General features: G+C 40.9%; 1 protein-coding gene across 3 annotated transcripts; it reads left to right on the top strand.

Annotated features, from left to right (window-relative positions):
* Positions 1-6,761: 6,761 nt before the first annotated feature.
* acy1 (aminoacylase 1) lies at positions 6,762-41,661 on the top strand. Of its 3 annotated transcripts, none has more exons than XM_016991581.2 (16): positions 6,789-6,915; positions 10,661-10,791; positions 12,803-12,951; positions 24,618-24,682; positions 28,533-28,637; positions 29,465-29,559; positions 30,376-30,452; positions 32,091-32,180; positions 33,875-33,931; positions 35,039-35,112; positions 35,468-35,517; positions 35,902-36,046; positions 36,688-36,756; positions 37,044-37,123; positions 37,866-37,926; positions 38,057-41,661. In XM_016991581.2, exons 3-16 carry the CDS (start codon positions 12,834-12,836, stop codon positions 38,219-38,221), a joined length of 1,251 nt encoding a protein of 416 aa, XP_016847070.1. In that variant the 5' UTR covers positions 6,789-6,915; positions 10,661-10,791; positions 12,803-12,833; the 3' UTR covers positions 38,222-41,661. The 3 variants fall into 3 exon arrangements, with proteins under 3 accessions (XP_008103309.1, XP_016847070.1, XP_016847069.1); XM_016991580.2 differs by having other exon boundaries at positions 10,661-10,795; XM_008105102.3 differs by lacking the exon at positions 10,661-10,791 and having other exon boundaries at positions 6,762-6,915.
* Positions 41,662-57,888: the final 16,227 nt, after the last annotated feature.

Here is a 57,888-nt window from a genome sequence, read left to right as displayed (position 1 = left end):
AAGCGAGGCTTGGATAAGTGAGACTCTACTGTATTTCTAAAAACTTCACATGTACCAAATAGCTTGAAATCAGAGACAGCCTTTTAAAATGCTGCACTAATCATCGGTAATCTTAATAGGCAGGAATGCACTAACACAAAATGGTGACAATTCCTAGAGAAATAGCATGTTAGTCTGTTGCAGAAGAAACCATAATTAACCTTTTTACATCTCAAAGGCATGTTAGGAAGCAGCAGTATGTATTACAAGTTGCAATGTACTGTTTTTTAAAAATTAGTTAAAAAAAAACACTGGCAGAGGCTCCTTTTTATGCCTGCCTGGCACCCTGTTGTCCCTTGTCTTCCATCTAGCAGTGGGAAGATGAAACACATTTCTGGGGCTGGGTTGCAGGCATACATCTACAATAAACAATAAAATAAAACCTGAACATTAGATAATTTTATAAAATTAGATAATGTACATTAAACTGAATTCACAGGAGGAAAGATAGAACACAGAATGGGGTTTGTGTTACATGAAGTGTGCTATGCTTTCCTCTTTTCCTTTCCTGAGTAACATGTGAAAAGTAAAGATTGGCTCACCGTTTGCCAGTCTGTTTACCATTATATATCACAACCACATTATCTCCTTTTAAAATCTTAACTTTTTATTTTTCTTCTTCTTTTCGAATTGTATTCTGCATCTCTGAAGATCTTCATGTAATTCTTGTTTCTTTAGAAATGTAGAGTTCTGCAACTTTTACAAATTTCTATAATTCCTGCAAATGCCAGCAAAGTTTAAAGTTTGTTTCTGCCCTTTCAGCCAGAAATCTCTCTCTTTTGTTTTATTTCCTGCAGTCATTCAGTCACAGAAAACAGATTTCCAGATCCAGATGACAGCTAGGGGTTCTGTTTCCTCTCCCAGCCAGTTACACGTGGGGAGTGCCTCTCATGGACTTGCTCCTACTTCTGTATCCAGTGTGCTGCCTTCCTTTCCTGGCCATCCAAGAGGAAGAAATGCCACCTTCCCAGGCACTTTCATTCTGTTCTCACATACGCAAGTCCAGGAACACTTACAGATTTATAGGCCAGGGCAGCTCTGAAAGGAAAATGTGACTCATACTGACAGTCTGGCCATTTTGAGTGTACCATTCTCTATTGCATAAAGTTCAATTTGTAAATAATTTAGGAGACAGATTTTTCAGAGTCACAAGGAATCACATCTCAAAGTGTTCTGCAATGTGAAAACTATTATACATAATATATATGTGTATGTATATAACATGCAGTTGGATTTTGTTTTACGTTATTGTGCTGAATAATGGAAATGAGACTTTCCCCACAAATATGTACTGTGCCTGAAAACATAGTCAGCAATTTATTTAATTTTAGAATTACTGATCCAAAATTGTCTCTACAGAATGGAGATAACTGACTTACTCTAGTGCAGTGATTCTCAACCTGTGGGTCCCCAGGTGTTTTGGCCTACAACTCCCAGAAATCCCAGCCAATTTACCAGCTGTTAGGATTTTTGGGAGTTGAAGGCCAAACCATCTGGGGACCCACAAATTGAGGACTACTGCTCTAATGATTCAAAATGTCATCTGTACGCCAAAATCTTACCTTTATGGATTCTCTAAGTGGCTTTATCAGCAATGCTACCATAGTTTTCCACTCTCACATTTCAATCAGAGAATAAAACATTCTTGTGAAACTGAAATAACAGATTTTAATAACACTCGAAACTCTAACAATAACCAATTATGATATTCATTCATCCCGTGTCATATAGGCCAGCATTTTAGAAGACATTACTTGTAAATGCAGAGCTTTGAAATGTTATTTTTATTACAATTTCCAAAATGCCTCAGCAAGTAGGTGAAGGTAATGAGAAACCTCTGCATCTATGTGAAATAAATAAATAATCTATTTTCAAAACATAAAAAAGGTTTTTATGAGATATGTTGTGTTTTTGTTACTGCAATGTGTTTTTGTTATTGCAATTTATGTATGTGTCTATCTCTTGTAAGTTTGGTATAACCTCTGGTTGTAAAATACAATGCTGCAAAATAATGCATGTCTAAAAACTATGTCACCCACATGAAATGTTTGGAGAGCTCAGCCCTAGGCTAAGGCCAGGGAAAATATAACCCTCCAGCCACTTCCATAGTTACTGTCCAACATCTTGGACAGTGCTGCTCAAAGTGGTGGCCCTAGGCCACCGCTGGTTCGAACCATTGGCTGCTAGTCCATGATAATTTTCCAGGAAAGAAAGAAAACGTTGAGCCCAATGGGCATGCATTTAGTTCTGGATGCTGACCGATTGGACAAGGTGGCCCCACACATGCAATGATCACAAAAAGCCTGATCTAGGAGGCCATTCTTTGCAGTGAAATGCTGGCCAAAACTGGATAAAGCCAGCAGATCACGGTTCATAGAGAGCATGGCTGGAGGGCTACGGAAGGCAAATACTGAATACCTAAAACATGTAAAAGAGAAGCAGGGTAAGAAAAAGTTAATACAGGAGATCTAATGGGAGTCTGGAGAGCTGTGATTGTGGACAGAGTTCAAGTAGTTCATATTTAACTTGTTAAATAGCAAATCTTTATTTTCCAAACCAATACTTCATAGGGAGGATTTGGTCACTCATTATCACATAGATCTTATAGTCCTGCATAATGGTCATGCTGAGGTCCAATTACCAAACACAGGAACAATATTTAGGATAAAAGCAACATTAGCAAAGGGCTGCAACAGCAGGATCAACCTGAGTAACGGATTTGTCATACTATCCCTGTTCTAAGACATATGGAAAAAGCATAACAGATTGAATTAGTTTTATTCATTTATTAATAAACATAAGGAGCCTCGGTAGCAAAGTGTGTTAAAGCACTGAGCTTCTGAACTTGCAGACCGAAAGGTCCCAGGTTCAAATGTTGCTCCAGCTTCTGCCAACTTAGTAGTTCGAAAACATGCAAATGTGAGTAGATCAATAGGTACCACTCCGGTGGGAAGGTAACGGCACTCCATGCAGTCATGCCGGCCACATGACCTTTGAGGTGTCTACGGACAACGCTGGCTCTTCAGCTTAGAAATGGAGATGAGCACCAACCCTAGAGTCAGACATGACTGGACTTAACGTCAGGGGAAACCTTTACCTTTTTACCTATTAATAAACATAGCAGTCTATGAAAGAAAATAATAATAATAATAAACTTTAATTATAGACTGCCCTGTCTCCCCGAAGGGACTCAGGGTGGTTTCCAACACCATGGCAACCATTCAATGTCAAAAGAAAACCATACAAAAACAACTTCCCTTGTATCTTTTCAATTCGCCAGATCCTGGGTTTCTTCTTTCTTCCCTGCTCCTTTCTCCCAAATAGTGGTGCTCATGGCAGCAAAGAAATAAACAAAACAACTGCAATGGATCATGAAACAGATAAACAAATGATAAAAACATTAATTAGAAAAAGCACCGTGCCCACCCAGTTAAAGCTGACAACACAAACCCTGAAGTCAAAGCAGTCTTGTAGCGCTAGAGAGAATGGAGTTGGTAGCTTACCCACACAGCAGTATAGCAACTTGGCACTACATTAACTGCAGTGGTCCTTTCCTATTGAACCCTGGGATTTGTAATTTTCTCTTTAATAGAGAAGGGTAAATCTATCTATCTATAGACATAATAAAAGTGAAAATCTGTGTGTATGTGGCAGAGGTGTCCCATGTCCACAAACAGCTTAAACCCATTGCTGAGGAGTCACCAAAGCACTCCCTCCAAGGACATTGCAGGTTACAATAAGCCACATCCCAGTGCTCCTTGGTGTGGAATTTGCATGACTCTGCCCACTGTCTCTCCCTTAACCCCTACCTATTCTTTTCTATGGCACACAGCAACTAAACATACTAGAGATAGGTTTGGGGAGAATTCACCATGATTTATAGGAGTTGTAGGGACTGAGATGTAAGTAAGTAAGTAAGTAACTTTATTTTTCTATCCCGCCACCATCTCCTGGCTGGAACTCGGAGCCCGAAAACAATAACCAAAGTACAACAATTAAAACATTACAAAGAGTAAAAACACAATAAAGCGACATTATGCAGAACAATACATCAATCCATAAAAGCTCATTTAAAACATAAAATATAATAAAATAAGATGGACCACCAATTTGGTGGAGGGGGATAACATTGGGGGGGGGGGGCATTTAAACTAATAACTTCATTTTTGTATCCTGCCCCCATTTCCCCGAGGGGACTCGGGGCGGCTCACATGGGGACCAAGCCCAACAAAATACAAACAATATAAAATGCATTCTAATCATAACAAATTAATGCATCAGCAAGTATAAAATGCCACATGACAAGATAAAAACATAGTCAATGACCAAGGGCAACATAATTGGCAGTTCTGACTTCAGTCTTTAGGGAGACGATTAAGGTTATAACTGTGCAATATATAAGGAATACTATTAGCAAGGGCCAGTGATAAAGTGCAGAAAGCTAGGATAAAGATGGGGACTCAATGAACTGTTCATCTAGTCAAAGGTGGCTTGAAAAAAATGATAAACAAATGATAAAAAAAAACCTAAAGTGCAATAGTATGGTTATAAAGTGCTTCGGGGCAAGTATGTATAGTTCACTTCCAATCTAAAAGCACTCTGAACTCCACCAACTATGAACCTGGAACTAACTTGGCACACAGACCCAACATAGCCAACTTTGCATACTGGCAGGGTTTGGGGGTGATTGATCTTGACATCCAGGAGTTCTAGTTCACCCATTTTCAGAGAACACTGAATCCATCTCATGACGGATCTGGACCAAACTTACCACGCAAATTCAACACGGCCAATTGGGAATACTGGTGGCAGGGCTGTAGTGGGGAGGGGGGTGTTAGGGGTTCAAAACCCCCCCTCAAATTTTTTCAGGTTAAAAAAACTGGTTTACTCATGAATTTTAACCGGTTAACCAACTCCCCATGCTAAGTCTATGAGACGCAAAAAAAATTAAGAGTCCCTCCAGAACTACAAGCACTATCTCAAGCGAATATTGACAGGCCTGTAGCAGGGGAAGGGGGGAAGGGTTCCACCCCCCCCCCCGAAATATTTAAAAAAAAACCCAAAAAATTCTGGCTACGGCCCTGACTGGTGGCCTTTGGAGGTGATTGTCCTTTGATTTGGGAGTTATAGTTCACCTGTATTCCGTGAGCCCTCTGAACGCTGCTGGTGTTAGATCTGACCACAGTTGGCATACAGACCCAACATGGCCAGCTGTGCGTGCAGGCGGGGGTTGGGGGTGATTGTCCTTTGATTTGGGAGTTATAGTTCACCTGTATTCCGTGAGCCCTCTGAACCCAGCTGGCGTTAGATCTGACCACAGTTGGCATACAGACCCAACATGGCCAGCTGTGCGTGCAGGCGGGGGTTGGGGGTGATTGTCCTTTGATTTGGGAGTTATAGTTCACCTGTATTCCGTGAGCCCTCTGAACCCAGCTGGCGTTAGATCTGACCACAGTTGGCATACAGACCCAACATGGCCAGCTGTGCGTGCAGGCGGGGGTTGGGGGTGATTGTCCTTTGATTTGGGAGTTATAGTTCACCTGTATTCCGTGAGCCCTCTGAATGCTGCTGGTGTTAGATCTGACCACAGTTGGCATACAGACCCAACATGGCCAGCTGTGCATGCAGGCGGGGGTTGGGGGTGATTGTCCTTTGATTTGGGAGTTATAGTTCACCTGTATTCCGTGGCTTCAAACTACAGGAAAGGAGATTCCACCTGAACATCAGGAAGAACTTCCTCACTGTGTGGGCTGTTCGGCAGTGGAACTCTCTCCCCCAGACTGTGGTGGAGGCTCCTTCTTTGGAAGCTTTTAAGCAGAGGCTGGATGGCCATCTGTCGGGGGTACTTTGAATGCCATTTCCTGCTTCTTAGCGGAGGGTTGGACTAGATGGCCCATGAGGTCTCTTCCAACTCTACTATTCTATGATTCTATGTCAGCCCTCTGAACCCAGCTGGCGTTAGATCTGACCACAGTTGGCATACAGACCCAACATGGCCAGCTGTGCATGCAGGCGGGGGTTGGGGGTGATTGTCCTTTGATTTGGGAGTTATAGTTCACCTGTATTCCGTGGCTTCAAACTACAGGAAAGGAGATTCCACCTGAACATCAGGAAGAACTTCCTCACTGTGTGGGCTGTTCGGCAGTGGAACTCTCTCCCCCAGACTGTGGTGGAGGCTCCTTCTTTGGAAGCTTTTAAGCAGAGGCTGGATGGCCATCTGTCGGGGGTACTTTGAATGCCATTTCCTGCTTCTTAGCGGAGGGTTGGACTAGATGGCCCATGAGGTCTCTTCCAACTCTACTATTCTATGATTCTATGTCAGCCCTCTGAACCCAGCTGGCGTTAGATCTGACCACAGTTGGCATACAGACCCAACATGGCCAGCTGTGCATGCAGGCGGGGGTTGGGGGTGATTGTCCTTTGATTTGGGAGTTGTAGTTCACCCATATCCAGAGGGCCCTGATCCCAGCTGATAATGTATCCGGTAGGCTGTTAGGAATTGTGGGAGTTGGAGTCCAAAACACTCGGAGGGCCCAAGTTTGCCCATGCCTACTTTAACCAGAGGCAGAAGAAGGCGCCTCCTCGCCCTCGTCGAGAGGGAAGCCTCCGGAGTGCCCCGAGGGAAGGAAGGGATCCCCCGAGCAAAGCCCCGTCTCTCTTTGGGCCTGGGGCGCCGACCTCTCCCGCCCTGCCTTTCCCGAAAGCGAAAGCTGCCTCCTCACCCAAGCCAAGCCCTCTGGCTGTTCTCCACGTGCGAGAAGGAGGCCGAGCCAGGCCGGGAAGGAGGAGGAGCAGCGGCAGCAGCGGCAGCAGCCCTCCTCTCCCCACTGCCGCCCGGAGCACAGCAGAGCCGAGCCCAGCCGAGTTGGCGGAGAGGTGAGTGCAGAAAGCAGAGGCTGGCTGGGTGGTTGTCTGCCGGGAGGGCTTGGCTTGGGTGCCTCTGCCTGGCAGAAGGGGGTCGGACTGGATGGCCCTTGGGGTCTCTCCCAACTCTACGGCGCTGCGAAAGGCCCGCCCGCCTTTCGGTGCCTGCGGAACACGTTGTTTACTTATCATCAGCCGGGACCAAGGCAAGCGACTGCAGCAGCCAAGAGGAGACGGAGGCAGGAAGAAGAAGGGAGGAAGGAAAGAAAGGGGTTCCCTTGGTGCCTCCCAGGTGTCGGGACAAGGCTGGGGCGCCCCAGTGCAGCCCCTGACCCTCCCCAGCCTCCCTCCGCCCTGGTTTGCCCCCTTCTTTTACATCCCACCCCGTTGACTTGGGTCCAGGCCTGGGGGCATCTACACTGCGGAATGAATGCACTTTCGCGCCACTTGAAGTGCCCTGCCTCACGGCTGCCGGATCCTGAGCCGCAGGCTGAAACCTTGCTATTCAGCAGGCTTTTATAACCTTCCTAAGACCCAGCCAGGGCATGTTGTCTAGTGGCTTGTGTATTTTAATAGGCATTTAAGAGGTTTCCTTTTGTAATAGTTCAATGTTTAATTCTATTTTAGTGTTTATATCAGGCATGGGCAAGCTTCGGACCTCCAGGAGTTTTGGACTTCAACTCCCACAATTCCTAACAGCCGCTAGGCTGTTAGGAATTGTGGGAGTTGGAAGTCCAAAACTCCTGGAGGTCCGAAGTTTGCCCATGCCTGGTTTGTATGTTTTCGGTTTTGTACCTTGTATTGTTTTAGCCACTTTGAGTCTGTTTTAAGAGAGGAAAAGTGGCGTAATAATAATGACAACACTATGTAACAAAATGTGAAAATTTCTCTGTTCTTGATTCGAAAGTCTTATTTACTATTTAATTGTGCTATACTTATTTTCAAAGTAGAATAGAGTCTCACTTATCCAAGACTCGCTTATCCAAGGTTCTGGATTATCCAATGCATTTTTGTAGTCAATGTTTTCAATATATTGTGATATTTTGTTGCTAAATTCGTAAATACAGTAATTACAACATAACATTACTGTGTATTGAACTACTTTTTCTGTCTAATTTGTTGTGTAACATGATGTTTTGGTGCTTAATTTGTAAAATCATAACCTAATTTGATTTTTAATAGGCTTTTCCTTAATCCCTGCTCATTATCCAAGATATTCGCTTATCCAAGGTTCTGCCAGCCCGTTTAGCTTGGATAAGTAAGACTCTACTGTAGTTGTAAAACTTTGTTTTTGTGTCTGCCACAAACTATATTGAATTGGTGAAGACTATCCCCCCCAGGTGGCACAGCAGGTTTAACTGCTGAGCTGCTGAACTTGCTGACCAAAAGGGTGAACTCCCACTGTTAGCCCCAGCTTCTGCCAACCTAGCAGTTCAAAAACATGCAAAGGTGAGTGGATCAATAGGTACCACTCCGATGGGAAGGTAACAGTGCTCCATGCAGTCATGCCGGCCACATAAGCTTGATTTCTAACATTCTTTTGTATTATGGAACTACTCTTCATGATTTGCTAAAAAAAGCCCCCCCCCCCTCATTTTTTCTGCCTATTGCTCTGCTTGGAGGTGTCTACGGACAACGGCAGCTTCGGCTTAGAAATGGATGTGAGCTCCACCCCCCAGAGTTGGAAACGACTGGACTTAATGTTACCTTTACCTATTGAGTCCTGACCAATTCAAAAGGTGCTATAGCAAAAGGTGCTACAAGATGTCCTGCAAAAACAAGTTTTTGCAGTTTAATAAATTTTTTTATGACAGAACCAATTAGGAAATGACATTTATAACCCAGGAACAAAAGCCATGGTACATAGTGTAATTTCTAAAGTGTAGACCAGTGAGTCCTAAATTTCCCTCCTGCAGATGTTTTGGACTTCAGCTTCCAGGAGCCTCCGTTGTCTTAGCTAATGACCAGAGATTCTGGGAGCTGAAGTCCAAAACACCTGGAGGGCCAGAGTTTGGGAAACATTTGTGCAGTTGCCTCAGTGGTATAGACCCCCCTTTCTACTTTCTGCCTGTTTCCAGCTAACACGGATCCCTATAAAATGCTACCTCTACAATGCCACAACTAAACGCTTCTCTTTTTATTTTGCTGAAACGTTTTCTCCCAACTCCAACTTCTTTCGTTCTCAAGTCCCTTTAACCATTACTTCCTTGGTCTGGCTTTAAGGATTATGTTCCTTATGGGAGGCACCCATAACTTATCTGTCCAAAGATAACTGAGCTGTCCCTTGTTGCAGGCAGCCTGTGGCACAATCCCACCACTCTTACTGCCCGCACCCACAGGTCCTGCCAGCTTCTCCTTGTGCAAGGTGGGCTTTCTAACAACACTTTTGAAGAAACCATTCCCTCAATATGTTTCTTTAGCTAATTTAATTCCAGTCTTCACCTTCTTTCTCCCCTCTCCTACAGCACAAATTGTGCCCTTCCTCTTGCTCCTCATATGCTTCTGCCTCTTCCTCTGTGGGCCTTCATTTATAACTTACAGAGAGAAAAAGTGGCATAATAATAATAATACTGTATAACAAAATGTGCAAAATTTTCTGTTCCTACCCTGTTTCCCCTAAAATAAGACATCCCCAGAAAATAAGACCTAGTAGAGGTTTTGCTGAATTGCTAAATATAAGGCCTCCCCCAAAAGTAAGACCTAGCAAAGTTTTTGTTTGGAAGCATGCCCGCCGAACAGAACATGGAAATATTGGTAGTAACAAGAAATTCTTGATAGGATTCACAGTTTGTCTGGTTATGCTGGTTTATGATGACAACTACTGTACAGTGTATAATAAACGTTCATTTTTTTGTTCAACAATAAATGTGAATTCTTTTCCATGGAAAAATAAGACATCCCCTGAAAATAAGACCTAGAGCATCATTGGGAGCAAAAATTAATATAAGACACTGTCTTATTTTCGGGGAAACACGGTAGTTTGAAAGTATTATTTACTGTGTAGTTGTGTGGTACTTACTTTGAAAGTAGTTTTTTGTGGTTCGTACTTTGAAAGTAGGCTTTTCTTGGCAAAATTGATTCAGTGGAAGTGCCAAGATTTGTTCAGAGGGAGTTTCTGTTGTGTTTGTCTGAGGATGAGAGAGTGCGACTTGCCCAAGATCACTCAGGGGCTGAGTAGAGATCTGAAGCTTGGCCTTTCAAACTACAAAGAAAGATACGCCTCCCATTTGTCCTGTCCACCTCCCTTTAACTCAAGTTACCACAATGATTTCTAAAATTTTGCTATTGATTTTATCATATCATATAATACTGTTTTCTTACTTGAGATCATGGTGTCTGGAGCCTTGCATGACAGAATTCTCCCAACAGGAGTTTTGACTCCATCTGTTCCAAGTTAGATCAGCTACGTGTTGATCTACATGCTGTGCCTTTAACATGATGGACACTAACATAGCAGGTTCAGATTTCCTCTCCCCTGCAGAACAAAACTGCTCTAACAGATTTTCTGTTTTGGGTTTAGATATTAGCCTGTATCAGAAAAAAACAAAAACACATAAGACATATATCCTGTGTCCAAAAAAAGTGGCAACCATCCTGCCACTCTGAGTTAGTTTTCCAGACTTTTTTGTATTCCCAAAACCCATCCACTTTTTGTTATGATGAACTTCTAATAGACAGTAATGATTTCAAAGCTATGCTACTTACTAGTGATGTGCTCAGTATTTATTTCATCTTTTTCATTTGTCTATTCATTTAGTATCATCCATTCAGATGCACTAAACGAAAGATGCAATTTTTGGACAAAACAAAGGATGACACGAAAAAGAAAGCTGCACGATCACTGTTCTTGTTTTCGTTTTCCTTTCGTTTCGAGCTGCATAACAATAGGCAGGTACTGACAGAGGGCTGCTTTCCCATTACAGCTTATGTGTGCCAATGGGTGTTAATAATAATATTAATATTAATAACAATAGTTACTCTGGGACCCTAAGCTGGGTCTGAGAGAGGGCTGTTTCAACATGACATCTGATGTGTACCAATGGGTGTTAATAATAATATTAATATCAGTAGTTATCCTGGGACCCTAAGCTGAGTTTGAGAGAGGGTTGCTTCCCCGTGACAGCTGATGTGTACCAGTGGGTGTTAATAATAATATTAATAACAGTAGTTATTCTGGGACCCTAAACTGAGTCTGAAAGAGGTCTGCTTCCCCATGACAGCTGATGTGTGCCAATGGGTGTTAATATTATTATTATTAATAACAATAGTACTCTGGGGAAGACCCAAACGTTTTAAAAGTTGGTGAGCTAAAAGGGGTCGAAATGCCCTCCGTATGTGGTGATTTTCACCCCTCTAGCCCACAAACTGAGCTGAGGGGATGAGCCTTGGAAGCCCTCCCATTGCTGCTAATGATCTGAAAATTTTCATATTTTCGTAAGTGAGATGAAAATTCTATTTGTATAGGTGCCCCATTTTCGAAAATGGGGAAAAATACAAAGCTGATACAAAACAAATGAAACTAACCAAAAGGAACAGCAATTCCATACAAATGCACATCACTACTACTTACTTGTTTTCAACACTACAGTAGAGTCTCACTAATCCAAGCCTCGCTTATCCAAGCCTCTGGATAATCCAAGCCATTTTTGTAGTCAATGTTTTCAATATATTGTGATATTTTGATGCTAAATTCGTAAATACGGTAATTACAACATAACATTACTACGTATTGAACTACTTTTTCTGTCAAATTTGTTGTATAACATGATGTTTTGGTGCTTAATTTATAAAATCATAACCTAATTTGATGTTTAATAGGCTTTTCCTTGATCAGTCCTTATAATCCAAGATATTCACTTATCCAAGCTTCTGCCAGCCCGTTTAGCTTGGATTAGTGAGACTCTACTGTACTTGAATTAACCAGAAAGCTGCGTCTATGGAAATTTCATTTTTTCTTGAATTAAATGTTGTGATCATAGTCTTAGGTCTGATGGATTATAAAGAAAGCCCTGGTCACAATCCCTTTGCTTTGATTTCTTCTAGCATTGAACTTCATAGGTCATGTTGAATGTATGCCTTAGAGAGATATTACCTCTGAGTTCAAATTGTTGCTTTATATACTAGTTTTATTTTTTATTGCATTGTGTGTTTATGTGTTGTTTTAGGCACCTTGTGCCATATGTAAGCCATGCCAAGTCCTTTTGGGGAGATGGAGGTGAGGTACAAAAAAACGTTATACGTCTAGTCCATTATCACTATTAGTCCTGTCCAGGTACATTTTCAAATTATGAATCAATTATTTGTACTACCTGGTAACACGACAGCAATTTCCTCTTATTGCTGCAGCCCCAGGTGAAGTGAGAATTAGGCAGAAATTAAGTGTGGTTCATGTAATTTAGTATCTGTAGGAACAGAATTCCATTTTGAAGCCAGGCAAACACCAAGTTACGAACCAGGTAAGTTCTGTAGGTTTTTTCTTAATTTGAATTTGTTTCTAAGTTGGAACAGGTACTTTTTAAAGTGTAATTGTAAGTGTATTGCCTCGGTGGTGTTTGTTTTGCTGTCTTCGCCTCTGTGTAGAATATTTCACTTCACTTTCTGTTCCTGTGATAATTGGATTTTGAAAAAAATGGCTTGTTGTGGAAACAAGGATTGGTGATGAAACTTCAGTGGAGACCTCTTTTCCCCATGATGAGTCTTTTGGGAGTGAATTTCCCTTCCGATGGGAAGATTTCTCTCACTTCCTGTTGTCTCACCTCCCTTCTTAACTATGAGTTGTTTCTAAGTTGGATGTTCATAGCTCGGGGACTGCGTGTACATGTAAGGACAAGTGATATTTTTCTTTTCTCCTCCTCGCTCTGCCCTTGCTTATTGTCTGTTTTTTCTTATTTTACAAAAGGCTCTAATATCCTGTATCCAGAAACGCTAACATGCTGCCAGAGAAGGACCCCCGAAAACAAGGGGAGAAGGATCCCAAAGAAGACCCCTCAGTCACACTCTTCCGGGAATATCTGAGAATCAAGACGGTCCAGCCTGAGCCAGATTATGGTATGGAGGGAGGCTTTTCTTCTTTGATTTCAGGAAAGCAAACGTGCAGCAGCCTTCTCAATAGCTACTTCTTTTGGCAGGGATTTATAGGGACATCACACAATTAGTAACTCAGGGGAGGGCATTTATTTTTCCAGCCAGGATCACTCTTGCATCATTTGCCAGAGTGAACATAACAAACTTTTGAAAAAATAATAATAATTTGAATTGCATTTTTCTCATCTGGCTCTGATTGTGAAATACTGAATGTATCTTGTCTTCTGTACTGTAAATGGAAAGTCCTCCATCCAGTTGTCTTATTTTTATGAATTGGTGCTCTTCTGTGCCTTTTTATTCTGTATGAATTATCTTGAATGTAACTTGAAAGTGACTGTAGAGCATCACTGCACTTTTAATGCATTTTAAATTTTGCTGTTTAGTAACTTCCAGCATGTGTTTTGTGATGTTTTACTTTGTCTCTCCACACTTGAAACCTCTTGTAAAAAATGGAGCCACTGGAGAATTCCTCTCCTCTCACCTTATATCATGAGATTGATTTTTCAAATGACAATCTTAAGAGAAAAAACTTTAGTTTCTTGGTGGCCTATAGGGAAATATTTTCCTGTTTTTAACAAGGAGACCAAATACCACTGAGGACTCTCTTTGTGCTTTTATATGTTCGGCTGCCTGCAGGTTGGGACATTCTTACCTCAGTCTTTGCAAAGGGAAAGTACTAAGTAGGAAATGAATTTTCCTGGTACATGCCATTTCCAATGATGGTTTATGATTTCTGTGGTACCTTACAGACAAATACATTACTAAAGATAGTGCTTACATTCTGAAAGGGAGGACTTGGAAGGTAAAAGTGATAGAGAGGGAAGAGGGAAAAACTCAGGTTCAGTTATGGTTCTTACAGAATGGAAATGACATTGGAAGAAGGATTTCTCATTCACAAGAACAGAGAAAATAGTCCTGTTCTAAACCTTGCCGTTCAATTCCAATGATAGTATAAAACAAAACAAAAAACTTTCCTACATATTCTGTTTGTGTTTTTCCAGATTATTGATCCTTGAAGATTATCCATTGTCAAATTCACCTGGTGAAATTAATAGTTGAGTGAGGACTTGAATACAGGTTTTTCATATCCAGGCTCAATACTAGAAGAGAAAATAAAGGGTATTTGAATATCTTTAGCTAACCAATCCAGAACCAAAGTCCTTTAGGCTTTGTTTACATTGCCAGGGGTAGGCTGCATCACTCCAAGCTACAGATGTGGAGTGGGATCTTATTTTCATTTATATTAGAGGTGGCAAAATTGTTTCCCTGGAGCTGCATGTAGTTTCCCAAAGCTGTTCTGTAGCCTTTGTCTTTCTAGCATCCTCAGGCTGCCTCTTTTCTGGGGGAAATGGATGAATTGCCTCTCCAGGAAGGCCCCTTAGTGGTCTATAGGGAGGAACATATTCCCTCCCTCCAACTACAGTAGAGTCTTACTTATCCAAGCCCCGCTTATCCAAGCTTCTGGATTATCCAAGCCATTTTTGTAGTCAATGTTTTCAATATATCATGATATTTTGGTGCTAAATTCGTAAATACAGTAATTACAACCTAACATTACTGCACATTGTACTACTTTTTCTGTCAAATTTGTTGTATAACATGATGTTTTGGTGCTTAATTTGTAAAATCATAACCTAATTTGATGTTTAATAGGCTTTTCCTTAATCCCTCCTTATTATCCAAGATATTTGCTTATCCAAGCTTCTGCCGGCCCGTTTAGCTTGGATAAGTGAGACTCTACTGTATTTGACGTTTTAAAAATTCTCTGTTTGTGGATTGCCTTTTCTCTCCTTATTTTTTTAAGAATTTGCACAGTCTCTGGAGAGTCCCAGGGTGGAAAATTAATTCCTGGACCTGACATGATTGGATTCTTTTTCTTGACAGGAAAATTTTTTTTGCATAGAATACTTAATTCTTTAACATACAGTTTTCCTTGCATAGGGTGCTTTTGTATAATGAAAGACTCACGTGAACCTCTCAACTAAACTCTGAAATTATTCATCCCAAACACAAGTGCATTTCCTTTTAGACAACTGTTTTCCATTCTCTATCAGTAAAACATCTCAGAATTTGATGTCTAAACTGTACGGAACATTTTCAGAATGTTGTAAACTCTCCAACACCAAGTGATTTGAGTGTAGATAAATAGTAAAGTCACAATGAGACATCGTTAGACATGGCTGCTGTCCCGTACTTATTTGTATGAACCTTGTGGGATTTGCTTATCAGTAGGAAGTATCTGCACTTGTTAGCCATTTAAAAGAATGTGTAAAAGTTCCCAGTTCAGAGTCCTAAGGGCTCAGCTGCGCTCAGTGGGAATTTTGCCTGCTCTCACTTTGAATAGTAGATCTCAACAATGCTGTGTGGCTTTTGAGAATGAGCACTTCTAGAAAATAATATAAAATTATGTTTGTAATTCTCATGTTTGTGAAAAATTAATGTTTGTATAGCACTCTATACAAACTATGCTTTGCCACTATGTAACACTATTTCAGTTACAGGTGGCAGGAAACAACCAGTGTGAAAAAGTGATGTTATTCTTCTTTTTTAATAGATTGGAAATGTTCTCCAAGGCACAACCAGTCCCTTGCCCCCAATCCCCTTACACTGGAAAGAAGTTAAGAATTAACAACCTATTTAATGCTCCTCACGAGTTCATAGCTGTCAAAGGACTTTGGCTCTTGTTTCCTTTATCCATTTTGACACTCCCTCTACTAAATCAGAATTAAATATTTTCTAGCATACAGAAACATTATCAAAAGGTTCCTGTTTGGGACAAGTGCCAATCTGTGTGTGAAGAAAACTTTTGTTTTATGCCTGATTCATTCTGTTCCTCCAGGATTCTTGGCATGTTCCTTGTCCAGAACAATAACCCTCCACTGGCTTTTTACCTTCCTAAAAACACACACAGAGACTATTCCTTCTCAGTGGAAATACATTTCATTTGTGTGCTAGTTTTGTCTTGAAGAACATTAGATTGAGAACTTAGACTTCTTTTCCCATCACTATGACATATACTAGAGCAGACAAATTCCTAAAACTTCTCTTTGGAGTTTCTAACATTGACAGTCCATCTTTGACCAATCTAGGCCATTTCTCCCAAAGGTAGTTGCCATTTCAAGGAAAGAGTTCATGAGTTGTGAGATAAAAAATCACTCAGAAGTCCAGTGGTAAATAATAATAATAATAATTATAATTATTATTATAATTATAATTATTATTATAATTATTATTATTATTATTATTATTTTATTTGTTCAGTTGCTTCTGTGACCTCATGGACCAGCCCACGCCAGAGCTCCCTGTCAGCTGTGACCACCCCCAGCTCCTTCAAGATCAGGCCAGTCATTTCAAGGATACCATCCATCCATCTTGCCCTTGATCGGCCCCTCTTCCTTTTTTCTTCCATTTCCCCCAGCATCATTCTCTTTTCCCAGCTTTCTTGTCTTCTCATGATGTGGCCAAAGTACTTCATATTTGCCTCTAATATAATCATCATCATAATCAACATCATAACAACAAACACAACTTTATTTTTGTATCCTGCCCCATCTCCCCGCGGGGACTCGGGGCGGCTTGCATGGGGACCAAGCCCAACAATGTAAATATAAAATACAACCAATATAAAATGCATTCTAAACACAACAAATTAAAACATCAATAAATATAAAAACACAACATCACAAAATAAAATCGTAGCCAATGGCCAAGGGTGACATAATTGACACTTCAAACTTCAGTCTTGAGGGGGAGGAATAAAGTTCTAGTTGTGTATTATATTAGGAATACCCTTAACATTGGTCAGTGATAAGGTGCAGAGGGGTAGGATATAGATACAGGTGGGACTCAATCAACTGTTCATCTTAGTCAAAGGTGGCTTGAAAAACACCAGGTTTTCAAATCTTTTCAGAATGAAGTCAGTGTGGGGGCTAGTCTAATATCCTTCCCTCCAGTGAGCAGTCAGGCCTTATTTCCTGGAGTATGGATTGGTTTGATCTTCTTGAGGTCCAAGGCACTCTCAGAATTTTCCTCCAACACCACAGTTCAAAAGCATCTATCTTCCTTCATTCAGTCTTCCTTATGGTCCAGCTCTCACATTCATAGGTTACTATGGGGAATACCATTGCTTTAACTATGTGGACCTTTACTGCCAGTGTGATGCCTCTACTCGTCACTATTTTATTGAGGTTGGTAATTGCTATCCTCCCAAGAAGTGAATTTCTTCTGATTTCCTGGCTGTAGTCTGCGTCTGCAGTAATCTTCGCACCTAGAAATATCTATTATCTATCTATGTCTATTACTGCCTCCACATTTTCTCCTTCTATTTGCCAGTTATCAATCAGTCTGGTTGCCATAATCTTGGTTTTTTTTTTTTAATGTTTAACTGCAACTTAGTTCTTGCACTTTCTTCTTTCACCTTGATTATAAGCCTTCTCAGCACTTCCTCGCTTTCAGCCACCAGAGCGGGATCTATTATAGTTGTTATTATTATTATTATTATTATTATTATTATTATTATTATTATTATTATTATTATTGCTGGCTCCAGAGTTTTAGGAATTTTAGTAGAGAAAGCAACTTTTTCAACCTCTGGTTTTCATCGATAGTTATCCAAAGTATGAAGCAAGTGAGTTTTTTAATTATTTTCCTAAGAAGCCCTTTGGACTTTAATGCTGTATTAAGTCCACATTCCAGATCTTACTTCTGACGAGTAATTTCTCTCTGTTATCCTGAAGTATTAACAAGTCACAAAGTACAGAGATTTAAGCCTTGTTTTCATGGCAACAGAAATAAATCTGTATTCATTGAGCACTCAAGTGAGTTAAGCTGGAACAAATTTCCCTCCTTTTGTTTATATTATACATTGGCTTCCCTCCACTTTGTCAGACAGGCACTGATTCAAAGTCAGGTGGTCCCTCATACTCAATGGTCTCAAGATTAAGTTGGCAAGTTTCCTCTTGGGTCAGTGAAGCCAGTGGGACAGCTCTGGAAATTAAGCAAATTGGACTCCTAAAAAACCTTGGCGTGCAACCCATGTGTTGATGTTATGCATTTGCAATTTTACATACAAGAAGAAGAGGTGCTTTTGTAGTGCACACTGGAATCCAAACGCTGGGCATAGTAACTGGGTTTCTGTAGGATTCAGGCAGCTCACAACAGCATTTCATGTTGATTTTGTATAGATCGTAAGAGACAGCATAGTATTGCTGAGTAATTTTGAAGCACATTGTAAATGGATATGAACTGATTGTTTTAGCAAACTTTGTCAAATTATTGTCATTATTTATTTATTTATTTATTTATTACATCACTTCTACCCCACCCTTCTCACCCATCAGGGGACTCAGGGCGGCTTACAATATAAACATACACATTAAAAACAGTTGTCATCAAATTTAAAAATCCATCAAGATTAAAAATTACAATAAAATTAAGAATATCCATTAAAATATACATAATTATACATTTAAATATACATTTAAGGCGCTTTCCATGTTGATGTGGGGTCTGTCAGTAGGTCATATGTTCTTATCTCATTTTTGCTGTTACTCATGCTCAAATGCCTGGTCCCATAAATTAAATGTCATCAAGTCAAGTTGAGTTTATGTGAACCCTATGAATGAGAGACCTCCAAGTCACTCTATCCTCAAGGGCCTTGCTCAAGTTTTGGAGACTCGGGGCATCCGTGGCTTCTTTGATTGAGTCCATCCATCTGAAATCTAGTCTCCCTCTTTTCCTACTGCGTTCTACCTTACTAAGCATTATTGTCTTTTGTAGTGAGTCAAGTCTTCTCATGATATGGCTAAAGTATGACAGTATACAGTAGAGTCTCACTTATCCAACATTCGCTTATCCAGCATTCTGGATTATCCAACACAGTCTCCCTTTTAGTAGTCAATGTTTTTGTAATCAGTGTTTTCAATATATTGTGATACTTTGGTGCTAAATTCGTAAATACAGTAATTACTACATAGCATTACTGCGTATTGAACTACTTCTTCTGTCAAATTTGTTGTATAACATGAGGTTTTGGTGCTTAATTTGTAAAATCATAACCTAACTTGATATTTAATAGGCTTTTCCTTAATCCCTCCTTATTATCCAACATATTCGCTTATCCAACGTTCTGCCGGCCCGTTTATGTTGGATAAGTGAGACTCTATCGTAGTTGTCTTGACTTTCAGGGAGAGTTCAGGCTTGACTTGGATTCATTTCTTTGTCTTTTTAAATCCACAATATAGTTCATTTTATTAAAGCCAACTTGAATCTCCAGTATCCATAATACTAGTTAACTTGTTTTAGGAATTGTGCAACCATATCCTCTCCAGATAAATTGAACTACATCTCCTGGAATCCCCTTGTCAGCTGTACTACTTTGGCTGAATTTTTGTAGTTGGCACATCTGGACAGCACATGACTGGGTTGGGCTGATGTAAAATATTTAGGATTTCCTTCCATCTGAGATGTTCAAAACATATTTACCCTAGAAAGATGTCATTTTGAGAGAGAAAATAAAGAAACATTTATTTAAATATATGATATTCGTTCATTTTGCAAAAGAACATGGTATTCAGTTATTTTGCAAAAGAAGCAGGAAAGGCCAGATTAGTTGTTCATGAAAAAGTTCCCGATGAAGAAAATTGTGATATTAGATTCATAGCAACATCCGTTGAAACAGTGAAGTCCTTATTGGACAGCCTGTGCTGCATCGTTCTGAGACTTCTCTGCAAGACAGAATTTAGTTTAATGGATTGTTCCCTATGCCCAAGGAAAGAAGGACTATGTGAAGGTGGGCCAAAAAACTCCAGGAAGGAGTTAGCGGAATAAAGGAGAAATGTTTCATTTCCCCTTTGTTTTTCTCAAAGAGCCCTGCTGAGAGAATTCTTCAAAGGAAACTTAAGGTCTGCTTTGTGTTTCTTTGGTCAAGGAAATGACTGAGAGTACACAGAGGGTGGGGGAATTAAATCCCCCCTTTCTGTTTCCCCTGTTGATATAGGAGACCTGTGTTAAAAGTTTTGAAACAGAAATGCCGCCCTAAAGGAGAGACATCTTTACAATGTTTAACTCTCTCAAGTGTGTTTGTGGTGTGGTACATACATCTAAGTTGCCTGCTGATGTATGGCAACCCATGATTTTTGTGGCGTTTCTTAAGCAAGGAATGCTTAAGGAATGCTCCAAGATGGTTTTGCCGGTTTCCTGACACTGAAATATAGCCTACAGTAGAGTTACAGTGAGTTCTTCAAATCCACAGACACTAGATCTGCATTTTTTGTATCTATGTGAGATCCTGGGACCCATGGATATGGCTGCCTCACAATATTTTTTAGTGGTCTCCCATCCAAGTATTAGCCAGGGCTGACCCTGCTTTCTTTTCAAGATCAGACAGGACCTGGCACTTTTAGGGTATATAGCCCCTAACTTTGTCAGGATTCACTTGTTATTTTATATATGTTTTGTAAAAATTGCCCGTATGTTTTCCCTTGCTAAGAAAACACTGCAGGAATGCTTGACCCAAGCTCCCAGTCTTTGGAATGTTCTGACTGTTGATGCAGTAAAGTTTCCATAGCTCTGAACTTAGTCGTGGGGTGCAAAGCAAATCTGGATTGCTGCTTTTAAAATAATTATGTAGGAAAGAAAATGGCAACTGTGTAATATTTATTTGTTTATTTCATTATTTATACTCCACCCTATGTCAAAAAGATCTTAGGGCAGATAACATTAAAACAAGTTGAACAGTTTAAAAACTGAAATAAGCTAAAACATACTAAACATCATTATGGGGTAAAACAGATATTAAAGATTTAAATGTTTTAAAGTTGTATACTGTAATGTTTGGGATATGCAAGCTGCCCTGCTTGAAGTACCCTCTTCTAAATGACTCTTTTAAAGTACATGGAAGAAGAGACCCTATCACTGATAATGTGGTGATTGGATTTGTGGAGCCCTCATTGTAAGCATCAGCTTGAATTGTATTCCAAAATCCTATGATTTTATTAGTTCTTCTTACGTGTTGTCTGTGAAATGCACACATATGGGTTTCCCCAGTGCGCCTGCGCAGAGTTCGGAACCTTCTGGAAGTTTAAAAGTGAAACAAATTGGCGGGAGCCCCGCCCACTCTCCCCATGTAGTATATGTAGCCGTGGGCGGGGCTACGCCTCAGTTCTTCTTTTCGCGTGACAGCAGACAGTAGGAACCTTTTGTACTCCTCTCTTTTGGATTTGCAACGGTTTTTGACTCTGGACTGGCCTTGACTTGCTGCCCTCTCCTGCCCCACTTTCTGGACTGGACTTTGACCACGAATCAGGCAATGTCTACTTTATTCTTTAAAAAATGCAGCTCATGTGGAGCTAAGCTGCCTGACTCAGACAGGCACAACATGTGCCTTTTGTGCTTGGGGGAAGGGCACGTTCCCCAAACCTGCCCAATTTGCCAATCTTTCACCCCCCAAGCACGCAGAAACAGAGAGGCCCGCCTTAAGGCCGTCCTCTATGAGCAAGCCCTGGCGCCAGAAGAAACACGCGCCCAAAAACGGCCCTGCCCAGAAGCCTCCCCTCCTCCTCTCCTAACTGAGGCCTTAAACTCCCTCCCAGCCAGGGAAGAGAGTGCTGCCGAGGATTACCTGGTGCCTGAAGCGCCACGCAAAAAAGCCAAATCCTCCAGGACCAGGGAGGCCAAACAGAAAGAGGGCTCAAAAAAGCAAAAAAAAGGGAGGCAACTCACTGGCGAAAAGCCCTTGAGTCCCCCGCTGCAAAACCGGGCTGGAGAAAACATGCCTCGGGACCGAGGCTCTCCGAACCCGCCCTCTCCGCAGGAGACTCCTCCCCACTTGTCTCCAGTTAACTCTTTGCAGCCTCTCGCTGAAGCAAGCAGCGAAGCTGCCCCTGATGGCCAAATTGCAGAGCCCTTCCCCACGCAGGGACGGCCTTATCCTCCTCCCCGCTCAACCCCAGACAGGCAAAGCCTCCAGGAGGAGGGGCGAGGCCGCACCATGAGGGCTGCTCGCTACCGTGGGCGCTCCCCCTCCCTCGAATCCAGGGCCTCAGGCTCTAGGAGCCCATCCAGGGCATCCTCCTACTCCAGGTCTTTTTCCCCTGGCCGCAACCGCCCTTATTATGCTGATTTCTTTTATCCCTATCCCCCTCCACCCCCCTTCCCCTATTGGGCTCCTTGTTACTATGATTTTTACCCAAACCGAGGCCAACTTCCTCCTCCAGTGCCCAGGCAGCCTCCTTCTGCTTCAGCCTCCCGACCAGAGGCCACAATACAGGCACTGCCTCCCACTCAAGGACCTTCCAGCTCCTCCCAGGCAGCTGAACCAAATCTGCCTGAGCAAGGAAGGGAGCTAGCTCACATCCAATCAACTCCCATCCCTGACACACTGCAAGACAGGGATTTAAATGCATCTGAAGGAGACACCCCTTCATTGGCACCCCCTCAAACTGAAACAGATCAAGACCCTCAACAGGCAGAGGATTTTAGAAACTTTTCAGCTCTCCTCATTAGACTCTCAAAAGCCCTTAACCTACCCACCCCCAAACCAAACTGCATAAACATATGTCTCTATCATCAGTCAAGTGCTATACAGCCGCTCTGTCTTGGTTCAGAAGGAAAGCAGGACAGCCCTCGCTGTTTCACGATCCACTCCTACGCCTATTCCTTAAAGGCTACAAAAATACTTTCCCACCTAGCTCCTTACCTCCTCCATCATGGAGCCTGGAACTGGTCCTTTCTCAGATGTCAAAGCCCCCATTTGAACCAATGGCCTCTAGTGATCTCTCCCACCTGTCTTGGAAGACGGCATTCCTCGTCGCGATCACATCCGCCAGACGAGCAAGTGAAATTGCAGCCCTACGGGCTGACGCCCCGTACATCCGTTTCTCTGACGACAATGTGACCCTTCGGACGGACATAGCATTCCTACCGAAGATAGTTTCACACTTTCATATGTGCCAGGACATTGTTCTACCCGCCTTCTTCCCTAACCCATCATCTCCCCTGGAGACAACTCTTCACTCTCTGGACGTCAAAAGAGCACTACTGTTCTACATTCATAGAACTGCCCCCCACAGAAAATCTCCAAGACTCTTCCTCAAATATAGGAAAGATGCCTTGGGCCTTCCAGTCACTTCTCAACGTCTGGCCTCCTGGATCACCTCGGCGATCCGCCTGGCTTACCAACTAGCGGGCAAAGAACCACCATCGCATGTAGCTGCACACTCCACCAGGTCGCTGTCAGCCTCCCAAGCCTTCCTCCGGGGTGTATCCCTGCAAGATATCTGCAAGGCAGCTACCTGGTCATCTCCATCGACGTTTGTGTCACACTACAAGCTGGACATCCAGGCGAAGAAGGATGCCGCGTTCGGCAGGGCAGTGTTATTCTCCTGTGTAGCATGACCCACCTCCAAGGTTAGTAGCTTGCTATTCACCCATATGTGTGCATTTCACAGACAACACGTAAGAAGAAGTATAGGTTGCTTACCTGTAACCGTATTTCTTCGAGTGTTGATCTGTGAAATTCACACAGCCCGCCCATCCTCCCCGCTGAGGTCATGCCTCGGTCTCTCAGCTGCTGTCTGCGGCGGAGAACTGAGGCGTAGCCCCGCCCACGGCTATATATACTACATGGGGAGAGTGGGCGGGGCTCCCGCCGATTTGTTTCACTTTTAAACTTCCAGAAGGTTCCGAACTCTGCGCAGGCGCACTGGGGAAACCCATATGTGTGAATTTCACAGATCAACACTCGAAGAAATACGGTTACAGGTAAGCAACCTATACCTCTCAAGAGTCTATAGAAATTCTCTTCACTGCTTTAATGGCATGTTTCAGAGAAAACTGGAGGGCACCATTTGTTTTATATATGCATTTGGATTGTTGTTTGTACAATATTAATATGTTGGAAGCTGTTTTTGGTCTCTTTGTGGGAGAAAAGTGGGATATAAATAAAGATTTATTATTATTATTATCATCATCATCATCCACCATTTTGGACATGAAAGCTAAGAATGGCAATAATCCAGTTGGCAGAGTGATTGATGTCCTGGGAATAATTCTCTGCATGAAATGTAACGCTTCTGCTTTAGGCAAGTTGCTGTGTGTGTTTTCTATCATTGCCTCTTGACCTTAGGAATACTTACCAGAAAATACCTAACATCACAGAGTTGGAAGGAGTCTTGTGGACCATCAGGTCCAATCCCCTATCCAGTACAGGGTCTCCAGTTAAAGCATCTCCAGCAGGCCAGTCTCTGGGCTACTCCTCTATGCAATTGGGTACATTGTTTTCACTGTTAAGAGGTTCCTTCCAATGTTCAGTTGAAGATAGACAAACAATACGCTTAATGCAAAATATCAGGACCAAACAAATGAGTTTCGGTATGTACTGAAGAAATGTCAGCAAATAGCAATGGGTGCAAGATCTTTTCTTCAAATAATTTCTATGAAGCTCTTATCCAGTGTTTAGCTTCCTTTTGTCAGTTACTACTGGGTCAATGTACTGCTGCTAATACTTTACAGAGGCACAGAATGGCTAGATTTTGTAAAGTTTATATTAATGTTACTGATTGAATGCTGGTTGAATTTTCAAGAGAAGATGTTCCTTTGACATAGAAAGCTTTTATGTTGTTTTCTTTCAGACACAGCTGTAAAATTCCTGGAAAGAATAGCTTCTGAACTTGACCTGCCATGTCAGAAGGTGGAGGTAAGCAAAGAGAAATCATTAGCTCTATCTGGATTATTTTCAGGATGTCTGATTATCCATGCCTAACCTGCTATTGCATGGCCTCTCACTGTACCTGTGATTCAAAGGGAAAGAGGTGTCATCAATTTCCTGTCACACAGATGGTTTCATATTTTTTATTTCCTTATTGCAGGAGTGAAACTTATGCACGTGGTGTGTGTGTTCATGTGTTGTCCTTGGCTGTCTGGACTTCCCTAACTATAAAGTGTTATATGAGAGAAATTGGATGAGAGTAGTCTCCAAATTAAGCTAGTAATGGGAGTAGTCCCTAAATTACTTATGCTGTTCACATCCACAGGGAAGTAACTGTCATGCTGCTATAGCTACACATGAAAGAGACCTCATTACAGAGTGTTAATCAGTCTGCCTCGGAGTCGGCCTCGGAGCTCCTTCTTTGGAGGCTTTTAAAGAGGGCCTGGATGGCCATCTATTAGGGGGTTGCTTTGATTGTGCTTTTCCTTCGTGGCAGGGGGTTGGACTAGATGACCCATGTGGTTTCTTCCAATTCTATTATTCTGTGATGCTATGTGAATATCTTCCATCGTGTTTCAACTGACTTCCAACAGCTAAGACCTAGCAAGACTCCCATCCTTTGTGAAAATTTGGTGGAGTATCTGCATTTAAATCCCTAATTACTGAAGAAGCTCACTTTGTATTCTTGCACCAGTTGCATATCTTCCAACCTAATTTATCTCACAAAGCAGTAATGAAACTAAGAAGGGTAGCAGTTGAGAGAGAAGGGACCCCATAGGTTGTTCTAAGTTCCTTGGAAGGATGAGGCTTCTTTAGTCACTGTTGAAAATATTTAAGTCCATTAGGGTCCCTTGAATTATATCAAAGGTAGGCAGATGTTAAGAGACTGGAGTTAAAATTGCTGGAAGAAACGTTCACAACCTTAGATATGCAGATGATACCACTTTGATGGCTGAAAGCAAGGAGGAGTTGAGGAGTCTTATAACCAAGGGGAAAGAAGAAAGTGCAAAAGCTGGGTTGCAGTTAAACATAAAAAAAACTAAGATTATGGCAACCAGACTGCTTGATAACTTGCAAATAGAGGGAGAAAATGTGGAGGCAGTGACAGACTTTATATTTCTAGGTATGGGGATTACTGCAGACATAGACAGCAGCCAGGAAATCAGGAGACGTTTACTTCTTGGGAGGAGAGCAATCTCGATAAAAGAGTGAAGAGTAGAGAGAGACATCACACTGGAAACGAAGATCCACCGAGTGAAAGCAATGATATCCCCCGTAGTAACTTATAGATACGAGAGCTGGACCATAAGGAAGCCTGAGCGAAGGAAGATAGTCGCTTTTGAACTGTGGTGTAGGAGGAAGATTTTGAGAGGGCCTTGGACCGCAAGAAGATCCACCCAGTCCATACTCCAGGAAATAATGCCCGACTGCTCACTGCAGGGAAGGATATTAGAGGCAAAGATGAAATACTTGGACCACATAATGAGAAGACAGAAAAGCCTGGAGAAGAGAATGATGCTGGGGAATATCAAAGGAAAATGGAAGAGGGGTATGCCAAGGGCACGTTGGATGGATGGTATCCTTGAAGTGACTGGCTTGACCTTGAAGGAGCTGACCGCAGACAGGGAGCTCTGTTGTGGGCTGGTCTATGAAGTTATGAAGAGTTGGAAGTGACTGAATGAATAAACAACACGACAGGAGAATATTGTGTACAGTGAAAAACATTTCTATGCTTTTAGATTAGGAAGTTGGTGCCCTCCTGATGGTCTACAGCTCCCATAGTTCCCAACCGAAGATTGCCATAGGGCTGATGTAATGTATTGTCTGATTGAGAGTGTTCTAGATTTTCAATAGTTGGCTATCTGACAAATCAAAATTTTACACAAATCTGTACACGGTTTTAAATTATTTAACCAGTGTTAATCAGTTATCTTTTAACGTATTGAATTGTTTAACATATTTTAGCACTTTAAAAACATTTTGTTGTTCATTCTGTTCTAAATTAAGTGAAGTGTATTGTCTGTCACCCTGACATATTCAGATAGAGGGTGGGATATAAATGTTAATGAAGTACATAATATCCAACATGTTGGAGAAAGTTCTGATGCTGTCTCTATTTTGGATTGGCTGCTTATCACTTGTAATAAACCCTTTGCAGCCTGTAATCCTTTGCAGAGCTGCCTACCCCTGTTAATCTGGTATTACAGGTTCTATGTCTGTTCCTGAATTGATCCAACCTGACCCCTGCAGCTTTATGTGCTGTATTTAGACTAATAACGGTTATGGATAATGTCATGCAAAGTGAATGTGGTCTCTTTAATACAAGGAATAAGGATCAAGCAGAGAAAGAAAGATGTCTTCTCTCTATCCTTTACTCATATCCTCTGTAAACACAAATTGTCCACAAATATAACTGAGCCTAAATTGCTGATCCAAGGTTTCTTAAGAACTGGAATTTGCTTCTAGTTAAGGGCTAGGGAATTTATATTTTCCCCAGATGTTACTGTGCCAATCTTTCTATCATGCCTCAACATTGGTCTTGTGGTGATGAGATGGCAGCTGGAGTTTGAGAATGTGTGTATGTTGACTGATGGTTAACCTCTGCATTTCATAGAGTTTTCTTAGGCAAGGAATACTCAGAGAAGATTTTGGCAATTCCCTCATCTGAAATATAGCTACAGCAACTGATACTCATTTGCAGTCTCCCATCCTAATGCTTAACAGTCCTGACAGGCTCTGATGTCTTTAGGTTCGGTGGGCCAGAGTTTCTCCAACTCTGTTTGATTTCAATATTTGAACATGATAATCAGACACTTTTGAAAAATAACCAGCTTGTTTGCTTGCTTTCCCTACGCGCTCTATAGTTGTTGAAGACTCATTCCGGACACTGCAAGCTTTCTGTGCTGTATTTTACTATGTTATTAGGAGTCAAACGTAGCATTTAGGTGTGGATCTACGGAAACTGTATAGAAATGCCTGATTTGGCAGCAGCAGGAAGACTTCATGGTTGTTTGGCTACTGAGGTTGATTTTTATTCAGCCTGCAGCACTCTGATTCCCAAGCATTTCTTTCTTTCAAAATAAATGCACTTTTGTCCCTGCAAACAAGTCTGTGGAAATGCAATAGTACATGGAAAGATATTTTTCTACTCACCTGTCTATGTTTGGCAGTGCTTATGCAATTCTTTATTAGTTCAGTTAGGGCCAAGGACACACATGTTATGAACGTTAGGTAGATCAAGTTCTAGTAGCTCATGCATAGCCACCAGGATATTTTTGTTCCTATTTACCCTATGCAGCCTTATGGAACAACAATTTTCCTTTTTAGAAAAGCTGCTAGGGCAGCTGCAGTCAGTCAACTTGGTGCTTTTTAGATCTTTAGGATGACATCTTCCATCAGAATAGCTAGGGCTCATGAATGACAGGAATTGTCATCTTAAACATTATAGAACACGTTGTGAGACTATACAAGGATGATGCTAGAAAAATTAACATATAAAAGGCATCATGGCTGAGTTCTCAGTAAACATTATTATTATTACTATTATTATTATTAATGCCTGTTTATACCCACTTTTTTGTCTTAACAAGGAAACTCAAAGTAGCTTACATTAAAACATTTAAATGCAGTTTTAAATATACAAATATACAAACATTAAAACAGAATTAAATATCATTGAAATTTTTAAAATTGAGTTAAAATCCATAAAAACTTATTCAAAATTAAAAATCATAAGAGATCATTGCTTTCAAATAAAGATTTCTTGGTTACATAGAGACCTTTTACAAGTTGGAAAGATAGGCAGAGCAATCCCAGATGTCTACATTTTGTGTTGCAGGTCTGCCCTGGCCGAGTGATCACTATTCTCACTTGGAAAGGCACAAAACCTCAGCTTCGCTCCATCTTGCTGAATTCCCATACAGATGTCGTGCCAGTGTTTGAGGTTTGTAGGAAACTTGTTGGGGATTTAGGCTCTTGGTCTTTCTCCCGTCTTTCTTATGGATTCTGGAAAAGGGTATTGTTGGACTAATGGGTGGTAACTAAGAAACATTGTTCCAGAAGAGAACTTCCTGATCCTGCCCTTCTACTTCTCCAGGCTCTTTTGAATTTACATTTAAAGCTGTGTAGATTTTAATGATCATGTGACTATGATGCATTGTCGTATACGCAGCATCTCTGCCTGTGTATTCCTATATAGGACGTGTGGTAAAAGTCCGATGCGGTATGTCCGCACTCAATATAAGCCAGCTTTCTTAATAGTTTCTAAAGTGGTGGGTGGACATTTTTTAGTTTTTATTTAGAAGGAATATGTTTTTAGGGAATTATAGTTAAGTAATATAAAAGAGTTGTTTTATCAATAACTATTTTCTATCCTGCTTCCTCCCCATAGGAACTCGAGACGGCTCACGGTTCTATGACACATCCTAAAAAAATTAAGACCCTAAAATTATTTTCAAATGTGTAACATTTGTGATGATGCTTGTATCACAACTAGAATATATCAAAAAAATTAAAAATTGCTGATGGGGTTTGCATATATTAAATTATTATATTATTACTGGAGAGCTATGTTGAAAGTATGACTTTGGAAAGGTAGTCCCAAAGACAACTTTTCAAAGCTCTGGGATGTATCATGTGCACAGACTTAATGTCATGCTCAGTGTCCACTTTCTGAGGTGTTCGCTCTGTAAGCAAGTAAATAAGTAAACTTTTATTACAGTCAATGACCAGCTCATGTAAGTGTTCTATGCGTTCGTTCTGTAATTACAGGAATTTTGGCACCATGACCCTTTTGCAGCCTTCAAGGATTCTGAGGGAAATATCTTTGCACGGGGGGCCCAAGACATGAAATGCGTCTCTATCCAGTAAGTTTGGCTACTCTCTTTCTACTTCTCTGTTCCACAGTCTAGTACAGTGGTGTTTTGGCCTACAACTCCCAGAAATCCCAGCCAATTTATCAGCTATTAGGATTTCTGGGAGTTGAAGGCCAAAACATCTAGGGACCCACAGGTTGAGAACCACCGGTGTATTATCAGCTGAAAAGACTGCTTTGCCAGTTTTTCTTAAAGAATGATGAAGAAGACATGACTGAGGGCTAAACTACACACACTTCATTAAATACATAGCATGTAGGGTTGTGCATTTCCATAAAATAACTTAGTGTCTGTTTGTTCCATTCTTATGGCCCCATTTCTGTTTCCGACCGCCGCTAACAGAAATGGCCGCTTATACAAATGGGCTTTTCTGTCCAAGGTCCAAAAAGCCAAAAAAATTTCAGGCCTTGGCAGCAAAGCACCAGGCATGTAGCTGAGCTGTGTTTGCTTTCTTTTTCCAAAGTAAGCAGGTGAGGGCATGATCCAGCCTGAAATTGCCATAAGCAAGTAGAGGAAGCCTCAGCCTCCCATTTTCCTTCCAATGTCAATTTATCTTAAATTTGATATCTCCCCTTGCAGAGATGAGAGGGGAAGAACTGTGTTAACACTCTCTGCTAATGGACTAGAATGTGTGAATATCATTCAATTCAGCAATTTCCTTTTCTAGTCTTTCTTTATAATTTCCTTGTTCAAAGACTGCAACTTGTCAACCCCTTACTGTGTGTCCAGGAAGGTTGAAATATTCATCAACTGGTTTTTGGGTATTGCCATTTCTAATGCTAGGTTTATGCTCATTAATCCTTTTAGGTACATTGAAGCTATCCGGAGACTGAAAGCTGAAGGAAGACGTTTTCCAAGAACGATTCATATGAGCTTTGTTCCAGGTGAGTTAAGCTAATAGGTATGCAGATGAGCCCTTTGTCTCCTCATGTTTGCCCAAGTGATAGGAGCAAGAGAAAGGGACTGGAAGATACTCTGCTTATAAGGGGCTGGAAGATACTCTGCTTAGTATGCAAGCTGAGCACTTTAAGGAAAACCCTAGAAGCTGGCAAAATACTGCTCAGTGTGGATCTGCTGCAGTATATTTTCTCTGCATTGGGCTGAGTGACAGCAGAAGGTTTTCCCTTGCTAAGAATACACATTGTTATCTGGCAGAAGGAGGATCAATGCAAGTAAATGAACATTTTGTATCAAGAGCAAATGCCATTTAAAAGGTTGAGATTTTTCATATTTAGCAATATTTATCATGATTATTTTGTGTTTTTCCCTAGTTAGCTCATCTCCTTTTTTCATATTTTACATTCAACCGTTTTTTGGATTCTTTTTCCTCAAAGAGAGAGGGGGAAATCCAAAAAACAGTTCACTGTATGTAGTTAGGGGACAGAGCTGGAGTTTTAGCTCAAAATGCGGCAGCATTGGTAGCAGCTAATACCCCTATTTCCCCTTTCAGTTTTAAAGCAATATCAAATAAATCCGCCAACCTCCTTCATAAAACCCTGTTGTACAATTTTTTAAATTTACTATCCTCATTCCTTCCCTACATTGAGCTTTTAAAGGCATTATAAAGCACTTGTCAGAGCTTTCGGGACCATGTTATTCAAGAGATGATACTAAGTAGATGCATAGGGCCAGATATTAGTTCTAGAAGGCACGAGTGGCTTCACCTCTGGTTTTTTGGCCATAAAAAATAATTCTGGAGTTCTTGTTCTGCTGCAGCAACACATTTTGAACACTGGGGACATATAGAGAGATGTCCAGGATTGAACTCGATGTGATGTGACATGAGATATCTGTACTCAGCAATCCTTATGCCATTCCCTTTGCCTAAAAGTATAAGCACCAATGAGCTCCAGGAGGGAGAATTAACTCGATGCGATCCAAAAAGTCCATGGTGTTAGCTGCAGAGTGTGTAAAGACATGTCCAACAGAGGCACCTACCACCACCACCGTCCTGGTAGCTCATAGCACTTTGGAAAGAAAATTAATAGAAACAGTGCAGAGGTTTTTAAGGAAGAAGAAAATAATAATCAGAGAATCCAAACACAGTCTCCCATAGCATGTCTGGCTTGTCCTCTGTTTCAGGCTAGTTTCAACCAAAATGTTGTCCCCAGACCGGTGAAAAATACTGAGTGGCTGTTCTTGTGGCCTTTTCAATGTTATTCTCATTTTCAGTTTCCCAGCCTTTTCAGCAGACTGTCAGTTTCCTTCCTGAGCAGAAACGGTTTGCACATCACAGTCCTGAAAAGGCTGACTATGAATGACTCCTGGGCAAAAAGCAACTGTTTGTCCTCAAAGGGTTGTGTTCTGTCAAGAGGCATCAGCACCAGGCTGGGCTGGATTGCCATGAGTAGAAGCTGTCGTGTTTTCAACAGAGAGCTCTGTGTTAAAATTTGCTTTCAGCTCCTTTTCATTCTGGAAGACATAACACGTGCCCTGTCTGAAGTAAAAAGTAAAAGAATGTTTTGTAATTTATGCACTTTCTTTCTTTGTTTCTCTCCCTCTCTTCTTTTTTCAATATCCAGATGAAGAGATTGGGGGTTACAAGGGAATGCAAATGTTTGTGAAGCGACCTGAGTTTGCCACACTTAATGTTGGCTTTGCCTTGGATGAAGGTGAGAACCCACTGGCATGAGACTGAAGTCATTTTTTGTACTAGAGAGTATTGTAGAACTAGACTTCTCATCTTGTATGCTTTTCCTTTTTTGTTAAAATAATCTTTAGTAACTACCTAGAATTGCTCAGTATTAAGCATTACCTGAATAGACCCTATTTCATTGTAAGCTTGCTCTCCAATCAGAGAATCCCATCTACAGGGCTTTGAGGTGAGTCTACACCAGTTGCTTAAGCTAGGGCTGAATATTGTGGTGCTGGTATGTTCGTGTCCATATGCACTCAACTGAAACTACTACGTTGGTGTCTGGCCAGTCCAACCAGGCTGAGACCACATCAGCCCCATTGCACCATCACCTTATCCTCTATGTCCCTGCTGCTGCTCCTTGCCAGTTACTGAGTTCATGCAAGTGCCTAGCCATGGCCCATTGTATTGTCATAATGGGGTGCCTGCACAACGAGCAAGAAGGGGGTAGAACAACCCCTTCTTTTTGCTGGTTGCGTGAGTGCCTCATTCTGACATCAGAAGATGCAAGAAGTCAGCGGTTTTCAACTTGTGGGTCCCCGGGTGTTTTGGCCTACAACTCTCAGCCAGTTTATCACTGTTAGGATTTCTGGGAGTTGAAGGCCAAAGCATCTGGGGACCCACAGGTCGAAAACCACTGCAATAGGTGATGGCCAGGCACTCACACAAGCTCAGTTGCCAGTGGGGAGCAGTTGCAGCAACATGGGGACGAGCCATCCCTTTCCCTTCTGCTGATCAAGGTGATGGCACAGTGACCATCTGTACTGGAATTGTGCTGAATTGGGTCTAATCAAGCATCCCAGACTCTAGCAAAACCCTGGGATAATCGGGAGTGTCCAGCAAACTCCAGACGATTCCCCACCTTTGCTTAATGTGGGGCAAAGTCAGATTAAGACAAAAACAACAACAACCAGACGTCAGTGTTCATCATTAGGGGAGCCTGGAGGGACTCCACTTTTTCTTCTTTGTTGAGACTCACCTTTGGTTTTAGTTTAGTGGCACAAGGATAAGGATATCAGTCAGCACCCTTTCAAGGAATGAGATCTGTTAGGGAGAACTCTACTCTGTGTGGCCCTTTGTGTGGTCAGTATTCTGTGTGAGGATGTTAGAGAGGTCCTCAGCTGTGGAACCCAGTTGAGAAACACCATCTCCTTGGAGGCTCATTTTGTGCCAGCACTTGATGTGCCAAGTAAAAATATGGCTATTTATTAAAGCATTTCTGTCTCATTCATTTCCTTTGAATGCTATGCATAGGGTTTTAAAACTGTTTTAGTCTTTCAGTCCTCATTTCACAGGCTTTCATTTTTAATATGTATTTAGGCAGTGGTTCTCAACCTGTGGATCCCCATATGTTTTGACCTATAACTCCCAGAAATCCCAGCCAGTTTACTAGCTGTTAGGATTTCTAGGAATTGAAGGGCAACATATCTAGGGACCCACAGGTTGAGAAACACTGTATTTAGGGGGAGTGGGTTTGTTTTTTGCCTATACCTGATAGTATTGATTTTAACTTTACTCTGTCCAATTTTTTTTTGATATAGGATCAGATACAATAATTTTAATAAATAAAATGATATACTGTATATGGGATTAATGCATCAAAGGGGTGTCAACCTGCTATATTGATAAACAAAACTTACTTGCTACCGTCATTCTCTTGTTTTCCTCCAGGCCTGGCTAATCCAACAGATACTTTCACTGTATTCTATGGCGAAAAATGCCCATGGTGTGAGTAAGATTTGGGATTCTGTCTTCCTATGTACATTTTTGTTGTCTTTCTGTTTCTTTGTGCTTACTTCTGATCTTTTTTAAAAGTCACATTTCTTAAGATCTGCACTGAAAATGCAGGTGAACATCATGTGGAAAGATCTTCTCTTCCTCTGGGAAGACATGAACTCTTTTTAATGGTTGCTGAAGTTTGGCCATATGTTGTGTAAAAAGCAGATGTGTAACCCTTCTTTAACCTTCAGGGCTTCTTAGTGGAGTACATGGATTGTTGGGATTGGAAATCATCATCTGTATCCAATTGGTTCTGCACTTTTGTTCCAAAGTTTTTCCTTTTATTCTTGCTTCCTGTCTCCATACCTTGGAATATAGCTCCTGTCCAGTGTGCAAGATCCAAAAGCCAGAGCTAGGTATACAGTAATTTGTGCCATGAGCTTGGTGGGGAATGCAGGAGTATGTTACATCTAAATCCTATGTTTGTATAGACAAATACAAAATAAAATCTGCATTTTCATGATTGCAAATTAGAGTCTAACACAGAACTGTCCAAGTAACTAGGAAGTGCATCTACACTGTAGCATTATCTGCTGATTGACATTCTTTTAACTGCTGTCGTTCAATGCTATGGAGTCCTATAGGAGCTATAGTTTTACAAGGTCTTTAGCTTTCTCCACCCAAGAGTACTGGTGCCTCACCAAACTAGAAATCCCAGGATTCCATGGCATTGAGCCATGACAGTTATAGTGTCAAACTGTATTAATTCTACAGTGTAGATAAACTCAAACATACTTGGTCAGAGGCAGCCAATTCGATGATGGATACCGAACCTAAGACATAAGTTGTCAGCCTACATTAACCACAGCGAAGTTGTCTTTTTAAAAATTCAACTCTTAATACTATTATTAAAATATTGGAAGTCAAAACTCCATATTGATCTACTGCCAGCTATCTGTAGACCAAACTCAAAAGAACTTGTAGGACAGACCCATCCCTGCCCGACAGGTTTTTTTTGGAGGTAGTCCTCATTTCCTTGGGTCCCCAGGTATTAAGAAGTTGTTGTGGCTGCTAAGCTGTTCTTTCTTGTTCTCTGTCTCCCATTACTTTATGCAGGGATTAAAGTGAAGGTAGAAGGAAATCCAGGACATGGATCCAGATTTATTGAAAACACGGCTGCTGAAAAGATGGTAAGGGAGCATTCTCTGTAAGAGTTAAGGGCAAACATAAAGTGGTAGGTGAGCCTCTTTATATATCACTTTGAGTAACACTGGCTTAGACCAGTTCCACACCATCCCATTAAACATTCTTCCATCATCTTTTCTAGAGGAAAACATGATCCCATCCTGTTTAATAAGGGGCAGGCAGTGTGTGTGTGTGTGCATGGGGGGGGGGGGGGGAGGTATGTGACGTGTATATGTCTGTTCCCTTTAGGCATGATGTCAGCCGGCTAATGGTCTATTTTAAGAACACTATGCTTTTTATTTGCTGTGTTTTCATGTTTTAGCATTATTTGGATTGACTTTTCAACTTTCCTCTCCTTAGCACAGAGTGATCACTTCCTTCCTAGAATTCAGGGAGCGTGAAAAACAAAGGTAAGAACGACAACAACACAGGTTGAGTATACATTATTCAAAATGCTTGAGCTCTTTCTTACTAGCAGTTCCTAGTACTATGCTATGGTGTGCACTAGGGTGTGGCTTGTTAATCTTAGTGGTTTGAGTAACAACTGAGATTCAAGTCTTTTTGCAAACATTCAGTCTAGACAAGGGGAGGCATTGGGCATGTTTGTGTGTCTTCACATCAAATTGTAACGTGTTATATAAGGAAACTGCCACCAGTTCCACTTTTTTGTGGATGAGAATATTATTTGCTTTGGCTTTTTGAAAATGTTTACACAAGCTGTGTCCTCCCATCTTCAGCTTAATCCAGATTTTCAGGGAGCTGGAGTGAAAGGTCTTGTCCCTTGTCTCCCTCAGGTTGAAGTCAGAGAAGCACCTTACTTTAGGCGATGTCACTTCGCTCAACCTGACCATGTTGAATGGGGGCATCTCCTTCAATGTGGTCCCCTCTGAGATGTCTGCAGCTTTTGATATTCGCATCCCACCCACAGTTGATTTAAAGGTATAACATATGTAACCACTGAAAGGATGGAGAGAGGAAGGAACATAGCGTTCAGTCTATGAGGTGTTGCTCATACTTATTCTCCTTAATTTGATTTCCAAGATGTACTTAAATTAAAATTAAAGTATCTTGTAAGTCATATAGTATAAAATATCATGATTTTTAAAAATAATATTCTTGCAATTATTATAATTAATACTGTGAAGGCGCCTGACAATCCTCCTTGATTATAACTGGGTGAATTGGATTGGGTTGGTTGCTCCACCTGTAGTGCGTTTGAAAATTTACCCAAAAGATTAAGAGCAGTTGAGCGAAAATTCAGAGACCTAAAATAGTTCTAAACTAACGTGCCTCCTTGGATTAATGATTGAGCTTAAGGGTCAATACTTTCAAAGTAAGAGTGGAAAACATGCAGCACTCCAAATCTCATGACTACAGGATTCCCATTTATCACCAGCTTTTGAGGGGTCACGAGATCCCCATCCCCATTATATGGTGTGTGATTGCTAAATTTATGAAACAGAACTATGGTTAAACATGACAGGAAGAAAGAAAGAAGATTCTGGCATGAATTGGGAACGCTGTAGAGTTTTCACAGAATCATGTTCTCATATTGCATGCTGGTTGTCTCTGTCTTGCAGGCATTTGAAGAGCAGGTCACAGCCTGGTGCCGGGCAGCTGGTGAAGGGGTTACCTATGAGTTCCACCAGGTAACAGCAGAAATGAAAAGCCTATGGCTTTCCCTTAAATATAGGAGCATAGCTCAGTTCCTGGCTTTGGACTATACTGCACACCTCCCCACCCACAATCTATCTTGCTCTGTCCTTTGCGCCTTTCATTTCAAAATGGCCTCCTTTCTGGTTTGCTTAGTCTTTTTTTCTACCTCTGGCTCTCTCACCGCTGCTTCTGCCATGCCCTTGCCACAGACCCCTATGCTGTGGGTGCCCTCCAAGTGGCCTCCCCCAAGTTTCACTTTCTACCCTTCTCTTTGGGCTAGAAATACACGGATCAGTCGATGACCTCCACAGAGGAGTCTGACCCCTGGTGGAAGGCGTTCAGTACCACCTGCAGGAACATGTGAGTAAGATGACACGTTCATAGAAACATAGACTCCTAGAGCTGAAAGAGACTCCAAGGGCCACCCAGAACAGAAGTATGCCCAAAAACCCACATCCTTTCCAACTTCTCATCCGGAATGAAGAACATGTGTCCTTGTAGATCAGTGGTTCTCAACCTATGGGTCCCCAGATGTTTTGGTCTCCATCTCCCAGAAATCCCAACAGCTGGTAAACGGTCTGGGATTTCTGGGAGTTGTAGGCCAAAACACCTGGGGACCAACAGGTTGAGAACCACTGTTGTAGATGGTGTTGGACTGCAGCTCCCATCAGACCTAGCTAACATAGCCAGTGGTGGAAGATGCTGGCAGTTGCAGTCCATCAATATTTGGAGGGCCACTTATTTCCCATTCCTATGCATCAAGATGATCCCCATCTGAATTCTGTGGGCTGTGGAGCAGGCTGGAGAGCAGCTGTGATGAATCACTGCAATGAATCACTCTGACCAGGAGGTCATGAGTTCGAGGCCCGCTCGGAGCCATGTTTGTCTTGTCTTTGCTCTATGTTAAAAGGCATTGAATGTTTGCCTATATGTGTAATGTGATCCGTCCTGAGTCCCCTTCGGGGTGAGAAGGGCGGAATATAAATGCTGTAAATAAGTAAATAAATAAATAAATTCTGCCTTTGAACCATCTGGAATTAAAAAGAACAGTCTAATTTATCACCGTAAGTAGTCATAATTATTCTCTATCTTTGTCTTTTAGGAACATGAAACTGAAGTGCGAAATCTTCCCAGCTGCCACAGATAGCCGCTACATTAGAGCAGTGAGTACAAGCATTTCTTTGTTTGCTTACTTTCTTAATTACCTACCCTGTAGGTGTACCCCATACTTCTCTTCTTGCTTTCCTGAGGCATCTCTGTCTGAAAAGGCTCACTCCTTCCTCTGTATTGCAGGCAGGTCACCCGGCGATTGGCTTCTCCCCCATGAACCGCACTCCTGTGCTGCTGCATGACCACAATGAGTTCCTGAATGAGCAAGTCTTCCTCCGAGGGATTGAAATCTATGCCCAGCTCATCTCTGCACTTGCCAATGTCCCTCAGCTCCAAGCAGAAGCTTGAGAGTGAATAAGCAGATGGGCAAGAGAGAAACCAAAGAGAAAGACAGATAGACTGAAAGCCTCTTCTGTTTGCTTCCCGTTGTAACACAATACCCTCCCTGGGGGCATGCAGGCCTTGAATGTTATGATTGAGGGCTGGTGACTTGCTGAAATTTGGTGGAATACCAATACTGATTGTGGAACATCCTTGAGTGGCCCGTCAAGGGCAAAGCAGGCTAAAACCTGACACTTGTACCAGCACACCTAAAACAGGGTTCTGTAGGTATCAGTGACTGTTTTTCCACTCCTCACTCATCAGATGCCATTAGTGTTTCCACACTTTGTGCAGGAAGGGCACCCAGCTCTCTTTCATCAACACCTGTCCTTATTGAAAACAAAAGGATGTTTTTTGTGGCTCCTTAAGTGCCAGGCTTGAAGGAGTTCACCACACCGAGATTTCCCAGGGTATGTCACAAAGTGTCACTGCTCTATCGCTGATCTACCCTTCATTCTGAGATTCTTCTTGTTCCTCCTGCCCTCCAATGCTCACAGCAATAAAAGCACCCATACCCCACTGCCAAACCCAAGGGCAAAGCAACTGGAGGAGCAGGAGAAGACCTGGCCTCCGAGCATAATTGAGCTCTCCTAGGAACCTTGTCTTGAAGGGGTGACTGAGGTTCATCCCTTGCTGCTTTGCTGGCTTTCTCTGCTTTGAGACAATCCCCATTCTGCTGTCTTGGCTCTTGTGTGGGATCCGGGCATTATGAAAATTTCAGGTCCACTGTCATAAGCTTAGGAAGTTGGGGAGATCTCTGTTTCACTTTGTATCTTTGTTCCTCTGTAGAGGGGCATGAATTGTGAGCAGTGGTCCTTTGCAATGTGAGATCCTCTGGTGGAAAATGAGCAATAGCTGAAGGGGAATTTAATAAAGATATTAATAACCCTGAGTTAGAGGAAGGCAGATTTGATATGGAAGGAAATAACGAATATGGCCTTACTCGGAGTCTTTCTTGCCTCCACCGTGACTGAAATGCAGGGGGGGCACTATCTCCATGAATTTTTATTTCTTGGAACTGAGTTGTAGAGGTGCTGGCTGCAGCATGCTGCCTTAATTTTCTATTGAATTGAAGTCTTAAAAAATCACTGTTGATGAATGATAAAACAGGTAAAGAGTTAATAGGACAGCCATCTTTTGTTCTGCAATAATGCCCCTGGGCATCGTGCTACCTGATGACATACATTTTTGGAGGTGGGGAGTGCAGGGTTAAAATGAAATCTTGGGCCACTTTTTCTTGGTCAATTCACCTCCTTAGTCAAAACATTTTTGTATTTGTCTCCCCGGGATCTCCCTCCTCCCACATATGCAAAGGGGCAATTGTTCCCATGAAAGGGATTGTGGCCCAGCCTTAAATAAGATGGTTCGTTTGGACTGGAAATAGAGCATCGTCCAAATGTTCTGTGTTTTATTTCAAATCTGCCTTATCCTTGCTCCCCCATCCCAAAGTAAACCAGCTTCTTGTTTAGATGGACTATAGTTACAGTCCACACACTGCTGGCGTACAAGGCCATTCTTCAGCTACAGTTACTTTCTAAAAATTCACTTTCTGCTTAACATTGGATTATTTTATCTGAGATTAGCTTAGACATTTCCTAGAAATTCCCTTTCAGTTGCAAAAATACTGCATCCAATATATAGAGAGGAGGGGATTTATGCTTTTTGTCTTCTTATTTACTTCATTTGACTGGGGAAAGACACGAAACATTATTTTCCCAGGTATAACTGTAAGTCTTGTGTCTCCTGTATATCTGGATGCCAGGACTGATTTAAGAATCAGGTTGCTTTTAAATGGAGAATGGGTAAGATATACCTTTACAGCACCTTTATGTATATTTTGCTTGGAATAATTGTTTTGTTGTGTTTCATGAGATTTCCTTCCTCACATGTATTGGATTGCAGCATATCCAAATGCAAAAATGTGGATTTCTTAGATAACCAAATAATATTCTTTATGAATAATACACAGTAGCAGCCTGCTGATAAGAGCCTCCTGTGGGAAAGGAAAAGCTAGCTCTATCTGATGCAGTTTAAGCTTCTGGTGCTGTTTCAGCTGTTTTGATATTTGTCCTTATTTGCACCTCTCACATCAGTGCTTTGAAGAGTAATTTGGAGGGGAAATAAATCCTTGGATTCCCCAAACTGGTTGCTCTTACAGTTATAGTCCAGAAATGCAACTTTTCCAAGCTCTGTCTGAAAGGGTTGATAAGAAGAATAGTAGTTTCCTATTTGAATCCTATCTCAAATAAATGGACTAGTCCATTGCTGCTTATATAAGGCTGTAAACCCCTTGCTTGTTGCATGGGCTGCACTGTATTCTTAGTCAGCAAGATCTGCCCAGAAGGACCTGGCTTTGCTGCACAGTGAAACAATTCTGTCCTAATTTGAGGTAGAAGTGCACACTTCGGTCCTTGTAGGCAGGGTGCAGTCGTGATCCCTGCATTGCAGAGGCTGCCAGAGAGAAGCCGCTCCCTGCAGCGAGGAAGAGGAGGGGCTGCCTGCAAGGCTGTGGTGCGTGGCCCACATGAACTCTCAATGGGCTCCTCCCTGTGTCTTACATAGGCTGAATAGGTAATTCAGTAGGTCTATTGAATTTGGGTGACATAAAGCAGAGGGTATGTCCTGTTAATTGGAATCCTTAAAAGTTTAAACATTAAAAGATTCAGTACATGCCCCATTAAACTACTTGTTGGTCTGAGCTCATAAACTTATCTATTCAGGACTTGGAAATGTTACATTTTAATACAATTCCCAGAATCCATCACCTAATGGTCATTGGCTAGCCAGGGGATTTGGGATGTTGCATCCCCCCCCCCAACTATCACTTTCTGGATTTATCTACCACCTAATAAATGCACACCCTTTCACAGGAAGAGATCCCACATCTGAACAATTTTTAGCTTAAAGGAAGGGTCTTTATCTCTTCAACACACATCTAAAGATCCACATGGCAGCCAGACCAAACAGATGCTGATAGGTGAGAACATGGAGATAATTAACACTACCATTTTATTCTTTGTTTTTCTGTCTTTCCTCTAGACCAGGCATAGTCTTCCAGGTGTTTTGGACTCCCATCTCCCACAATTCCTAACAGCCGGCTGTTAGGAATTGTGGGAGTTGAAGTCCAAAACACCTGCAGAGCCCAGGTTTGCCCATGCCTGCTCTAGACTGTCGATGGTCTTATTTGTGGGGCAGGTTTGAAAGTTTTAACAACAATTTCTGATCTGTAGTAATGTGCTCAGCTATGCTTGTTATCGAAATGAAAATATGATTGGTTTAAGCTTGGAAATGCTAGAACATTTTCAAAATGATTACTGTAGCTGTGATCAAAACATTAGAAAAATACAAATATGATTTTATGAAAAACATATGATTATTAAAACACATCCAGATTTTTTGAAATTGAACATGTGCTGACTTTACTTGGGAGCATATATGTAATGAGTTAGCTGGAGTTGTTTGGTAATGTTTTAATTTCCCACTAGATGGCAAACTTGCACATGGAAATGGCCCAGCAAGAACTGCTTATTCACTTACCTGTGCACTGCTGGTATTATACTAACACTACACTGCTAAATCTGGGAAGGAAATTGAAGGAGATATTGACATCTTTCAGCATTGGGCTAGTATCCATACTGGTAATACAGCTTCCATTTGGTTTCACTAATCAGAGAGATTAACATATCTGAAACATTTCTAGAGCAGATTTGAAGAGTCAATACAAGTTACCATCAACATTTTTTAGGCAGTTCTGAATTAAATGGATATGGTTGAACAGATGACTGTGAATACTAACTAAAGCAGTGGTTCCCAACCTTTTTTTTTTTTTTTTTTTACCAGGGACCACTCTCCAACATTGGGTTATGAATCGGTTTTATGGTCAACTTTAGATTCGGTTTGATTATTTGGGGTGCTGATTCAGAAAATTGCATTGGATAGACCACATCAGCTCTAGTTTCTGAAGCAGAATACATGCCATCCAGTAGTCGCCAACTGCTCGTCCACAAAAAACCATATTTGAGAATCTAGAGCTGATGTGGTCTATCCAATGCAATTTTCCAATTTTCTGAATCAGCACCCCAAATAAGCCCAGGCCTAAAAACAAAGACACCAATATTTTTTTTAATTGGGCTGTGTTATCTGTGGTGGTGCTGGTCAGCTTTGTGAAAAGGAGCAGAAATTAAAGAGGGAGACCGGATTTTTGTTCTTGCGGCCCACTGCATGGCCCCTAGGTTGGAAACAACTGAACTAAAGAGTAAAAAAAGGTAAAGAGGCTAGACATGGCGCCATAACAGATTCTGACCAAGATGAATTTGTTCATTTTTTTTTTCAAACTAGTCCAGCTCCCCAATAATCTGGGGAATCTTTGAACCAGCCATCTGGGTTGCTGTGAGTTTTTCAGGCTGTATGACAGTAGCATTCTCTCCTGATGTTTCGCCCACATCTATGGCAACCAGCCACCTGTTTAAAAGGTTTGAGGAGCTTTGGCATAGTACCATAATTACTCCACTTACGTATCCATAGATCTCATGGAGGATTCCGGTTATAATCCTATAAAGAAAGAAAAAACATTTGCAAAATTAAAAAGGATGGTTAATTTAATTTTGTGATGACATATTTGGATAAGAACTGCGGATCAAGAATAGAATTCCACAGTCATCTACGTACTCACCGCCAAGACACTACACTTGGAAGAAAATTATACTCGGACAAGAATGATTGCCACAGAATATTAATAATCCCTCAAACTTTCCCAAAACAACTCTACAAGGTGATATTGTTCAATTAATGATTTCATTTCTACTTGTGTAATATTTTAACATACATCTGCTGCATTATTCTCTTACCTTGGCTATATTATACTGTATCTTTCTAAATTGGTATGGCATCTCACATAATAACAGTTAATTCAAGACTTTTAGTATATTCATAAAAGTTTCTTTTATATTTCACTTTATTCTCCATTCCCCTTGTTAGTGCATTTTCTTACAGAACTATATATATATAGTTATATATATATATACACACACACACACACACACATACACATACACACAGTGTTTCCCCGAAAATAAAACAGTGTCTTATATTAATTTTTGCTCCCAAAAATGTGCTAGGTCTTATTTTCAAGGGATGTCTTATTTTTCCATGAAGAAGAATTCACATTTATTGTTGAACAAAAAAATGAACATTTATTATATACTGTACAGTAGTTGTCATCACAAACCAGCATAACCAGTCAAACTGTGAATCCTATCAATAATTTCTTGTTACTACCATTATTTCCATGTACAACACTCTATGATGGTACATTTACTAATCCTGCATGCTCTGATGTTCTGTTCGGCGGGCATGCTTCCAAACAAAAACTTTGCTAGGTCTTACTTTCGGGGAGGCCTTATATTTAGCAATTCAGCAAAACCTCTACTAGGTCTTATTTTCTGGGGATGTATTATTTTAGGGGAAACAGGGTACACACACACACACACACACACATATATATACATATATATTCTATTTGTTCTAATTACTTAAACCTCACATGGGGTTTCCCTCTAGATTTTAATTTTAGCATGAGATGGACATAACTATTCCAAGACTTGAAGTCTTTCAAACCTTGCATCATCCAAATAGATTTTAGCAATTAAAGTTAAACAAATTAGAGTTAAACAATTCTTCTCTATTTTTCTTGGGCAGACTGCTCACTATTAAGCAGAGCAACTACTCTTTCAAAATACATGATGTTTCAAAAAGATTGACCCAATTTGAAGTCACTATATCTCTACAGCCACAAACCATTCATGAATGAGGCTCATACCACTTGAAAGAATGGGGCAAAGAGTTTTGAATGATTACTACTAGATGCGTCTTATGGCTCACAAATGGCCCCGAGCCTCAGTCATTTGTGTTGTGACTCAGCTGGAACCTCAGGTTGACTCTGATGAGGATGATGGGATTCAGGTTCACAATCAGGTTCAAACTGTCCCTGTTGTAGAAGATGAGGAACAGAGAGTGCAAGTTCATTTTCCCACAGCAAGGAATGATGTTGCTGATACTGAAACTAGCCAGGTGCAAATTGACTTGGGAAAGGAGGACAGTTCTCAGTCTGATAATGAGGCTCAGCAAACTAACAAGCAGGCTGACCTTGATGAAACAGAATTTTTGGATCAAGCCGACCATTTGGAATTCAGGGTTCGGAAGAATGTGAGAACTGCAAACAAGAGGGAGGTTAGAGGCCAGAGAAATGCTTTCATGCTTTGCAAAGGGTATTAAAGCAATGTATTTGGAGACAAACCTTTGTCAAAGCAACTTTTCGTTCAACCAAGAAGCAAGCTCTCATTTTCCTGGATTATCTTGCAGTTTTTGTGTTCATGTTCTTGGGACTTTGTCATACTCTAATGGGACTTTGTTTACTCCTGGTGATTTCTTGAATTATTCTCTAAGGCTTTATTTTGTAATGATCTTTTGGAACTTTACTTTTGCTTTTAAATAACTTTTTATCTTTTATTTTTTAATAAACTAAAAAGACTTCAACCTGTGTGCAGTTTGGTGTATACAGCAAGGTGAAACCAATCTGAGGTGTAACAATTTGTAAGATGGTGACCCCACACATAAGGCTTTATGAGATTTCCATCTGGAGAGTTATTTTTAAGATTTTTTTCTGGCTCAATATGGTCAATAAAACTTGATAACTTAATAACTCATTAAACTATTTGTAACTTTTAATGTAATTGCAATATGTTGCCATGGTGAAATACACTCCTTAGAAATTGATCCATCATTTTTAAATACCCTATAGTTTTTATGCTATTTGCTCCACATAAGAAAACATTATCCCCTGTTTAGTTCTTCATTTTTCATTTGATTTAGTAGATTTCATCCACCAAATCTTGTCAGAATCTCCTCACCAAACAGTTCTTTGAAGATTTTTCCAAACTTATTACTTAACTTCTCCAAAACAAATTGTCACATTACTTTCTAAAACCACCCCCAGTTCTTCATTCTTCCATTTGATGATGGAGGGAGTCAAAATCTGAGTTTATGTTTATTTCGTTCTTCTAATATTGCCATAAATTCCATCTTAAAACTGCTTGAAAGTCAGTTTTAGTTCTTTCTTTAGATCATCTCGAATCTGATTCATTTTTAATCTCAGCTGCTTATCCTTTTTTAAAACCCCTTAATTCAGATCCATCAACTTGACTGGTTGGTCCACAAATAAACTTCTATCTATAGGCATTTTGACAGCTGTCAGAATAATAGAAGGGGGGGAGAGACCCTTCAAAGTTGTAGTTAATGCTCTTCACTACTAGGTGTCAGTGTTCTCAATCTTGCTTGCGCTCCATAGTCTTTCATTCAAATTTTAAATCTGTTCCTTCATATATCAATGGTGACCTTGGTCTTACCAATTGAAAGACAAACAAATCCTTTTCAAATACTTTCAAATACTATCTACTCAATAGTAATCTAATTCATTTTAAACATTGACAGTCCACTTCAACAGCACTAAGATTGTTTTTATGCTTTTATAATTTTATGTTGTTTTAAACTGTTATTTGATTATCCTGTTTTATGTAATGATGTTTGTGTTTTTAACTGACTATTTTATGATGTTATGATATTGATTGGGCTCCCCATGTGAGCCGTTCCGAGTCCCCTCGGGGAGATGAGGGTGGCATACAAAAAATAAAGTTATTATTATTATTATAGGTCCCACTTCAAAAAAATTAGTCCGTAAGTGGCTTACTCTCTAATAAATGCTATAGAAGTAGCAGAGCTGAGAGTTACATGTCCCCATCATTTGGGGAGACTTACCCCATTCTCAATGTGACATCCTTTCAAATATTGAAACGTGGCTATCATGTACCCACTCAAGCTTCTCTTCTCCAAGCTAATCTGATCCAGTTTCCTTTTCAAGTTGTGAACCTTTTCCTCCTCTCAAAATTATGTGTGTAATTTTGCATATATTTTCCAAAATGTATTCATCTTTGTACACATTTTTCACAGAGCATAGTGTGTTTTTCAAATGCACACATTTTAGTCACAAGCATTTTTAAGCTATATGCCCACTGCATGCATTTCAAGCTTTAAGGGGAAAAATGAATATTGATGGTGAATAATGAGAATACAACAAATTCACCCTATTTCTTTCCCATTCTTTCACACAGCTGCCTCCTTCAAGGTGGTTAGCCTCCTCACCTGTTCTCAATGAGGCATTAAAACCTCCAACCAGGAAAACAGGAGCAGAACCCCTGTACTGTACCCACTGCCAGCCCTTCTATTAAGCAGAGCAAGTTGGTCACCTCAGGCAACAGTTGTTGGTTAGCACCACGTTTTTAGTTATTTAATTTCTTATTGTTCTGCTTTCATTGACTGGATAAAAAAGATGGTTTTTGTGAGATTTCTTCCTCAGACGGAAACCTAATTTGGCCAGCCTTGGTTACTTGAATTTGGGAGGGTGGGAGACGCAAGATGTTTTGTCGCAGCAAAATGTTTAACATAGGTTGCTTTAAAACCAATAGGAAACAGCTTCAGCAAAAATCTGGGAAAGTGGCAGACCAAATGCCAAGGAAAAATCTTATACTAGTATGTATGTATTATTTTTTTAAAAATTACTCTAGATACACATCAGAGAGAATATGTTGCTGGCTTCTAAATTAGTTGTTGTAAATACTTAGAGGATTGGGAAAAGATCCTGGAATAACTGTGGTCAGTTTGTGGAAAACATCCACCCAATTTGCTGCAGCTGTCCAAAAAAACAGGAACTGAATGTTAGGGACCGCCGAGAAAAGCAGGGAGTTGAATGCCGTACTTTAGTGCTGTTCTTGTGTGTCTTGTCACAATGCCTTTGATCACATTAACTGGCCAATTTTTATGCATTTGAATCTGTGTGTGGGTAAGCAAGGGACACTCTTGACCAGAAATACTCAAAGGAGATGGGAGTGCTCTAAAGTCATTCAAAGCACTATAAAAGACAGGTGTGTTCAAAGCCTTCTGGAACAGACACCGCCTAGTCACATCTGGGATCTGACCTGGATCTAGCCAGGCCTCAGAGCTCGTGTGTCAAACTTGACATTTTCTCCTATCGGATAAATCAAGCCAGGTGCGGAGTGGCATGATTCTGACTTCAGCATCTTTGCACTCATGACACCACGGTGCAACCATCCACCCAGAGCCATGGGATATTTGGGGGAGAGAAGGCATCGCATGGGAACAGCATGAGCTTTCCCCTCCGGAGGGGAAGTTGTTTCCACAACAGCCAGTTGAGGTTGTGTGCAAATATTTGCAGAAGCCCCTCACTCTGCCGCCCTGCTGTCTCCACTCCACTCATAACACAACAGCAAACGGAATAACTTAAAGGCAGCAGTAGAAATTGAAATAAGATGAGATGCAAAAATATTATGGTTTGGGGCTGAACTTTCCCTCTCTTTACAGATGAGTTCCATGTCTCCCAAGGCAGGGGGTTCTCTCTTGGGCCTCCCAAACCTGTTTGATTTGATAGAAGATGATGAATGAACAATTATGATGACAGGCCCAATGGGGTGAGATGGATTCATGGTAGGCAGGTCTCAATAGTTCGGCTTTGTATCTTGGTGACTCATATTGCCATGTGTCCCCCTAACCTCGAATTGAAGATGTCATACTCTTGTTCCTCACCCATGTCTTTCGCATGTGAAGGGATACATCTGGCCAAGAACTAATCCAATTGCCTTATAATTGTTGGGTCTTGTGAAACAAAAGGAGAGAGTCAGGTTTTACATGAGCCCCCTAACCAAAAGCAAGCCATCCAAGTAGATACATATTTCAGCTTTCTGTTTCACATGGCAAATCTAATCTGAAATATTAGTTACACATAAAAGAAGGAATGTTTTATGCTAGATCTGAACCAATGCTCAAATAACAAGTAGCTAAACAACAATTTATTGGATGGATGGTATCAAACTTAATGACAGATTGAAAATGTTCCTCAACATCATATTTTAACCATAGTAGTGTTGCTGATGATATTTGTACATAAAACTAGGACTAGGATTCGATTAAGGCAGCAACAAAAATCCATGAAAAAGACTTTATTTTTTTTTCAGTGCTTTCAGAATAGTCTTTGTTGAGATGGCCATTGGGAATTGGATAACTAACACTGTAGTCTGAAACACATTTGCGAAATTATGAGATTGGGCTGTTTGCAATTAGTAATAACTGAGACAATGTGTCATCTTAAAAAATAATTAAGGCTATTCACTATTCCTAATAATTCCTTCACAAGCCTACAAATAAAAAAACTTTTTTTCAGTACTGTAGTTGTTTTTAATTTATTTTTTGGATGCTGAATTTTTAAAAAAACACACAGTAAGGATATGCCACACACAGTTCTTTCGCAAATTTAATATTTTTTATTCAGTTGTAACTCAGTTGTGATTAAGTGTGAACACTGATGTTCCAATGCAACTCTTTTTAGTGCTTTTGAACAGATTTTTGTGTTTTGTATCAGTGCCACATACTGCAATTTTTTTAAAAAAGGCAAACCATGTTGTGAAAAAGACATGATGGAGCAAATCTGAATTAATTCCAGCGCAATTTTTTTTAAAAGTCTTAATGACTCTCATATTTGCAGATCTGTTTAATTGTTGCAATATTGGTTCAGTTTTAAAAGAAAGATATTGTTCTTGCCCATGTCCGAACTACTTTCCACTTGCAGTATTTCTCCAACTGTAAGATGCTATTGATTACAAGACATACCTTAATTTCAGTACCATTGCCATCAACAAAAATGCATAAGATACACCTGTGATTCTAAGATGCACCCCATTTTTAGAGATGTTAATAGGGAAAATAATGTCTTAAAAGTGAAGAAATGCAGTATGAATGAACTTCTTAGTGCCAGGGGTTCCTCACTTTAAATCATGAGAAGCTGCAGGCAGTATGGCAGGGATTCTGGGAGCTGAAGTCCATCAATATCTAAGGATCAAAACTTGGGAGTCACTGTGTTAACCTACTAATTTTTTCTTGCTGGCTGGATTCTCTTCTGCCTATGGAGTCAGGAAATTGTGCTCAGTACAACAGGATATGTTTTAGTAGGGAACAGGTCAATATCCAAGCCAACATAATCCTGTGTATTTGCCAGTGTGGGTTTTTTTTAATCATGAAGAGCAACAGGAGTCTTTCAAAGCCTACCGCTTTCCTGCCTCATTTAGCATGAATGAATGACTTTTTGAATTACATGAGGCACGTTCAGACTATATGATATGATCAAAAGTGATTTAGAGTAACTGTTTAGAGGCAAAGTCGGTCAGAACTACCATATTTTGAATGGTTCTGTAGAAGTGTGCGGTTTCAGTGGATACAAGAATGAAAATCTCTGGAGCCCTTTCCATCTTTGGATCTTGTTTGCCTGACAGTGGTTGGCTCCATTGTTTCAATTTCCATCTCACACCCACTGTGGAAATTGAAACTGGCAAATGGAAACTACTAACTTCCACAAGAATGTATTGAACTGATAATGTAAATATGTCACTTTACATTGAATGCAGAATCTCATTGGTTTGTTGGAGTTTTGTTTTTATCAGTGCATGGTAACTTTGTGTTGTCGAAGGCTTCATGGCTGGAATCACTGGATTGCTGTAAATTTTCTGGACTGTGAGGCCATTTTCCATAAGCATATTCTCCTGATGTTTCGCCCACATCTATGGCAGGCAACCTCAGAGGTTGAGGAGTCTGTTAGAAACTACGTAAGTGAGGTTTCTATATCTGTGGAATGTCTAGGGTGGGAGAAAGAACTCTTGTCTGCTTGAGGCACGCGTGAATGTTCCAATTTGCCACCTTGATTAGCATTTAATGCCCTGCAATTTCAAGGCCTGGTTGGTTGCTGCTTGGGAGAATCCTTTGGTGGTTGGGGGGGGGGGGGGGAGGGTGTTAGGTGACCCTGATTGATTCTTGTATGGAATTCCCCTGCTTTTTGAGTGTTGGTCTTTATGTACTGTTCTGATTTTAGAGTTTTTTAAATACTGGTAGCCAGATTTTGTTCATTTTTATGGTTTCCTCCTTTCTGTTGAAATTGTCCACATGCTTGTGGATTTCAACGGCTTTTCTGTGTAGTCTGACATAGTAGTTGTTGCTTCAGCATTTCTATGTTCTCAAATAATGTGTTGTGCCCAGGTTGGTTCATCAAGTGCTCTGCTATGACTGACTTCTCTGGTTGAGTTAGTCTGCAGCGCCTTTCATGTTCCTTGATTCGTGTTTCGGCAATGCTGCGTTTGGTGGTCCCTATGTAGACTTGTCCACAGCTGCATGGTATATGGTAGACTCCAGTAGATGTGAGAGGATCCCTCTTGTCTTTCGCTGAACGTAGCATTTGTTGGGATTTTCTTAGTGGGTCTGTAGATAGTTTGTAGGTTGTTTTTCCTCATCAGCTTCCCTATGCGGTCAGTGGTTTCCTTGATGTATGGTAAGAACACTTTTTCTCTGGCTAGATCTTTGTCTTTACTCTTGTGTCTTGTTCTTGGTTTTGCAGCTCTTCTGATATCTGTGGTGGACTATCCATTGCCCTGTAGAGCCTAATTTAGCTGGTTCAGTTCACCTTGGAGGAGGTGGGCTTTGCAGATTCTTTTTGCACGGTCTGCCAGGGCTTTAATTGTGCTTCTTTTTTTAGTGATGGTTGGAGTTTTTATGTAGGTATTTATCTGTGTGTGTAGGTTTTCTGTGTTAACTTTTTGGGACTAAAACTTCCAGAAATTGTAAACCAGTAGGATTATGGAACTTGCAATCCAGAAAGCTAAATTCCATACTTGGTTTTGTCTGTGCTAGAAGGTAGAAAGCAACAGAAAACAAGAAAAACTGCATTTAAACCAGGTAGACTTAATTAAGGACACATCTACATTGATCTCTTAAATCAGAATACTGCACGGAACTGATCTGGGATAACAAATCCTTGCCCTGTATTAACCAAAGCAACCAGAATAGCATTTACCACTTGAAGGATCAATTGGTTTTTGTCTTTTTCCTAAAATTATGACTGCTATCATGCTGTGACAAGGCTGTGCCATTAGGGTTGGTGACCAATTATTGGCATAAACAATGGTAAACATGGGTGAAAAGCAGGGGACATTGTCTCAGTGTGTGCTGTGATGCCAAAAAAGAAGGTAATGTGCAGTGTGGAAATCATGACAATACATCATGGCTAACCTGGCCCTGCTACTTATTCTGAACTAAAGGACCGGGTAGTGATGGTTTATCATCAAATAGATTGGTATCAATCAGATGCTGTTGGACTACAAACTCCCAGAATCCCTGATCATTGTCCTGTCTAGCTGAAGGTGGAATGTGTTTGAGAATTCAGTCAAGCAATAGATAGGATTCAAAAGCAGGAACCCATAATATTCACAGTTTCATTTTTCCCCCATGAGGAAGGACCCAACATCAGTTGTTGCCAACTTCATCTAATCTCTGATATCAAGACCGGAAGATCTTGAAGAGTCACAGCTGAAACTATGCAATATTCATTGAAGCAAACTAGTGACCTGGCTTATGCTGGATCTAAACTGTAGATTCTACGCATAAAGTGTAAGACAAAACATTTGTGAATGACCAAAAAAGATTTTTGCAAGTAAAAAAACTAATTCATCAGAGAAAAGACTGAATTAGAACTTTTACTTAATATGTTAATTTTCTGTGTGTATTGAAGTTTTTAAAATACAAGGAGCACACTCAAAAATGGCAACCCCGTTTGCAGTCTAAAGTGATACAGCTCTGCAACCTCAGTCTTTCATTCTGCTGCAAGTGTAGATCCAGATTGAGACTCTTTGTATCATAATAAATAGCTCAGATGATTTTAAAGTTCCAAGCAAATTAAGCAATGCAGGACTTAAAGTAATTCTAAAGTCTAATATGACTCACTCTCACCTTTTTTCAGTTCTGCTCAGAGGCAAAAACATCTCCTTTCTAAAGAGCTTTGTTGTAATATGATCTGTTCAATTGACATGTTGGTTAGGCCCAAATCCAAGCTAAACACCAACTGGTCTTTTTTTAAAAAAACGTGAAATCAGGGATCAGAGGGGATGGAAAGTGTCCTTTGATGCCACTAAGCAGAGTCTTTATGCTGGCTTTTGCCTCTTGGCACAGAACGGAGGAGCCTGTCTAAACCTCTTCTCGTTTAGATCCTCAGAGCCTAGGACTTCCAAGAAACAAAGGGCATGGAGGTTACACAAAGAGAGGAAGAGATTAGTGGTCTTTGGGTACAGGAAGAAAACTACTGAAAATAAGGGCTGTTTGTAGTGAATATATACATTACTTCACACTGGATCACATCAAAGTGAATGTAATTGTTTCCTTTTTCAAAGCCACAGTTTTTGGGAGGTCATGAGTAGTGTGATGGTCTCTCCTTATTAAAAATGTGTTTGATTTCACTCCCTGTATTATAACAAAGATTGACTTGCAAGCATTGTCTCTTATTTTTTCAAGGCAAACTGCAAGATTTGTTGTAGTTCTGCCACAGTTTTGATCTTCTTCTACTTCTTTATTCGTTCAGTCGTTTCCGACTATCTGTGACCTCATGGACCAGTCCATGCCAGAGCTCCCTGTTGGCCATCACTGCCCCCAGTTCCTTCAAGGTCAAGCCAGTCACTTCAAGGATACCATCCATCCATCTCGCCCTTGGTCGGCCTCTCTTCCTTTTTTCTTCCATTTTCCCCATTTAGTTTTCATGGCAAGAATATTTGGGTGGTTTGCCATTACCTTCCCAAGGGATCATATATAGTGTGACCTCTCTGCCATGACCTTCCCGTCTTGGGTGCCCCTTCATGGTTTAGCTCATGGCATCATCGAGGCGCACAAGCCCCAGCACTCCTCTTCTAAAACCCTCCACTCAATCTTTGACTATTGACACCAATCTCTGGTCCTCTGCTTCTCATTTTCTCTTATTGAGGAAACTATTGAATGTGGAGTAAGTGGAATGAGAGAGAATGCATGGCTTACAAAGACATATTGGTCCAGGCTCAACATAACTGGAACAATAAGACCTATTGGTGGCATTGTTGGAGGGGAAGTCCCTGGATCATTGGCAATTTTAGGCTCCATTGGTTGGTAAGGAATGTTAATGGAAGGGGTGAGAGTTGCTGCATTTGAGTAGGCAAGCACCCTTCTTGAAGGAAGTGAAGCCAAAATGACCGTGTCACTCTTTCTGTAACAAGAAACGGGCTTTGTCTTGGCTTCCTGTTTCAGATGGCAAAAGTAAATGAGGCATCTCTCCAAAAAAACAGGGTTTGCTTTCATAGCTTTACCTCCCTCCTGCTGCCCACCAAGCTAGAGGTATATGACTGCAGCTGTGCTGTTCTAGGAGTGCAGCTCACACTTGAACCGTAGATCCTTCATGGCTTATTTTGACCTACTTCCCCGCATCCACCTGCTATTCCATCTATAACACCCTCATATTTTCCAGGATCTTTTCAGTCTCTGTCTGCATCTTCTGCTGCTAACACCACTCAAAAATCCTCCTGTTTGCAGATGCTATTGACCAGATCTTCTTTAGTGTACATATAGGTTTCATCCAGGATGTAGCTATGAGGGCATAGAGCAAAATAAGAGCATTCCCCCAAAGAAGAATCCTGCTGCCCCAATAAAACCATTCGTCAGTCTCCATCTTCGATGCAACTCAAAACCTCAGTTGAGCCTTTAGAAATTTTGACATCTAAAGGAAAAGGACAGGCAAAGTTACACAGGGAATGGAAACAGAGCAAATATAGGATTTCTAAGTGTGAATTAGCAATGTTTTTCTTTCTGCGATGCTTGAAATTACACAACTGAAGGAAAACCTCACTAAGAGTAGAATTCTTATTTCGTGGTAACGCATCCTCCACCTGGCCTTCTAGTTTCACTCGAGTTCTTGCTTTTGGGGTTGTGTCCAATGATCAAGTGTGTAACTGCTAGGAGAGAATATTACAATATTGGGGGTAATTTGGCTGGATAGAGAGGCAAGTAAAGGAGACAATAAAGTGGTGAATAAAACTATACATAATGGGGGAAAAGTGAATTCGGAGACATCTTTCTCCTTCTTTCATAATACCCTTGGAACCTGATATCACTCAATGAATTTCACACAATTCAACACAAACAAATAAAATTACTTATTTGTATGTAGAGCACATAGTCTAACTGTGGCATTCACTACCATGAGATGTAGAGAGAGCTACCAATATGTATAATCTTAAAAAGTGGTTAGACAAATTCATGGAGATCAAGGCTGCCAATGCTTATTAGTCATGACTGCTATTTATTATTTCCAGTGTCAAAGGGCACAGGCCTCTCAGTGCCAGGAAACGTGAGGAAGGGGATGCTATTCTGATCATTTCTTGCTGGTGGGCTTTCTATAGATTTCTGGTTGGCCACTGTATAAAGAAAATATCAGATTAGACTTTGGTCGGATCCAGCACAGTTATCATCATGGTAGATTTATTAATAGCCCCAGTACATATCCTGATATGTACAGATCTATTTTTCACTGGATGGCTTGTATCAAATATGAAATAACTAACTAAAAGACAAACATGTACATATGAGTCAGCCCTGGACCTGCTTTCTCTCTGTTAACTAAAGTTTCATACATTCAAACTTGTTTCATTCTTTCATGAAGGAAAATCTTATGTAATGCAGTTGAGATAGAAATGCTGTTGACAGCTATAATTCTGGTGTGTTTGGACATTGTTGAATGTTGGAACACCACTGAAATGAGAGAGAGTGTAACAATTCAAATCCTTTTTTAGGGCGCAACTATATCGATCTTACTATAGTACGCCCACTTTATCCTTCTTTAAAAAAATACAAAAAGCAAATCTTGATTTTGCCATTGTTTATAAGTGATTCCATTTTACTATATCATTGTACATAATGGGACATGAATACCCATAGATTTTGGTATTCATGGAGGACCTGGAACCGAACCCATTGGATACCAAGGGCCTACTGTACTTAGCTGCCATTCACTGGACCACATCATTACATTTTACTGAAGAACCATATATGTAAGTAATTGCTCCTAATCTAATGAATATTATGGGGGTCATGTTTTCACTGCTTCTAAAATCAATAATTCTAAAGGGGACTTCTTTATGCATAATCTTTCATGTCTTTTCCCCCCAGTTTGGAAGAGTGCTCTTTGGGACCATGTTACCTTGGGCCAATCCTATCTATATTTAGGGTGATAGCATTCTTGACACACAGTGTAGCAAATGAGATATCTGCTCTTTGACTCTTTGGCCCTGTAGAACACATCCCATTAAATCTAACAGTTGGGACCATGCTGCGCCCGCTGAGGAGATATACATGCAGACAATAGAGCCAATGTGTGCTGCTTAATGAAAGCATCTGACTCCAATTACAGCTCCCTTGGATTTGCATTTCTGCTTAATTGAGGAAGTGAGAGTGAAGCTGGTATGGCTCCTTCTGAGCTCCAACTGCCTTTTATCTGAGTAATGTGTGTTTAATTAGCCAGGGATGTGTTGGCAGTAGTTATCCCCACAAGGGCTTAATGAAGTCATCTCCCAAGATCCCTTGCCACTCTATAGGATTTTTGGGTGTGCCTCACTGTTGGTGATAGGGCTCATGCAATGCTGATGCAAGGATTCTGGAATAAGATGTGTGAAAAGATATTGGTGGCTTGTGGGTGCATTTAACACACGGAAAGAAAAAGAAGTTAGTAACAGAAGCTTTTACAGACTAAGTCAGTTGTATCTAAGGGTACTTCCAGACAGCATCAAAATACAAGACAAATAAGTTGAGCAAAAATTTGCTGTACCTGACAGGAAGTCCAAACACAGACCTGTCAGTCCTGGTAAATGGTCCCCTGCCATTCGAACACCTTCGTTCATAGCCGATTTTATAAATCTGCAAGATGGGTGGGGGACATCTTTAAAAAATTGATGCTCGGAGGTGCGCCGGACCTCATATGTGCTCATGAGGAGATCTAAATGTGCACACATGAAGATCACAACAAAGGAATGGTTGCAGAGAGTTCTCATTGTAATTGCTTTCCATTTGTGCTTCTATTTAGCCTTGTGTATGTCCATGGCTCCATTTGTTTACAGCCCAGATAATCTGTTTCAGGATTTTAAAATGCGCACATGTGCTCGTGTAATCCATACCAGGGTATACGAATGAAATCACATGTTTTTCTTGACTACAGGAATATACAGTGATATTAATGTGCACATTTTTGTCCAAAATCAGGTTTTAAGCACAGCTTTTTAACACACGTTTTCCAGCTGTTAATCCGAATCAGCGTGCATTTTCATAAAATGTCACTTAACCATCTCCCCTTTTATCCTGGTTTCTTCTGCTTTTTAGGGCATGTGTAGAAGGGCCCTAAGGGAAATAGACTTAGGGCCCATCTAGATGGGCCACATGAGGCAGGTGGGGGAGAATGGATACCTTGGCATCCACATGATGTTCTAAGCTGATTTGCTCTACGTGCCCAGCAGGGCCACTTAACACGGCCTTGCCCCACATTACCCAAAGTTTGGGGATGCCCTGGAGCTTCCCCAAAGCTTTGGGGCGCACTCACATTTCGGCCATGTGTAAACAATTGTTTCACTTCTGATTTAGAACTATCTGCCACTGTTAACACAGCCATTCAATTTTCTCCAGGCTCAGGTGGTTTGGGAACAGAGAAGGCACTTACTGTAACCATTCTGTCCCTGTCTTAGCAGTGACCGCGGATGCAAAATTGTTGGTGGTTGTCATTCATCACAAGTGCCGGTTTAATTGGAGAGGGGAGCATCTGTACTTATGATGGGCAATTACCACCTACAATGTTTTGACCTGTGGTCACTGCTATCATGGAGACTAAATGGTGACAGTAAAGGTTGGCACCCAGTGGTGCTGAACGAGGCTTAGCATCACTAGATGGTGCAGACACCTTTCTGCCTCCAGGACAGCTTGCCGTGCAGACTTTTCTGGGGTGTAAGTGGTACCCAGCTCAGGATCAGCCCCAGTGTAAATGGCACATGTAGATGTGCCCTTAGTCTATGAAAGCTTATGCTTCCATCTTCTTTTTCTTAGTCTTAAAATGCTACAAGATTCCTTTACATATTTATGCCTTATAAAGTTGCATACATGGCAAGCAACGTACTCACTATCAGTTATCACTTAGGACTCTGGACACATGAAAAGTATTAAGAGGCCCAAGCCTTCTCCTAATGATATAACCCACCAAACTATTGATAAGCCTTCACTATAAACTGCAGAGATATAAGAACTGTTGCTTAGATTTTATATTGTGCACTCATTAAGAAGATATTGAATCAGGGCCTTAACTTCTCTCTACATGTTCTGGAATTGTTTGGCTTAAAAGGTTAGTGATCTAAATCTGTTGCAGGCACTCTCTTTTAATAAAGAACTAAAATGTGTCATAAGCCCCCTACTGATATGCAGTGATAGACAGCCCTTGGGATTCATCTTTTGCAGTTGGTACTGTTACCCAACCTGAAAGCTGGAAGAATGAAAGGCAATGGTTCAGACAGGCTGGCTTTTCTTATCTGCATAGCACTCAGAAGGCCTAGCTCTGAGTCATGTCTAAAGACCTTACACCTCAGTAAAAGCTTCTGCTCTTGCTCCAGTTACAAGGCATTATCACACTTTTCAAGAATTCCTCA

The sequence above is a fragment of the Anolis carolinensis genome, chromosome 2 (assembly GCF_035594765.1).
Source record: "Anolis carolinensis isolate JA03-04 chromosome 2, rAnoCar3.1.pri, whole genome shotgun sequence".
In the NCBI taxonomy this organism is placed as follows: domain Eukaryota; kingdom Metazoa; phylum Chordata; class Lepidosauria; order Squamata; family Dactyloidae; genus Anolis; species Anolis carolinensis.
Note: the sequence above shows the minus strand (reverse complement) of the source record. Positions and strands in the feature narration are given on the sequence as shown.

Bases quoted from the DNA above. Each gene is read 5' to 3' on its own strand.
- acy1 (XM_008105102.3), top strand. From the start codon at position 12,834: ATGCTGCCAGAGAAGGACCCCCGAAAACAAGGGGAGAAGGATCCCAAA. The intron at 28,638-29,464 runs GTTTGTAGGAAA...CTGTAATTACAG, and splicing joins ATGTCGTGCCAGTGTTTGAG to GAATTTTGGCACCATGACCC. The intron at 33,932-35,038 runs GTGAGTAAGATT...TACTTTATGCAG, and splicing joins TGGCGAAAAATGCCCATGGT to GGATTAAAGTGAAGGTAGAA.